Source organism: Delphinapterus leucas, chromosome 4 (genome assembly GCF_059928025.1).
Source record: "Delphinapterus leucas isolate spDelLeu-1000000601 "Yukka" chromosome 4, BTC_Dleu_Yukka2, whole genome shotgun sequence".
NCBI lineage: Eukaryota > Metazoa > Chordata > Mammalia > Artiodactyla > Monodontidae > Delphinapterus > Delphinapterus leucas.
The window spans coordinates 135,014,415-135,077,137 of record NC_143132.1 but is presented as its reverse complement, the minus strand read 5'-3'; the positions used below and the strand labels follow the sequence as shown (position 1 = coordinate 135,077,137).

The window sequence follows — 62,723 nt, the reverse complement described above, 5'->3', positions numbered from 1 at the left end:
GGAAAGTTATGTCTCAAACAGTGATTCTCAGATGTTAGTGTGCATCAGAATTAACTGATGCTTGTTAAAGAGCTCACCTGAGGACCCTGCTTCTGAACATTCAATTTAGCAGTAGATCGGGTGTGGTCTCAGGAATCTGCATGCTTAACGTGACCTCTACCAAGCACCTGGGGCTCCTGGGCGCACCCTCACAGGTGATGTGGCCTCCTGTAGTATCATGCGTGCCTTTAGTGTGTTTCGTTTCTAAGTTCTTTGGGCCACAAGCCCTGTGTAGTTTTGCTCACAGGGTGAAGGAAGCAGGCAGGCCGCATAGTCCCATCCCGCTTCCTAACCCTGTGCCACAGTCATCCCACTCTTGTGGGTCTGGGCCAGGGTGAGGTCATGGTGACTAGTCCTTGGGAGCTTGGAAGGGTTTTCAATGGGAGGTCAAATTATTTTCTTGTGGCACTGAACCCGTTCAGCCAAAGTAGGCCCATTTCTTCATGGGATGGGAGGCAAGTATGGCCAGAGTGGAAAGAGGAATGTCAGGTCACAGGGACCAGCAGACTAGGCATGACTGTATGTCACAGGTGAGACAGCTGTGGCTTGAAACACCTCCTTGGGAACACAGCAGTGTCTGAGCCACTGCATGTTGGGGCCGCTGAGACCTGCTCCCGGGGCAGCTGCCACCTGATGTGAATGGCCCTGTGCCCTGCGAGTGGGGAGGGGTAGGCGTGGTGTGGTGCCGGTGTGGAGGCAACTGTGACGAGCAAGCCCTGGGCACTCACTGTCCTGGTACATACCACCCGCTTCCAGAATGGGGTCTCCGTGGGTACTGAGCACACCCGCAGACTGAGGCCACCTGTTTCTTCCAGCTCTTTCAACACTTTCCGAGCATTTTGGGGCCTTGGTAGCCCCTCTGCTGCCAGGTGCCTGACGGTTTGCTGGGATCTTAGCTCCTGACCAACAACAGCTGCTATTGCTGGGGAGACCCTGAGGTCTGCTCCTTATATTTCCCCACGCCCTTTGTCTCAGCACCCCTGGGATTCCGGTGGTCCTGCTGTGCGTGAGGCACTTGGCTGTGTTCTATTGGTTTGAGATCATTTCAGCCAGAATGTTATGCTTTTTTTTTTTTCTTTCTTAAGGTTTGATTTAGAATGGAGTTATCAAAGCTTCAACTGGTTATGCCCATTCTCACCTAAAGGTGCATTAGCAGCAGTTTAGATGCTAACCTCTTCTATTTCAGCCCTTCAGTTACTTAAAGGAAGGTGGTTGGTTACCTCACCTGACTTCTGCACAGGCCAGTAGTCCCACTTCCTTGTTCAACTACGAAGCCCTAAACTGTTGACTACTCACAAGAGCCGTGTATGGCGTTTACTCATTCAGAAAACGCCAGGCACCGTACCCAGCTCCGGGAATACTAAGTATGGCACAATTCCTGCATTTATGGGCATATAGTCACTTTCTGAGGTGAAGAAATGTGCCCTTTCCATGCGGCCCCTGCTCTCCCCTCATTAGCATGGGCTCCATCTTAGCTGTACTGAGCCGCACCCCCCTTCCCCACTGCATGGGCCCCGAGGTCAAGGCTGCCCTCACCTTCGCCCTTTCTCGTGCTGCTGCGCCACCCTTGCAGCCCCAACCTGACCCGTGTCTCAGTGTCTCCTGCGATCCCAGCATCCACCCTGTGGTCCTGTCGTGGGTGAGGCACTTGGTGTTCTTTTGACTTAAGAGCTTTTTGTTTCAACTAAAATATGCTTTTTAAAAAAATTTGCAGTTAGCACAGGATTATCAAAGCTCCTGTCTGCACCCTTGGTCACTGGACAGCAAAGCACAGCTACAGTGATAGGGAACGCCACCTTGAGCGACATCCCTTGATGGCAAGCAGGGCACTCCAGGTAGGACATTCACCACAACCCTAATCTTCACATTCACGTCTGGGGAAGTCCAGCAGTGCTTCCTTCACCCGCGGGGGAAGGGGTTGCTGGACGTCCGTGCAAGCACCATGCTCAGGGAGATGACCCACTCCCCTTCCTGTCTGCAGTCATGTGGCCCTGAACACCACAGTCTTGGGGAATGACTGCTTGTCTGGAACAGCTTTACTCTGGCTTTGATCTGGTCCGTACAAGCACGTGCACTTTGGCTCTCAGGCCCGGTACCTCCTCTACCTTACAGTTTACACCTGGCAGCCAGGAAAGTTAGGCTCAGTGGGCAGGGACACCTAGTTCCTGTTCCTCCTAATCAGAGATGGCTTCCTTGCGGTGGCAGATTGGAGGGTGTTCCAGAAACTTTAGTACCTTTAAAGGGGAAAGATAATTTTAGTGAAGTTGAACTTGAGGAAGAATAAGACCTGGTGAACTTGGCTTTCCCTATAGCCCCAGGATTCCCAGCATTATCAGATCAGGGCAATTCTGGGCCTAATCTTGGCCTTAGTGTCCTCTTTGGATTGGTCCTACCACTCTCCTGGCCTTCAGGGCATTTTTTAGTCTGGAGGTGACTGAGACCTGAAGGGCCGTCTCAGGGAGGTTCTCTGGTTGGTGTGGGGTGCCGCTGGAGGGGTACGAGGCAGCTTAGTGTCATCTGAAAGGTGATTATGGTTCACCTTGAATTCTTGCCTTTAAATACTTTCTAGAAATCACCGGAAGGGAGATCCAGCCCCTGTACCCACCCTTCCTAACCCTCATCCATGGCGAATGGAAAGCAGGGATGACAGGAGGTATCACACAGCCCTGAGTCTCAGTTCTGCCTGGAGTTTCCATCAGCCTTTAGGCAGAATGCAGATTATGGAAGTGTGTGGATTTAATCTTATTAGTGGGTCCTGCCTTTTCCCCCTTCTGAATTGGAAAGCCCAGGTGAACAGAAGGGAGAAGCAAAGGGCTTTGGACGGTGAACACACCACCGAGACATGAGAGGAGGGTCTTCGTGGAGAATGCACTTGAAGAAACCTGTGTTGTCCACAGCATGCCCCGCCCCCCATATATGACTGCACCACTTAGAAGCATTAGACAAGAGGCTTTGTGTTGAGAATTAGGACAGTTTATTGTTTGATCAACATGCTGAGTCTTCCACATTTTACACAGTTTTATGTAATGTCAATGTGGCCATTTAAATCTGCTGAGCCAGTGAGAGATGGAAATGCCACCCTCTGTGCTCCTCACGGCCAATCACTTTTATGGGGACGGGCGAGGGGGAAGGCGACACACACGTGATACAGGCTGGCCGTCGATGTATGGAGGCTTCGCACTGGAAGGAAGGTCTGAACCCCACTGCAAGGATAAACCACGCCCTGCCTGGAGTGTCAGCCACACAGGGAGGCGGGGGGGTCTGGTGTCCAGGGAGTTTACACACTGAGAGCTCAAGGTTTTGGAACACTGAAACAGTCCATTTCAAACAAAAAGTCCAAAGGGTGCCCTGGTCTGACAATCAGAGTGGACTTGGGGACTGGCCCTTCTTTGCAATGGAGGAGCCTGAAATGTACATGGGTTCTTTCCTGCCTCACTCGGCTATGCTGGACAGACTTACATCCGAACCAGAGTAGAGATGGCCTGAGGAGCACGCGTGCCCAGCAGCCCTGTGTGCCAGCGCACCGTCACATTTGTTACACACAGGTCAGCAATGGATGAAGAGTGGAAACACCTTGGTTCTGACTGCTTCTGGCTTACTGGCTGACCGTAAGCAAGTCACCCTTTTCGGTCTTGGTTTTCCTGCCTTGGCATAGGAAGGGTTCTGAGCTCTCCACCTCGATCAGCTGTAGCCAGGGGACAATGCCTCACATTCTTGGGGGAGAGGTAGTTAGGAAACTAGTGCGCACGGGTTAATGCACAGACACTTCAGCTCAGCTGCCCTTTGTGTGGCTCAGACATACCTCACAGCCCTCGGCTACGTGTTCTCACATCCTGACATCCTCACCCGCCTTCCGCCATGTGAAGGAATGAGGCTGCTCTGCCTGCAGGGCACCGAAGCCAGCGGTGCCATTACTGTCACACCTGGTACTTGTGGGCAGGGGCTCCCAGCACTGACTGGCCACCAGGAAGACAGAGACATTGCACTCAAGATGTGTTCTGCACCCTTAGCTACCACCATACAACCCTTGTTTCTGTTGCCTGAGACACTTGAACTGATCTGGCCATTGCTCCTCGAACCTGGGACATTCCAGACCGATTGAGGATGCTGTCAGGAAGAGAGTAGCGACGATAATGGAGGGGAGGCCTCTGACTGAGTCAGCACTTGCTCACCTTGGACCACACAGCTGCAGTTCTAGCACTCAAGATGCTGGTACCACACTTTCACTCGGGCACACGTGTGCATTCATAAATATGCTTCCTGCTTTTCCCACCGTATGCTCAATTTTTCAGATGCCCACAAAACAGGAGCTTTACTGACAGCTTTTCTTTGAGATTCCTCAAAGTAAAACAGAGGGCTACAGAAGATGACCCTGCTCTACTCCCAGGTCAGGGCTGCTCTGTGGGGAGAGAGACTGAACCACGGGCTAAACTGAGATCATTTCCTAAAAGGATTCCTCCCCTTTGCCTGGATTTGGCAACGGTGGGATACTCTCACTGCGTATGCTGAGGAAGTTCATGATATTTTCTTCAACGGAACCTGATCATTTCATTATTGAACCTTAACTCTGAGACAAGATCCTAGCTACAAGCAAGAGGGCAGTGATGGCACCTGCCCAAAACGGGAGCCAAGGAGCCAACACCCTTCTGTGCTGGAGGTCTGGCTGCCCTGACAGACCCAGGAATGAGGGGTGGAGATGAGGCCCAAGGAGGGTGCCCATGGAGCGGTGTGGCACCACCAAGATGGGAGGATGAGGGGAGGCAGCCGCCCTCACCTGCAGAGGCCCACGGGGCTGGGAGAGCCCGGGCTCAGGAGAGAGGATGTTGTGTACGCACTGGAAAAGGAGGGCTCACCTACGCCACATCAAGCCACATTGTATCTAGTGCGTCTCTTACTATTCTTCTAGGCTGTGATGGAAAAATAGTGGTGCCTTGGATATGTGTGCACATGAGAAGAGGACTGAGTTTCTACCTTTTTTTACAAGAATGTTTTAAGAAAAAGTACTCTTAGTACCAAGAACATAAAAATCCACCATCCATTCATTCACTGAGACCCAAAGAGATCCCTGCAAATGGGGCTGTCCCAGGGGCCACAAGCAATGGCCCTCACTGCCAGCCAAGCCGGGTGCTGTCACCTGGACTCCTATGAATTCTCACCAGGTAAGTAAGCACTCTTCCAACAAGCACCACTTGGGGGTGTGCCATGGTGGGGCTACGGGCCCACGTGGGCATGCACACCTGTGCATACAAGTACAGACAGAAACAGTGCACATATTCCCAGGGGCTAGTTTTGCCTGTAGTTAACAAATCTATGCAGTATTTTATTGATGGCAAGACGATCACAAGTTTTGGGACAATATTAAGTATTTCTTATTTCAACACGTTGCAGTACTTTTGAATTTCCAAAACTGTTATCACAATGCAAGTTCCAACTTGAGAGGAGGAAGAACAAGAATATACATTGAGCACATGAATCTCTGTGAGAATGTGTGTGTGGAAGGTGTATACACAAGTCTATCTCTATATATAATTATGTACACACATATAAAAACTCAACACTTGACACTGGAATTACGTTCGTACATTGGTCTATGCCTCCTGGAAGAGGAGCTCAGTGGGAATCCTGCTTCCTCTTTTCTTCACCCGAAGATACACTCCTCTCTAAAGATCAGCTCTGACACACAGTCTTCTTAGCTGAGTGTGTGACAGACCCACTGGACAACTTATCAATGAGTCCTGCCAGGTCATGCTGCACTTACAGGCTGCCAGTTTGGATTAGTTTCTGAGAAGTTCCAAATTCATTGCAATAACTTGTCAGAGCCCTGCTTTATGGAGGAATTTACCCCCTACCACACCCCAGATGGTCACTTAGCTCAATTATGACAAGCCCAATAGCAGCCTGGAGGAAGAGTCAATGCCGACTTGGAGGGCAGGGCTTACCGATTTTGGCCAGAGTGGCTGCCCACTGCCTGGCTTTGTGCCAGCTCAGGGGTGGTGAGTCTGGGTCTATTTGGAATGCTGGCCAAGCAGGCTACATCACTTAGTGAAAGAGAGAGTTCTCTTCAGAGATTTTACAGATAGGTCCTCAGGTCTAAGTCCTCTCAGAAATGAGTCAAACATGGCAAGGACATCTCTCTGGGAAGCCTTCTGGGGACCCCACCTCAGCCCTACCCTCAGGCAAGCAGAGTGCTGCTACAGTATCTGCAAAGGTCTGTGCACAAAGGTTTCAACTGCACTGTGCCGAGTGGCAGAAACACGTCAAGAAGAACAGCATCAACAGTATTAGCAACCAAGGACTGGCAAACATGCATCTTCCAGGTGGCAGTTCTGCAGACCCTCCCTTCCCCAATCACAGACGGGCCAATACTGTGTGCTACAGGCTCCAGCTTTCCTGGCAGCCAAGGAGGAGGGCTTCAGGGGGCACACACTGAGATTCCATTTGCCCTTCCCTTCCCTGCAACCCAGATGTGTGTGCTGATCGCTGGACAGGTTGGCTAAAACATTTTCAGAACTACACATGGTGCCCCCAGTCTATAAACCAGCCCACAGTTGCCAACAGCACCCCGTCCTTCCTTCCTTCCCATGACCTCTTGTTCTGCCAATCACTAGGCGGACCACAGAGAGTGGAAGGTTGCCTGTGGCGAGTGCCCTCTCAAGGCTTTTCAGGGAGGGGAAAGAGGCAGAAATAATTCCAGTGGCCCTGCGGCTGGGCCCCCTGCAGTTCACAAGGCCTTAATTTCAGCTCGGGGCCGTGGCTGATGCCCCACTCTGGCCATGGAAGAAGGACAGAGTCAGAGCTGCCTCTTCAGAGGCTGTTTCATTCAATCAGTGTTTGATTTAACCAGGTAGGGCCTGTTTGGTGGATGCTGGTTGGTCTGGGCCAGACAGCCCAGGGATTGGAACCTAATTAAATCGCCCAGTTAATTGTTTAAATGTATTGGTCTGGGGGTGGGAGGAGAGCAGAGGTGATGAACCGTTCAAAGAGGACAGGAAGGAGGAGGTGTGTGGAAAAGGTTCTCTGTAAGTTTACAAATATACAAAAACAAAAAAGCACATCTTTCAAATAAAAATGACTACATTTTTATCTGGCAAAAAGTTGTATACACATGGTTTAAATTTTTTTTAAATTTTAACAGTTTTTGGCAATCTTAATAAAGTACAATATATTACAACCAAACCAAAAAATAGTTGTTTAAGTAACAGCTGTTAAGAGTGACGTGATCCCTGATGCCCAGCCTCCCTCCCCATCCCACCCGACTCCTAGAGACAGAGAGAAAAGAAAAATCCTCCCATCTGGATAAGCTCATCTCCCACCCCCCTTAGGAAGCTAACCAATAGGAAGCAACACAACAAGCGAGTAGTGTTAAAGGAAGCCTGCGGTCAGGCTGCATTAGCAGGAGCAGCCACCCTCGCTGGCCGGAGGCTCCTGGGGTTTGTCCAGCTTGATGTCGATCACTGCAGGGGGCGGGGCTAAGGAAGATGACTCTCTCGGCGCTCCCACCCCCGCTCCTGCTCCGGTGCCCCCTAAGTTGCCCTGCGCAGCCCCTCTGTCCCTCAGCAAACACCCAGGAACTTGCTCTTTTCTTTGCCTGGGTGGGAAGGATGCAGGGTCACCAGCTCCCACCCTTCCACCTCTTCCCCGACCCTTCCACATGCCCTCACCAGTATCCACCAGAAGTAAAACTTGTCCTGGGCTGTGGGACCATCACCTAAACACAGGCCCGACAGACCCTTTCTTAGAAGGCTTCCCGGTGACCAGCCTCGGCCTCGGCCTTGTTACCTATCAGCCCCACCCCAAAGTGCCCAGGAGGTGGAGCCTGCAGGCCGGGCATGGAGCCCACCTCACAAAGTACAGGGCTACACGGGCCTTTCCCAGGTGGGCACAGCAACCCTGACTCCTCAAGCTCCCGTCAGAGCGGGTCGCTTAGACCCTGAGGCTGCTGCTGTGAGAACCCACATCCCTGGGGGAGGGTGTCAGCATAGCCCCTCTCCAGCCCTTTCCACGGGTGCCGTGGGGACTGTGGGCTGGAGAAGCACCGATTGGAACCGCCAGAGGAGCGGGTGCAGAGTGCACAGCCAGGCCGCTCCCTCTGCCCTCACCAGGCTGAAATCTCAGTCAGGCCAGGCCAGGCCTGGTCACGGCACTGCACAGAATCGCCATTCCTGTGGGGCTGGGAGTGGGTAGGGGTTGAAGCAGCCCTGCTATGGGACCTGCTGCCCGTGTCCTAGGGAGGTTTTGTGGTCCCTAGGTAAGGACGATGGGAGAAGTTAAGTACTATAAAAAGCCATGCTTCCCCTAAAGACCACTTACCACCTTCCCTCCTTACCACTTTTTGGCCACCTGGCCATGGCATATTCTGAGTATGACTTTGTCCATGACTTTTCCTGATTTTCCCTAAACCCCAATCTTCTTATGCACATTTTTATCCTGTTTTGTGTGTACGCAGCGTATATATACATAAACACACATTATTTATAACATGGTAGACTATAAATAAACTAGTAAATAGACAATGAACAACTGCCTTCCTTCCCACTGGGCAAATCAGACCACCTCTCTGAGCCTCAGTTTCAGCTTTTGGGTGTGGCCTGAGTTCTGGGGTGGACAGTGTGAGTGGTGTGCAGACCCTGCCCCCAGAGCAGTGGGGAGGCCTGGGCTGTGCAGGGCAGGCAGGGGAGGAGACACCTGGTGGGGCAGTCGTCTCGCATAGAGGAGGTTGGGCCATGCTGAAATCATGTCTGAGTGCACGGAAATGGAGATTCTACTTGTCCCCATGAAATACAAGTCTGTGTTCACTGGAAAGAAGGGCACTTACTATTTCTCATTCCCCATACTGTCACTCCACACACATCCCTCTGGCATTCCCATACTGTTTTGGAAGCTTAGTTGGTTCAAGCTGGATGTGGTCTTAAGAACCTTGGAGTTCAGCCTCATCCCTGTACAGAGGAGGCCCCACAGAACAGCTATCTGCCAGGAAGGCTGGCCTGGAGAACTGGCAAGGGTCTGCCCACTGTTCTAACATACCACGTGGATAAATCAATGAATAAATGGCTTCTGCAGCACATCTTTCACTCACTTGTCAAGGGAAAAGGATACTGCCCTCTTTGCTTTTCTCCTGGACGTTCTCCATTCCAGGCAGAGCCGAGGCCACACGTCGGAAGAGCTGGGGAGAGGGGGAGATGCAGCGTGAGCCCCCATCCTTCCCCTCCTGCTGCCGGTGTCTCCACCCTCTGCCTCTTCTCACCCTGACCTCGGGCTCTGCTCTCTTTCTGTCCCACTGACTGCACCCTGGACAGCAGGGGCTGCACCTAACTTCTCCCACCTGTGCCCCCAGCACCTCTCATGGCGTTGGGCCCCGGCAGGCCTCTCACCCAGGCAGGCTGGCCACAGGGTCACGAGGGGCTGAGTGTGGGTCATGGTGATGGCAGGGACCTACCCTAGTGCAGAAAACGATCTAGGTCCTGGGAGACAAGCTTCTGGCCCGCTGCCCATGTAGGGACCTGGTGTGGGGAAGGGACTTTCGACCTGCCCTTGAGACAATGACCCTCTCCTCAGGGAGCCCTGCGAGTCCACGGGCATCGGGGCAGCTGGGAGTCAGGGCCACACAGTCACAGCGGAGATTTCTTTGGAGGGAATAAGGACACAGGAGTGTGAATGGGACATTGTGGGTTTGCTTGGGTGTGGGTGAGTGCGATGTGCATATTGTGTGTAGAGGAGTATGGGTGGTGTGGTGTGGATGTGTGGCAGCTGTGGGGGGGGGAATGAGTGTGTATGGTGTGTACATGTACACATGTGGGGTTTCTGTGTGTGTAAGTCTGTAAAGTGTGCATGAGAACTGTGTGCGTGTGGTTGTGTGCGTGTGTGTGTGTGTGTGTGTGCGTGGAACCTAGCAGGTGACGGCAAGTACAAGGCAGAAACACAAGGCACCAGAAGATCCTGAATTCCCTCCCATCTCTCTACAAACACCAACTGCAGGAACTAGGTGAGCTCTGGGCTTAAAACTTCTCCACTGCCTGAGCTCTCTGAAGACAGGGTGAGTCTTATTCAAGGTCTCACCCCGGAGCCCAGCCACGTGGGAGCACCCAGGCTGGGTGACAGGGCCGAAGGCGGTAAGGGTCCGGACGGGGGAGCCGCTGGTGGGCTCTGCATGCTATGGACCCTGTGGGCGGGCTGCAGAGAGGCTCTGAGCGTGGCTGGCAGAAGTGGGAGTTAGATGGAAGCTCTTGGGGTCACATGGGGGCTTCTGAGAGCAGATATGCTCACGTTCAGAGTCCAGGAGGCTACACTGCATGGGGATGCCTCTCCACCACACAGGCTTAGAACTGACCATATACAACTCCGGCTCAGACCATCGCCTGGCTTCCAGAGCAATCTGGAAAGGGGGGCATCGGCATCTCCCTGACCATGGGGGCAGAGGCTTTCCATCAGGGCCGCGCAGAGCAGCAGCCAGTGTCTCCTGCAGGCCTCCAGGGACAGGTAGCTCCCTCCTCCAGGTGACACCACGGCCACCCTGGCCTTATTCCGAAGGAGGCTGGGAAGGGGATGGGAGGGAAGAGAGCCATGTTGATGACCCTCCAACTGGGGTGGGGGCACTGAGTCCTGGGAGCTCGGGGCCTCCCATTCTGTCCCTTCCTGCTCCTCTGCCACCTCCCACTGGCAAGGCACTGCCCAGGCGGGGTAAAGCCTCACTGCGTGAGGCCAGCTGCTGCAGTGGCAGCTTGTCTAGTGCCCCTGGACACTGCTGTGAGCGGCAGGGCAGAAGTGACCCCCAGCCAGGCCCCGACACCCCTCCAGCGGCACCTGTGCCCATGCCGGTCCCCTGGCCCAGGCCGCCCCCTCTCATCACCTCTCTGAGTCCTCTTTTCCCTGCAGACAGGGGTTCCTCACCTGTTTTTGAACCAAAGATTCCTTTGGCAGGCTGGCGAAGCCTATGGGCTCCTTTTAAGTGTGTGAAATGAATTACATATAAGTTTTATGTAAAGGAGACCATTTAGTATTGAAACAAACTTCTAAAATCTTTAAAGATACAGACTTGTGACTAGCAGCCCGGAAACCTGTTAAAGAGCAGAAGCCGGCAGGGGGTCTGACAGCCCCCGAGATACTGAGGTGGGAAAAAGTTCAAGAGACCTGCGACACCACCGCAGTAAGGTGATAAGAAAGCGGCTGTGGCCTCTACCGTGATAAAGCCCCAGGTGCTGCTGACATACGGAGCTGTGTTGCCTACGCTCACAGCTGCAGGAAACGCTGGAGACCCGTCAGAGGATAGTGCAGAGACACTTGTTTCCCACCTACATCCACTGACCTGCTGAATTCCATCCGTGGACTCCTTGGGGGTCTGTGGACCCAGGAGAAGCCCCCTGCTCCCAGGCTCAGCCCTAACCCCACCCCCTCTACGGCTCCTCTGAGGCTTCTGACTCCCAAGCCTCCCCGCACTGCGAGCTCGGACCGCACTGTGGGTGGGCTCTTGTCTCCAAGCCTGCCTGGACTGCCACAGCCTTGAGCACGTGCCAAGCACAAGGCAGGAACCCCAAAATGCTGATTGGATAGACTCTCCTGCACGTCCACCCCACGTGAGGTAAGAAGCAGGGGAATGCTATGTCTCTCGGCCTCCTTGAAGTTGGTGGCTGATCCCATAGCCCCGATGGCCTGAGGGCGAGCAGTAGAGCTCTGGAGGCTACTCGCTCCCCATCTGGTGGCTGGATGGCCCCACCTAGTCACTAGCCCCTTGGCCAAAGGCGGCGGACCCCACCTGCTTCACGTTGTAGCCGGTCTTGGCGCTGGTCTCGATGAACATAACGCTCAGTTCTTTGGCGCGCTGCTCCCCCTCCTCGATGGTTATCTGCCTGGAGGGGAGGCGAGGGGGGGCCAGTTCAGTAGGGAAGTAGCCCCTGGTGGGGGCGGAGGGAGCAGCCTCAGATGATGGGGGCCCCTCAGTCAGCCCTGAGGTCAGGGCTGGACCCCAGGGCTCCCTCAGGGCACAGCAGGACACCAGCCCCTCCCTACTCCTTGGCAGCTCTGTCCAGGTTGGGAGCAGGCCCTGAGGCAGGTGGCTTGCTGTCCCTTTCACAGTGTCACCACGGCCAGAGCCAACATTCGTAAAGCACTGCCAGCCGCAGACCACCTCTCTGGGTGGTACCATCAGCCCCATTTTCCAAATGAGAACACTGAGGTTAAAAGTAATGGCCCCAAGGTCACCTACTGCAAAGGAGCTGGGCTTTGAACTCCGTTTTCTTCACTTCAAGGACAAGATTCAAATAAAGCAGCCTCTAATTCAGATTATTCCCTAAACGGGCAGAGTACATCTCAGGAAGCCCTCAGTCCATGACTCATTGCTCTACCTGCCCCATGAGATGAGTGGACCAGTGCAGGGAAGGGCGCTGGGGTCAGCCCTGTGCCTGGAGGATGGTGTGGAGCAAGCAGCCTCTTCAGGGAGAGTGTCCCACCCAGACACAGCGAAGGACCAGGCCCTTCACACCCACACCCACATCAGCCAGGCATTTCACAGGGGCAGGGCCGGTGGGAGCCCGAGGGCTGCTGTGTCTGTGTCTGCACTGAGGCCGGGCCCAGACCATGCGCTGCTGGGCCAGCCGGGCGCATATGGCTCCACTCAGGCCACGCGTGGAGGCCTGCCCTGCCCCTGCCAGCCTGGAAGGTGGGGCTTCAGACATGACACACCTGTGGGTAGGCGTCTACCAGGTGCTTTCAAAGCCTCTGGTGCCCCAAGGGGGTCCTTCCCAGATGCAGGGGGACAGGTCAGACAGGGTGCTGGGCAAGGGGTAGCTCACAGGGGCTGCTCTCCCACAAATCCCAGCACCCCCCGTCCAGGAGGAGCTGCAGAGGCATGGAGGGGGCCCGGCCTGCAGCCCGCTGCACCTACCTCTTGTCGGCCAGGTCCGTCTTGTTGCCCACCAGCATGATGATGACGTCGCTTCCCCTCTCTGTTCTGACATCATCGATCCACTTAGAGGTCTGTTGGAAGGAGTTGAGATCTGGAGGTGGAAAGTGCAGATAAAACAGGGCGTGAGTGGCAGCCCTGGCAGGAGAGGGGGAGGGCGGGAAGGGAGTAAGACCAGGAGCAGGAGGGAGGGGCGTGTGCACCCTCAGACACCTGGGCGGCGCGGGAGCACAGTCCGGCGGGCCTGGGTCCTCCCGAGGACGTCCACACATGTTTGTGGAGCTGTGCCCGGGGTCCCCGAAGGCCCATCATATGCTGAGCCACCCTCTGGGGAGAGAAGTCACAGCATCTGGAAGGCCGCTGGGTCATGACTTCCTACTAGTGGTCCTAGGGCCCACCTGAGAGTCGGACCTGACTTTGGAGGCTCACAGCAGAGTGAGAAATGGGTGCAGTAGACTTGGCTGAGCTTGGAAACAGTGTGACAGTGTGTGTGTGGGACCGCAGCAGCTCCCAGCGCAGGAGGGCCCTGCAGAGCAGCCTCCCACTGACAGGAGCTCAGAGGGATTTCTGAAGAGCACCCTCAGGCCCTGAAAGTAAGGGGAGCGGGGAAGGCGGCCCCAGGAGCAGAAAAAAGCCAGGAGAGGCCAGGCATTTCAGGGCAGCCCCCTCCTCAGTCAGAAGCTGTGACACGCCGCCGCATAGAAGAGCAGTCACAGGGCGACGCCCACCACTCAGCGGCCCGCAGGCCCAAGGGGAGCGGAGGCTCCCTTTCCTGGAAACCTGGGCTTCTCGCAGCCTGACCTTCCTTCTGCTCAGCATCAGGCTGCAGGAGCCCAGGCCTCCTCAGGGCCCAGCTCCCACCCGCTCTCAGGTGTGCAGGGAGCCTGCGGTCAGAGCCAGAGGCAGCCGGCTGGGGCATCCTCCCACCACACCCATGACTACAGCCCAAGCGCTTGCCAGGTGTGTGCCCTGACACCTGCCTGGGCAGTGGGGCTCTGCACCAGGCCCTACCCCTCACCCCAGCCCCACGAGCCTCCCTCAGGGCTGTGCGTCGCTCTTGAGAACAGCTGATTTGGCCAGAAGAGCCACAGTGTGTGAGAAGTGCAGGCCACCCAAGGCCCTCCTGGACCCGCTGGGCCTCCCCTCCCATGGAACCCGGTAAGGAACTGGGATGCTGCTGACAAACCCATGGCTGCAGGTCAAGGCTGGCCTGGGGACCAGCGTCTTCTCCCATCTTCACACACACACACACACACACACACACACACACACTCTCTCTCTCCGCAGCCTGGCTGGGGCCGCACCTGGCCCCGGAGCCCCCGCGAGCTGCCCCCCGCCCAGCACGCAGGCCCCACACTCACTTGTGATGTCGTACACCACCACAGCCACCGTGGAGTCCCGGATGTAGCTGGGGATCAGGCTGCGGAACCTCTCCTGGCCGGCTGTGTCCCAGAGCTGCAGTCGCACCTGCCACAGGGAGGGAGGGGGCTCAGGGGGCAGTGAGGTCCTCGTGGTGGGAGTGGGGGCTGAGGGAGGGCCCAGCTCTGGGACACTGGCCAGGCACAGGCTCTCAGCAGTGCCCAGCATGGGCCCCAGGGGATAGGTCCCAAGGAGCCCTGCCCGTCCTCCCGGGTCTCAAGTCAGGCACTCACCGTACGATCCTCCAAGTACATGGTTTTTGACAAGAAGTCAATCCCAATGGTTGCCTGTTAGAGAAAAGCACAGAATGGTCAAACCCAAAAGGTCTCAGGCAAAGGGGCAAAAGCTGAGTCACCCAGGCGGGGACACAGCCAGCAAAAGGGGTCACCCACGCCGAGCCTTAGGTGGGTTCTGCTCTGCTGCCCCACCCCCAGCTCAACAGTGAACCCTCTTGCCCCTCTCAGAGGGAGTGAGTTTGAGCTAAACAAGGATGAGGATAGGTGTTTAGGGAGTGATACTTTTTGGAGAGGAAGAGAAAAGTGCTTTGGAAAGGAGAGGAGAGAACAGGTGAGGCGGCTTCCCCAGCAGCAGGGCCACTGGCACATGTATCTCCTGCCCCGCTCAGGGGGGAGCCCGGAGGAGCAGGAACGAGGTGGTCTCCCTGCCCCAGCCTGCCGGGCCCCGCCTGCCTCCTTCCCTTCCAGCCTCCACTCGAGTCTCCCAAAGCTTTTCTCCTCAGCCCTGGAACTCGAGCGCCTGGCGGGGGATCACCACTGCCCAGGAGGTGGAGCGGGGCAGGGCGGCTTGCCGCGGGGGCGGGCAGAGAGCAGCTGGCTTTCCCCAGGGGCATCACAGCCACCCACAGCAGCATCTCGTTGCGAAACCCACCAGCTCTTCTCTACCCAGATCGACACACTGGAAGCCAACTGTCTAGGTCACGCCTGTGCCTCCTCTGTCCTGGCACAAGGAGATGCAGTTGGGCCAGATGGCTGGGACCCACCACTCAATTGCTGTGTGGCTTGGGGCAGGCCTCCAACCTCTCTGCGCCGAACCTGCACCCAGTGTTTGTGACGGGAGCAAGATGCTTTCAGCATGAAACAGTCACTGCTATATAATTAATAATAATGGAGACTCCGACACAGCCTGAATGTCAGGGCACTGGTTAAGGACACGGTGGTTCATCCAAATGATTAGAAACTTTGGCAGCCATTAAAAACCACATCCTTGAAAAATATTTAAGGATTTCGGGAAATGGTCATCAGGTGAAAGAAAGCAGGTTACAAAACATCATGTGTAGTGTGATCCCAACTTGATTAACTGAAGTAGAGATACAAGTATTTTTCATATTTTCTTAGACGTTGACGTGAAGGGACTACACTAAAGCCTTAATAGTGCTGGTGTCTGAGTACTGACACTGTGGGTGCTTTTTTTTTTTTGGCTTCTTTCACTGTACCTTTTTCTGTTTTCTACAATGAACATATAATAGTTCTAGAAGCATAAATAAAGCATTTTGAAAGAAAAATAGGGCTGAGAAATAAGCTTCATTGAAAGGAAAATTGTGCGGTGACTTCTGACTACAAAAACCACAACCAAGGGCTTCACTGGTGGTGCAGTGGTTGAGAGTCTGCCTGCCGATGCAGGGGACGCGGGTTCGTACCCTAGTCCAGGAAGATCCCACATGCCGTGAAGCGGCTGGGCCCGTGAGCCATGGCCGCTGAGCCTGCGCGGCTGGAGCCTGTGCTCTGCAACGGGAGAGGCCACAACAGTGAGAGGCCCGCGTACCGCAAAAGAAAAAAAAAAACAAAAAAACCACAACCAGGAAAGCCCAAGGAAATAGAAAAACCCATGTCTGCAGGCCCCCCGGCTGACTGCAAGCAGGTGCATGTACACTCCCACCCTCACCCATTCCACAAAGGAGTTAAAGTGGCTGCATCCTCCTGGAAGCTTGCTTTAGTGCAAAGATAGGGAGTGTCAAGGAATCATACAATTCTACAACATGCATGCTAAGCAAACACCTTAGACACAACTCAATCCCCTACTCTGGAGACCTGGAAAGTTAAAGCATACACCGAGCGTGACTTTGCCAATCAGAGGCAGAGCTGGGAGGATCAGTGTAAAATCTTGGCATCACTTGGGCTCTTTCAACCCCAGCTTTGCACACCTTTCCTGCATGGTGTAGCCACTGGGGAATAAGTCTGCAATTGACGAGCGGCTTGTGGACTGAGCCTTGTTCCTTAACAGTCACACTACCTCCACTTATTGGTATCTGTTAGAGCAATGATCCTTGTCTGCTGTCACGGAGAAACGTACAGAGCAGGCGGACATCTCTCAGCTTCAGTGCTCAGTGGGCTCCCCAGGGACTGCCAAGCTCCTTCTGTAAAGTGACCCTTGAGCTAAAAAACCAGGTGTATGACCTCAGGATTGGTAGCAGGGACTGCTAGCTGTCCCCCAACACGGAGTCTCTCTTTCTATAGTATTACGACTCCAAACGTATAGATAAACTCATGGCTGCCCCAAATAAAGACTGTATTTCCCAGCTTCCTTTGTAGCTGGGTGGCTAAGTTCTCTGGTCAGTGGGATGTGAAGGTGACATTTGCATCTTCTGGGATGGGTCCTTCATGCGGAGAGGCGATGTACCCACAGCTGCCCCTTTCCCTTTCCCACTGTTTGGAATAAAGACAGGTGGTAATAAGTCATATTGGCCCATCCAGATAAAGGTGACAGAGTAGTGGCGACAGATGAACCAGACAGAGGAAGCCTGAGTTCCTGCCTGTAGAGCCCCCTCAGCAGCCTGAGACTCTTACGCCCAGACTGTTGTGTGACAGAGAACTGGACTTCTATTTCGCTTAAGCCACTGTTATTTGCAGTTTCTTTTAATACAGCCTAGCTCTATCCAAACTAATAGAGCAAAGAACCACGGAGAAACATACTCCTCAAGGGTAGGCAGCATGGATGGTGACAGGGATGTTCCTGATGATAATGTAACAACAACAACCCCATTTCACCTCACATGTGCTTCCCTGGAGGACAGAGAAGTCACCAGATGACATGACAAGGATTGTGCCTTGTGGGTCAAGCTCTGGTAAAGCTCAACCCAGTGGCCTCCATAATCATAAACACCATTTGCTGAACACTCACATACTTTACTACCCCTCACAATAGCAGATCAGTGGTAATGATGAAAGTAAGGCTGAAAGGACCAACTTCCTATCTCTCCAGCTCTCTCCCACCTCTATTCCCACTTTCATGCTTCTTCCACATCAGAGAAACACCTGGTTCCTTAAGTGCCCAGTCTCTCAGGCCTGTTCTGGCCACACTTCCCACCCAGCCAGGCCGTTGAGCCACAAAAGACCTTCCCACAGCTGCACACACTGGTGCCAAAGCACAGGCACTGTCCTTGGATGTGGCTGAGGCATCAGCTCTGCTCAAAAACATCTCCCTAAGTTTCACTTCCAATAATGGCTAAGTAGTTTGTATCAAACTAACCCACCCACAGATAACTATTATAAACTCTGCACAAATGCAACAAATAACAATTTGCAATCACCGAAAAGTGATCAAAAGCAGGCAGAAAATGGAGGGGTTATAATCTCTAAAGGAAGGGAAGAAAATGAAGTGAGATCCTACGCTTAACCAGTTTTTCCCCTGAGGTAGCTTCCTAGTCCCACCAAGTTAGAAGGACTTGGTAAACACCTCAGGCATTTCATGAGAACCCCAGAAGGGCCAGCTTTGGGAAGGACATCATCTCAGGACTAAGGGTTATATCAGAGGACTAAGGAAAAAACCAAAAGAGACCTATCTTAACAAACTTTAAACATGGTAAGTAGGTTCCATGTCCTGGCTATTGTAAATAGTGCTGCAATGAACACTGTGGTACATGACTCTTTGAATTATGGTTTTCTCAGGGTATATGCCCAGGAGTGGGATTGCTGGGTCATATGGTAGTTCTATTTTTAGTTTTTTAAGGAACCTCCATACTGTTTTCCACAGTGGCTGCACCAATTTACATTCCCACCAAAAGTGCAGGAGGGTTCCTTTTTCACCAGACCCTCTCCAGCATTTATTGTTTCTAGATTTTTTGATAACAGCCATTCTGACCGGTGTGAGGTGATACCTCACTGTAGTTCCGATTTGCACTTCTCTAATAATTAGCGATGTTGAGCATCTTTTCATGTGCCTCTTGGTCATCAGTATGTCTTCCTTGGTGAAATGTCTATTTAGGTCTTCCGCCCAGAAGATGTGACACATATATACAATGGAATATTACTCAGCCATAGAAAGAAACAAAACTGAGTTATCTGTAGTGAGGTGGATGGACATAGAGTCTGTCATACAGAGTGAGGTAAGTCAGAAAGAGAAAAACAAATACCGTATTCTAACGCATATATATGGAATCTAAAAAAAAACAAAAACAAATGGTACTGATGAACCTAGTTGCAGGACAGGAATAAAGATGTAGACATAGAGAATGGACTTGAGGACACGGGGTGGGAGGGGGAAGCTGGGGCAAAGTGAGAGTAGCATCAACATATATACACTACCAAATTAAAATAGATAGCTAGCTGGTGGGAAGCAGCCGCATAGCACAGGGAGACCAGCTCGGTGCTTTGTGACCACCTAGAGGGGTCGGATACGGAGGGTGGGAGGGAGACACAAGAGGGAGGGGATCTGGGGATATATATATGCATATGGCTGATTCACTCTGGTGTACAACAGAAACTAACACAGTATTGTGAAGCAATTATACTCCAATAAAGATCTACTAAAACAAAAACCAAAAAACAAACAAAAAAAAACATGGTAAGTAAACTCTTCCAAAACCAAAAAGGATTAAGTTGCCCATAATTTAATTCCCCATTGAAATAAAACTCAACACTCTTCAGAGGAAGGTACAGAATCTACGAATCTCTACAACTTATTATTATTCACGATGTCCACTACACAATAAAAAAGGATTAGACATGAAGAGGCAGGAAATTTAAGCCATAATTAATGGAAAAAAACTCAATAGAAACAGATACCCAGATGACTCAGATGTTGGATTAGCAGACAAGAACTTTAAAATAATTATTATAACTGTGTTAAAAATATAAAGGAAAAAGATGAATACTATGGGTGAATTTCAAGAGATATATGGAGACTAAAACAAAACCCAGAAATCTTAACACAAAAAAACACAATACCTGAAATAAAAATGCCTTGGATTTGAATAACAGCAGCTAGGACACTTCAGAGGAAAGGACAGTAAACTTGAAGACAGTCCAAAAGAAGTTGTTCAAACTGAAGCACAGATTTTTAAAAGATAGAATAAAAATGAACAGAACTTCAAGAACTTCTAGGGCAATATAAAGACCTGATATACATGTAGATGGGGTTTCAGAAAGAGTAAAAACAAACAAACAAACAAAAACTAATGGTCAGATATTTTCTCAATTTGATTAGAAACATCAACCCACAGCTTCAAGAAGCTCAGTGAACCTAAAACAGGATACAAAGGAAACCACACCCACACAAGTCATAGTCAAATTGCTGAAAACTAAAGATAAAGAGAAAACCTTAACAGCAGCTAGGAAACAGAAAGACACAATACATACAAGGAAACAATGACAGGAATGATGGTTGATTTCCCTTCAGAAACAATTGAGAACAGAAGACAATGGAGCAAAATCTTTAAAATTCTAAAAGAAACAAACCACCATCATCCCCATCATGTAAGCCTAGAATTCTAAAGCCAGTGAAAATTTCCTTCAACACAGAGCAAAATAAAAACATTTTCAGATAAGGGAAAACTGTGATCATTTGTCACCAGTGAGCCCTCATTACAGGAAACGAACGCTTTAGGCTGAAGGGAAATTTTACAGATGGAAGTTTGGATCTTTAAAGAAGGAATATAGGAGCACCAGAAATGGTAAGTCTGTGATATATAAAAACATGTGACTTGTCCTTGAGCACCTCCTGTTTCCATCCACATCAGTAACAATTCCTAACATCCTCCTGTTTTGTCCCTGCTTCATCCTCCACGAGACTCACTCTCAGAAGATGGCCTCAAATCTACTTTACAACATCAGGTACAGACCACTTCGGTTCCTTGCTTTTACCCTCTAACATAACAATGATAATAACTACAGTAACAATGACTAAACTGAGTGCTCATCATGTGCCAGGTAAGAACTTATATGCATTACTTAACTTAATCCTGATAACCTGTGCCATGAGTTATGCTCTTTAGTATTTATACGTTTCTGCTAAGAAGACTGAGTAAAGTTGATCCCTGAGCAACGTGTGGGTTAGGGGTGCCGACCATCCACACAGTGGAAAACCCGTGTATAACTTACAGTCGGTCCTCTGTCTCGCACTTCGGTTCCTCCGTTCAACCAACTGCAGATGGTGTAGTACTGTAGTACTTACTACTGAAAACAACTGCATATAAGTGGACCAGCCCAGTTTAGACCCACCTTGTTCAAGGGTCAACTGTATAAGAGATGCTAAATTACTTGCTCAGTGTCAACAGCTGGAAATGGCAGAGCCAGAATACAAAGATATTTGCAAAGTTGTCTATGTGTGTCCAGCCGTATCTCCATCCCTCCAGGCTCTGAGCATTTGCTCCTTCTGTCAAAGCAAGCCTCTCCTTGGGGTTCTCTTGGCCCTGAGCCTCTCAGCCATCAAGGTTCTTTTCTCTTTTCTCAACCCCTCATTCTCTACTCACTCTTTCCTTTCATCCAAGAAACATTCTTAAAATTCTTTCATCCTTAAAAAAAACCCTTCCCTGTCACTAAGTGGCTCTCCAGCTCTCTGCCAATCTCTCACCTCCATTCCCTTGGTATGCTTCTTGGAAAAGGACCCAAACCAGCTGTCCCCACTTCCTCTCTTCTCACCTACTGCTCAGTGGTCTGACTCCTGCCCCTCTGCCCACTGAGGCTGCTCTGGCTGTGGTCGCCATGGCCATTCATCTCCAAATTGTAAGGACACTCTATAGGCCAGACTCTACTAGATGTACTTGACCCTGTGGACCAATCTCTTCCTTGACACTCTTCCTTCCTTTGTTTTCATGACGTGACTTGTTTCTGGCTCTCCCTGCCTCTCTAACTGCTGTCCCTTATTGGCCTCTTACAGGATCCTCTTCCTTTCTCTGTCCCTAAAATGTTGGTGTTCCCTACTGTGTCAGGGGACCCCATTTACTGTCACAGCTTCAAAAAGGATGTGCTGCTGGCTTCCCAACCTACATTCCAGGCCTCACCTCTGTCCTGAGCCCCAGATCCAGGTATCTGACCGCTTACTGGACATGTCCATCCACGTGTCCTCTAGACCTCTCACTAAACATATGTGTCCCACCCGGAGCCCCTCATCCCCCTCCAGACTTACATCTTCTACTTTCCCCATCTCGATGAATGGCACCTCCACCTCCATGGGTGCCCAAGCCTCCAGAAGCCCTCCTGAGTTCCTCCTCTTCCCTTGCTCTCTCATCCACCCCCTCACAGCAGAGGAATCACGGAGCTGATACTTTGCCTCCTGAGTGTTTTCACCTGTCTGCTTCTCTCCATCCCCACCAGCACTGCCCCAGTTCAGTCCTCCAACTTCTTTTACCTGAACAGCCTCAACAGCTTCCTGACTGGTCTCTCTGCCTTGAGGTTCTCCCTGGATAAATAATCTCTCACCAGCACCAGTGTTATCTTTCTAAAACATAAATCTGACTATATCGCTCCCTACTGCCCCCAGGAAACAATCCAAACACTTCAGCTTGGCCTGCAAAGGGTCTGCCCGTCGCTTCCTTTGACCTCGTTCCCCTCTTTCCCAGCTTGCACTTTATACTTTAGTAATAATACTGTGGTCAGGACTCTACACGCACAAGTCACTTTGTGTTTCTGTGCCTTTTCTAATGCTCTTCCACATGGTTAAAACCTAATCAGTGATCAAGATTCAGCTCCTCTGCTGAATCCAGTCATCTTCTGAGCCCTCAGATTGGCCTCAGGGCCCCTCATTTAACAGTTTCTCTTCTAAGCTGGAAGGATCTCATACTAGTCAGTCTCTCCCAGTGGCCAGTGATTTGGTAATTCTCAACACGTAGTGCATGGACCACTTGCTTCAGAATCACATCAGAAGCTTGTTAGGTATGCAGATTGCTGAGCCCAGCCCAGACAGACAGAATCACAACCTCTGGGGTGTCAGTCTGGGAATCAGAATTCCAGACAAGCCCTCAGATAACTCATTTGTGCAGTAAAGTTTGCAAACAACTGCGTAGATTCTGAGCTCCTGCTGTAATTGATCTGAGGAGTCTGTGGTATCCAGGAGGAGGGGCAGATTCCTTGCCTGGGGCGAGAGACAGGGAGATGCCCATGCCTGCAGAAGGGGCTAATCACGGATGAAAAAACCAAGGCTCACTCTGAACTTAGGTCATACAGGTGGGGGTGGCAGAGGCAGGATTAGAACCCAGGTCTCCCTGACTGCAAAGCCCCTGCTCCTGACTGTTGAGCTGTATTCCCTCTGCTTCCTGAAGTCCCTTCATTTCTGAAGCTGTCACTGAGTGTGTGTGTGTGGGTCACATCCTTTCTGGCTCCCTCCTGTCAGAATCTATGGTCATTAGCCATAACAGCTCCGTAGAGTCCACATTAAGAGGAAGTTCATTTGCATTTTAACAACAACAACAAAAGTCGGCTCTCTAAGGGCAGAACAGAAACAAGAACTTTTAAGATGGCCTTGGTTACCAGAAATTTTCTAGCTCCTTGGCATCATTTATTTTTCCGGACACAAGGCATAAGCAGTTGGCCCTACACTACTGCCAGCTGGAGCCCATTGCTCCCAGACAGGCCAGATCTGCAGGGAGAAGGTGGTCACAGTCTTTCCTGGGCAGCTCCTTTCTGGCATATGGTGTAAGTAAGTAGTACTCATTCACTTATTCACTCTTGAGTGTTTACTATGTGTTAGACCAAAATAAGCCCTGGTCCCAGCCTATAAGGAGTTGTTCCCTCCCGTGGAATGCTCCTCCATATGGCTAACACCTATTCACAGTTCACGATTCAGCCTTGAACTTCCAAACTTGTGGAGGAGCTAAGATTAGCACACAGAACTATGGTCCCTGACAGATGGGTAGGACTATTGTAGTTAGAGGGTCTCTAAGAGGAGGCGGACCTTTCTTCTGATGGATTTCTTGAGGAAAGGCAGGGCAACTATGCCAGTCCTTGAGTGAATACTAACTTTCCAGCAGGTGAAGATGGGGAAATAGTAGAGGATGGGAAGTACAGGGTGTAAATCCCAGATGGAGGGAATGGGGGTGTTCCGATTTTGGTAATCAGAACCAACCCTCTTACAGATTACAATTATAAATTCTGAGCAGAATGTAAAAAACAACTAACTGAAGGCACTAGAAAGTGACAAAAGCAGGTAGAATCTAGAGGGGAGTCAACACTTAAAAGAAGAGAATGGCCCTGGGCAAGGCTCCTGTTTTTATGACTGTTCATTCACCTAAAGGCAGCCCTGGCTGGAGCTGAGGGGTAGCTACAACTTGGCGAGAACCCCATAGTCTTACTGGTTAAAAATGAGAGGGCAGATCATAAAACTATCACAGCAGCTGGAAAATGTGGAAAATCCTGGAGATGAGAAATCCCAAATTCTGCATGTAAATGCTACCCAAATCTCTGGCCCAAAGAGACCACAAGTAGCCTAAGACTGAAAACCAAACAAACAAAGCTGAACAGAACTTTAAGTTGCTGCCTACCATGGGGGAGAGAATTGAGAATTTGGGTTCAACAAGTACTATTCCAAAGGAACAAGCAGAATCCATAGTCTTGATCACAATGTGTAGTATACAACTCAAAATTACTATACATATGAACTAAAAGCCATATTTAAGAAAAAAAAAGAATAAATGGAGACCAGCCCCGAGGTGACCCAGATGTTGAAAGTAGCAAGCATTTTTCGGCAGCTAATACAATTATGCTCAAACATATAAAGAAAACATGCTCACAATGAAGACACAGATTTTAATCTGTGCATCTCAGCAGAGAAACTATAAAGAAGCAAATATAAATTTAGAACTAAAAATACAATATCTGAAATTTTTAAATGCTTAACAGAAGACAGCAAATGACAGATGAAACAGTGAACTTGAAAACGGATCAATAGAAATTATCTGAAAGGATAATATGGGGACACCAGACAAAAAGAACAGTACCCACGTAGGCCACAACCTCCATTCCCTCTCAAAGGTCAGCACAGGTCATACAGTGTGTGAGTGTATTGATGGGAATGTGGTTATGAGTGTATGTGAGTACACACATGATGAATGGAGATACACAAGTGTGCATGCAACTGTGTATCTGCATGTGGAAGGTAGTAGGTGTAAGAGGCTTGTGTGGGTATGAGTGTGTGGTGGGGAGGGAGTCATTTCTCCTTTGAAGGTAAAGCCCAGATCAATGTATGCACACAGCCCTGGTGAGGCCAGGAGGCTAAGAGGCTGAGGTGACCAGAAGCCTCCATGGGGGAGGGGGACAGATTTCTGCCAGCAAACCTAGGCTCCCTGTCAGTGCCTCCTAGAGCAGTGCATGGCCAGGCCTAGAGGATCTGGCATGCACCTAGCAGAGTGCCCCACCCAAATGGACCTGGGTGGGGTCATGTGCCCAGAGGGCCCTGGTCCATTTTCAGGGACCTCTGTCAGTGCCTTGGCAGGCTTTGAATGCTGTATAATGGGCTTGGAAGAACACTGTGTTGGGAGTATCCTGGAAAAATGACAGCCTCTCTGGCCCTCAGCTTCTTATCTCTAAAATGGGGATAATCACAGCTTCCTTCAAGGACTCTTGGATCAAATGAGTTAGACTGCATGAAGGTACTCTGCGCAAACAAAATGAGGACTGACCAACTGACTGAGGGATTTCCAAAAGATGCTGTAGAGACTTGGTCCTGGGAACCTTTGTGCTTGTAATCTGTATTCACATCCCAATAAATGAGTGTTCTCAGAGCTTCAGGAAAGGCTGGCCCTCAAAGAGCTGGGTTCTAAACGAACCATGGAGTCTTGGCCACAGCATTCATTTTCTGTATTCCATATCCTCTTATGAGGTATGCAGTAAATTATTCTTGCTGGAAACTTTTCCACAAGGATGTAAAGAGGGTATCAAGACAACACGAGCAGCAGGCTTGACTCTGAGACTCTCCTACCAGCACATGACCCCCACGATCCTCCCCTTCCCTCCTCGACTGTGTTGGGTGAGCCTCCTGGGCTCGATGGGCTCGATGACCCTCCGAGGAGGCTGGACTGCATCCTGCTGTGGTTAGATCACCCCAAACGTGGCAATGCTTATTTATTCCTTTAATATTGCTGTACTTGCCAACTGTACTGCTTATGAAAAATGGCAGGCACTTCATTTTATACAAAACAGGCAGAACCTTAACAAGGACAGATTTCATAGCTGCGTCCACATTTATCTTCTTCTGAATGTGGTATTAACCAATGTTAACAGGGGCTCAGACACACAGTTCAGAATGATGGTGCATTACACGCCTCCCTCTACACAAAAGCTCCCATTGGCCCAGCATATGCCCGAGGAAAGAGATGTTTCCTGAGGCACTTGTTGAAATCGTTTTTGCTACGTGCATTTATTATGAAATGTAAGTTTGCATCCACATTCTGACAAGACACAGTAATAAAGTGTGCTGTGGAAATTTGCATGGTAATTTGCATGAATTGACTCAAGACTCTCTTCTCTGGAAGAGAGATCATGAAAAGGAATGTATTTGTGTCTTCTTTTAGCCTTGGCCAGGCCTTGGCCCGTGGCTGGGGAAGCATCCCCAAGTGGCAGAAAGCAGCTGGGCATGACAAGCCCTTGACAATGAAGCTGCTGTTTGTGCTCTGCACCACCAACCATCAGATGAGAGTATCGGTAAAGACATGCAAATAAGCATGCAAAATGAAGCTGGCAAAACTTACGGATTCAGACCAGCAAGTGGATGCTGTGAGGGAAGGAGACAGCAGCCTCTGGGAAACACGCTGGGCACGGTCTGGCCTTGCCAGCAGCTCAACCAAGTGCTGCGGAGGAGGGGCGGCTGGCTGGGAGGCCACAGCGCAGGTACCTGGATTCTTTCAGACACCTCAGTCTTAAAGTCTACACAGTCCCTGTGGCCACTTTCCTCCCAATGGGGAGTGGCTTATGCCAGTCACCACCCAATACAAATATTTATCAATTGCTCTTTTATTTCCCGACTGTGCTCTGAAACATCAACCAAACAATATGCACCTTACAACTTTAAACAAGTGGTGAAATGTCATCAAAATTAGTCAATCCTTCCAGAAGCCACACAGATGCCCAGGGATGTGTGGCCTGAAGCTCCGTGGAGGTCTCCCACAGGCTCACAAATGGATGCAATGCATCAGCCCTCTCCTCATCTCTTAGGGAGAAAGATGTTCTGGGGGATGGACTTTTGAGGGCATCTAAGAGCTATCTATGAGTAACCTATGAAGTGAATTAGGAAGGGTTACTAAAACCTGGGTCAGAGTCCATGATGGGGCCACTTCACTTATGAACACTAGCAGGTGCTATTGGACTCCCCCAATACCAACTGGCAACCTCCTACTCCCTTGCCAGCCTGGAAACTGTAAAAGTGAAATGCTGCTTTCCCAGCCTCTCTAAAGGATAATGGTGATCATGTGACTCAGTTCTCGCCAATACGACATAAGCTGCAGTCTGCTGGAGGGGGAGGGGATTCTAGGGAAGCTCTTGCTATCTTTTTCTGCCTTGAATGCAGAGGTGACCTATGGAGCCAGGCTGCATGAAGATAACCCACAGAACAAGAAGGCAGAATAGAATGACAGCAGGGGTCTGGGACCTGCCTGATGGCGTCACTGGGCAGCTGGGCCACCTCAAGTCCTACCGTGACTTCTCGCACCTGAAAAACCAAAGCCCTTCCTTGTTTAAGCCAGGTTAGTCAGGTTTCTCTACTAGAGGCTGACTTCATACCTAATTTGCAATATGCTTGACAAAAGAGCGAGAGAAGCGCAGGGGAGAGGAGGGAGGGAAAGAAAAGATGTTACAGCAAGTCTGCCCTCAGACCAGTCCCAGGTAAACGTCCAAAAGGAGCACCTGGGTGACTGGTGGTGCCCAAGTGGGTGTCTGAGGGCAAGGTCATCTTGCCAAGCCGCCTGGCATTCAGGGGCATTTCACTATATAAGAGTGTCACCTCACATTTTGACCACAGAACCTAATGTTTGCACAAGGTGGAACTCTACTGCATTAATATGATAAAATCATCGTGTTGCTAGAGCTAACCAAAGACGGAGTCCAGTGTTCTGCCAGAAGTCTGGGGCCCTGGCAGCATCTGGCAGAGTGCCAGAGCTCTGCACAGGCAAGCATGGTTGGGAGGCCCACAGTTTCCCATGAAAACACTATCTTAGTAAGTTATTGTTAGCGTCACTTCATCATTACCAACTTAATTTGTTGTGGAGCTGTTGGTTTGCTTCGCTCTCTATATAGAGCATGGTAATGCACATTTGTATCAACAGTATTTCTGGCCTATAATTTTCCATCATCCAGGCTTTAAGACCTGCATGAGCTATGGTTTAAATACAAATTAACCACATCCCTACTGCTAAAGTTTGAGGCCACTGGTCTAGGTGATGCAGGGGTTAAATGCCATCCAAATAATTTCCAGGTTAAAAAATGCAATACTAAGAAACTGGGATGCTGGCCCAGAATCTCTCAGCTAAGTGACAGAGGTGGGATTTGAACCCAGGCATCTGCATGCAGCATTGTTTTGGAGGAGAAAAAAAGAGCTGATGTAAGAGGATGTGCTGACTCTTTCTCCTCTGTGTGACCCCACTCTGACCACCTCGACAGGGGTGGAAGATTCTGCCCCTGTCTCTCCAGGTGCCGGGTGGTTACCTGGACACCACCTGGGGATACGTGGCATCTTGGATTCTATGGGGAAAGGCCCCTCCTCCTGGCCCTCCACCTGCTCTCTACAGTCTGACCCAGAAAACTCAGTAGCTCTTGGGACTTCAGGAATCCAGATCCTTCCAGCGTCTCCTGGGCCCACCCACATAACAGCCACTTTCAAACATCGTCACTTGACTGTTCCACTATCACTTCCCACTCAACTTTTCATTTTGCTTTGCGTTGATGGCACCGATATTCTTCTGGGGTGTCTGGACAGAAACCCAGGGCCCACTCCTCTCCCTCTTCTGCACCCCACAGGCCTACTCTGTCCACTCGCCCCTCCCACTGTCCTGTGTGTCTAGGCCCAGGCTTGGCCCAGGCCCCTCACTCACATCCCACGCAGCCCTGCATGACTGCTCAGTGACGTTCCTCCCTCCCATGCTCCGCCCTTCCACTCACAGAGCTGCATCCAAGTCTGCGGGCCCTGCTGCAACTGCCATCCCTGCCCTGGCCGGGGCGCACAGGTCTGTCTCCTGCAAACTCTGGTGTCTTTGATCCCATCGGTGCCCACCGTAGGAACCACGATAGCTCTCCATTCCCTGCCCTGTAAGCCCAAGCCCCGCTGAGTTCCTAGGGCCTCCACAGCCTCATCAACTAGGCCCACTTACCCGCTGGGACAGCAGGCACAGACCCTGGAACCCACAGTACTTTTAGAGGCCCAGAAAAATGTGGGGGTTTTTTTGTGGTACGCAGGCCTCTCACTGTTGTGGCCTCTCCCGTTGCGGAGCACAGGCTCCAGACGCACAGGCTCAGCGGCCACGGCTCACGGGCCCAGCCGCTCCGTGGCACGTGGGATCCTCCCGGACCGGGGCATGCACCCGTGTCCCCTGCATCGGCAGGCTGACCCCCAACCACTGCGCCACCAGGAAAGCCCTGTGTTCTTTTTTTTTTAACTTTTTAAATTTTAATTTCTTTTAAAATCAAAAGAAAAAAATGAATATAATAATAATGACATATAATAATGAATCCAGCCTGTATTGTCTTCATCTTTATAACAATACAGTTATAAAATATAATTTACATACATTATATATATTTGTGTGTATATATATATATATATATATATATATATATATATATATAGCTTTTTAATGAAGGAAGGAGCAAAGTGCCCTGGAAGGCAAAAGTGCCTAAGGCCGTGAAAGTCAAAAGGCAGCTCAGCCAGTAGCCCATCCACAGGCCCGCTAGGACCCTCCACTCCAAAAAGGCAGAGCCCGCCCCGGCACCGCCCCCACGCATGCGCAGCACTGGATCATTGCACCTGGGGCCCCCACCAAGGCTTCTCCTCCAGCGTACTAATCCTCCCTCCCACACAGTGGCATCAGATCCTCCCTGCCCTTTCCCACTCAGCTCCCACCCTCTCCTCCAGGAAGTCTTCCACACCCACTAGAACAGCCACTGATCCCTGCCTTGTCTGAAGCTCCACGCCCCCAAGGACCACAACACTCTTGACGAGCTTCACGCATTAATGTAGGATGAGAGAATGGGAGGATGAGCAGGGAAGTACCTGGACGACGACAGCAATGTTGGTTACGACGTGAGCCTCAGCCCCATGTCAGCACTCCAGCCGCAGACCATGCTCCCCGGGGGGGGGGGGGGGTAGGGCGGCCACGTGAGGCCCACCCCCTCACCTCTACCCGCCCACCGCCCAGGATCTGTCCTTGCAGAGCTGCAGCCTGGCCACCCCACAACTGGACCTTGCCTTCAGAGCTGGGTGCCCAGCACACTACGATGTGCACACACACCCTGGCAGATGGGACAGATGCTACGCCGTGCACCCCGTAGGCCAAGGGCCCAGCTGCCTTGCCCAGTGCCCTTGCAGCACGCCATGTGGCTCCTCTGAACCTCCTGCCTCTTGCTGACCTAGTGCTCCATGCTGTGGCCACAAAAGCCATCTCCCCTGGACCCTGTGTGCCGACCCATCCACTCGTCTGACTGGCTGCACCTCCTCTTCAAGGTGGAGCCCCGGGCCCCTCCCCACCTATCAGAGGGAACCCTGTCTCCTGGTCTCTCTTGGCTGCTGTGGGCTCTGTGTGGGCTCACTCATCTCCTCACAGTGACCCCCTGACAGAAAGGTGCTCAGTGCCATCAGCAACCTACCGCCAAGTCCCCAGGCCTTTCCTTTTCCCTGGCCCCGGCAGGGGAGGGGGTCAGAGAGCAGCGCCCATGAGTGTGAGGCTGGGTGTCCAAGGAGGACATTCTGGCTTGACCTATCCCCAGGTCCTTCTTCCTCACTGTGGCCCACTTCAGGCCCACCAGTGAAGGCGATGTGGAGACACTTTAGGTGTGGGGCTTGGCTGCCCAAGCCTGGCAGCCTCCAGACCACCTTCCTGAGTCTGGCTGGACAAGCATTAGCAGAACTCGCTGCCCCAGAAAGAGAGACTTCAAAGCGTCCAGCCCCACGCGGACGACCCCTCACATACCATGGTCATCACAAACGCCCCCTCCCTGAGCACCTGGGATGTGCTGCTGTGGGACCCAGCGGGAGCTCGGCTCCCCTGAAAGGCCGCCCGTGCTGCAGGGGTGAATTGTCGGGGTGGGGCAGGCGCTGGTTTGGGGGCTGCTGAGCAGCCAGATGGGCAGCTCCATGGCGTCAATGACCAGGACCCAGTGAACCTATTTACTTTATTAAATCAACTTACAAATGTTACATCTGATCATTCTGAAAAGCCCTGTAAGAACAAAAAGACTTGCTGCCAGATAGGCTCCTGGGGAAATGGCTTCCCCAGGTCAGATGCTGGGCCAGTAGCACGTGAAGCGCCAGAGGGGCCTGGAGCCTGGAGGGGTCCCCAATGGGATCAGACTGGGAGGTGCTGGGACACTGTGTAGTGGGTTGAAGAGTGTCTTCTTCCCAAATTCTGTCCATCTGGAATCTCAGAATGTGACCTTATTTGGAAAGAGGGTCTTTGTGAATGTAATTAGTCAAGGGTTTCAGGATGAAAAATCATCCACGATTTAGGGTGGGCCCTAAATCCAATGACTGGAAGTGGTAGGAAGGATTCTCTCCTAGGCCTTTGGAGAGAGCGTGGCTCTGCTGATTCCAGACTTCTAACCTCTGGAATTGTGAGAGAATAAACTTCTGTTGTTTTCAGCCACTTGGTTTGTGGCAATTTGCTATAGCAGTCCCAGGAAACTAATAACACAGCTAGCGGGGAGAGAGAAAAGCCCCCAGATCACTGAGGGGCTAACAGCAACTCAGGCAGTCCCTCGGCCTGTGAGGGCACAGTGGACACAGCCATGCTGTCCCCTTCCCGGAGGCACCGTGGGACCCAGGGAGTGCTCCAGTGCAGTCCTCCAGAGACACTCCCAGGACCACCTAGGTAAGCCCCAGCGGGCCGGGACCCACTGGCTGCTTTCCTAACTTGTGCTGTGGTGGGAGGTCTAGGGACAGGCCAGGGGCTCCAGCCTTGGTTATCAGTTCATCTCAGTCACCTCTGAGATTTAAAAATGCTAATGCCTGACCCAGCCTGTGCATCTCCAGTCATCCCCCCAGTAGGTAATGCTAACGTGCAGCCAAGATGGGGGACCCATGAGAAACCCCAGGAAGAGGGCTGCTCCCAGATTCTCCCCTCTCACCCACAGCCACCACCTGGGGGGCTGAAACCTCCCATTCTGGTTCTAGTGCAGGTTTCAAACAGGTGGACCAAGGGCCAGGCCCACAGGTGGGTTTCACTGGCCACTGGGAGGGGAAAGGGGGTCTGGCCCACAGAGAGGGCCACATCTCATCATGGCGCAGGTACCAGGGGTTTCTTCTTAGTACATTTTGAAAGACATTTTTTAGTTGGGATTTTATACAAGAGAATTGTTGCAGACGCGAATCTCACCAGGCTGTAAGTCTTGACTTTTTTCTTCTTTAAGTGAGTGGATTTAGATGGGGTGACAGGTGGGTGGTGAGAGGCTGGGGAATGCACATGTCAAGAGGAGAACAAGGTACACCTGTGTGCAGGGGAAATGCCACGCAAGAGGCGGCAGGAGACCTGCTCTCCCAAGGCCACAGGTCAACAAGGCAGCATCTCCCCTGGGCCTGCCAGGCGGACAGGACCCCGGAGAGGTCTGGCGGGGAACTGCGCTCTGCGTGCCCAGGTCCTCATGCCAGCTCCTTGGGGCCTCGGGCATGTTCAGCCCCAGACAGAGGGAGGACTCGCTGCCACCCAGGATGAGGTTGAACCTCCTCTACCCTCCATGCCCGGCTCAGGGCAGGGCCAGATTCTGTGGCCAGGTCATTTTCTCCCACTTCTCTGCAAACAGAGTAAGCACTTGACAAACATCTGTTGTCAGAATAAGTGAATAGGGGAGGGGGCGGGAGACAGAGCCAGAGACACACATAAGGATGGGAGGGGTGGAGCGGTGGATCTGCCCTGGGAACTTTCTGGGCACCTCAGCCAATCAAGGCGGGGACAGGGGCGCTCTGCTGGGCTGTACTGGTTGGTACACAGGGTATTTGTGGGCAGTGCTGGGGAGTGGTCAGCATATGGGGGCACAACTGGGAACATCCCCCGGGGCCCTCGGGCATCTTGTCTACTTCCCAAGTGCCTCTGCCACCATGTTAAGAAAAAGTAACATTTCCCCCTCTCCATCTCCAGAGAGTTCATGAAAATGGGCCTGTGTGCGCACACAACTGGAGCCCCAGCCTCCCAGCCTAACTACCATCTTAGAGGGTATTGGGAGAGAAATTCTACCTGCAGCCAAAAAAAAAGTCAGAAAAGCCTGCAGTGGGGAGGGACTTGGGCTTTCTTCACTTTTTGCCAGGACACTGGACATTGACACTGGGCCACTGTGGCCGCTCAGTCAGATGGAGTCTAAAAACCAAGGCAGACAGAGCCTCTTGAAGCCACTGTGGTGGATTCTGACACCAGCTGACACCAGCTGTGGGCAGGCCCTGCTCTGGACCCATGAATGCAGAGGTGGATCCGAGGGGTCCTGGCCTCAGCCAAGCTGAGAGCCCATCCGGCAGCCAGAGCAGTAGGAGTTCCTGTAGGGCTGGAGGCCAAAGGAGCCCTGAGGACAGTGTGCTAGGGAAGATGGAGCCGTGGAGGGGTGCAGAGCATGAGGAGGGTCCTGACCACAGACAAACATGTGCTCTGAGCCTTGATGAGTCAGAGGAATTTTCCACAGCAGAGGAGAGAAGAGGGAAGGGCATTCCAGCAGAGGTGACACCATGAGCCAAGGCATGGAAGTGGGACAGTGTCACTGAGTGGGGAGCAGCAAGCAGGGAGGCCCGCTTGACCACGGGATATGGGACAAGCAGTGGGCCATAGGAGGTGACACTGGAGACTCAAACGACATGGGGAGGAGTTGAGGCTTTGATCCACACCAGTGAAGACCACTGCAAAGGCTCTGAGGCCATCTCTACTGCCCACCACTGCCAAGAACACCAGCCAGCCAAGGGCATCACTTATTATCAATGGGACATCAACAAGAAGTATTATAAGTAACTTAATATTTGAAAAATCAAATAATCAAAACAATATCTGTGAGATCATTCACTGACACACACACACATGCACATGAATACACACACAAATCTGCAAATACCAAGTCAGACTTAAGAACTGAAGTTAGAGCTGTGATTCGGATGCAAAGCGACGCAGTAGGACTCCCCTTGCAGAGAGGAGAGGGCTCTGCAAGCCTGCCGTGGTACAGAGCCTGGCCTGTACCAAGCAAGACAAAGTGTGGCTGAGATAATCATCCCAGAGCAGATGTCCAAGGCTGTGTACATCACTCAGGGCCCCCATGTCCTTACCCTTCAGTCAATTCTTACCAAGTCCACTAGTTATCTGGTATTTCAGATGACAGCAGAGGAAAAGTAGGGATTTAGAGGGAGGCAGAGAAAGGAGCTGTGTATGAGGCAAAGGTGCTGACTGGTCCAGAGTGAGACAGACAGACTAAAGAGTAGACACAGAACTGTCATCTGCGGTGGGCTGTGCTCTGCAGGCTCTGTAGGTCCCGGGATGTGGGAGGCCTCTTAGCACAGCAGTCCCCGGTGTGTTCTATAAATATTTATCCTTTGAGGACTCGATGACAAAAGGATTCCATGACCAAATACATCTGGGAGATCCTGCACACTACATCTCTCTTTCAGCAAATCAAAACCATACACTGATGTAGTAAAAGGCCCTGAGAAGTCCTGCAGTAGAAAAGTAGATTTACTTTCGTTCACCAGTGTTCCCTAAGCCCCGAACCCTTCTCCCTGCCTTTTTTCCCTCAAATAACACCTACTGGAACTAACATCCAGTAACATCCCTTGGAACTACTATCTCACAGAACCCACTGGCTTAGAAAACTGAATTATTATTTGTGTCTGTCTTAAGGAAGAAAACAATATATTTTTTCTTAAAAATAGTTGAAATGATTAAGTTTGGTGCCTTGTGATAACAGCTTTAGTTGCAAGGGAAATTCACTTCATTTGCTCATCAGCGGTGACAGGAAAGTGAAATGTTACTGACGTTCAAGAGCTCAGCCTTAGGCTACGTGGAGCCACCTCTGGTTGATTCCAGACCACCCTTCAGAGCCAGGAGCACACAGGTCACTCTATCCAGCCTCCTGCCCATGTAGAGCAGTGCAGGCCCATCACACCAGCCTCTCCAGGGAAGGAAGTGTCCCAGCAACCGTGTGTGGGGGGGGGGGTGTGTGTGCGTGTGTGCGCGTGCGCGCGTGGGCGTGTGTGCGTGTGGGGGGGGCGTGGGGTGTGTGTGCGTGTGTACATGTGTATGTGTGTGCGTGTATGTGTGTGTGTATGCATGTGTGTGCGTGTGGGGGGGCGTGGGGGCGTGGGGGCATGTGTGTGCGGGTGTGTGGCGGGGGCGTGTGTGTGTGCATGTGTGCGTGTGTGTGTGTGTGCGGGTGTGTGTGTGCATGTGTACGCACTCACGAAGGTCCAGCACACAGCCACGCTGGAGGAGCAAGTTCTCTTACTGCTCTTTCACGTCCCTCATTTTGCTTCTTGCCCATCCTCCTCCACATGGTGATGCCCCCAAGAAACCAAACACTGTCATGGTTTAGACCTGCCATGGGGGGCAAGAGAACACAGACTGAAAGGTGTCCTTTCTCTACTGGAAACATTTCCCTTATTGAGGTTTGGATCTTCAGAAGGGCCCAGGGTCTTTACCGGGCTGGGACCAGTGTGCAGATGGGAAGCTCTTCCAAGGCAAGATGGATGCCCTAGGTCCCAGGAATGCCCCACTCTCATCCTAGCATCAGCAACCCTGGGAGGGAGGCTGGCATGGTGTCCAGGTGGCTGTCAAGGCTGCAAACACTGCGGGGCTTGGTGGGGGGCAGGGGCCCAGGAACTCACCTGGTACGTGTTGTCGAAGCTGTCATACATGAACCGCGTGATCAGAGACGTCTTCCCGACTGTAAAACAACAAGAAGAGAGGGGTTTAGCCGTGATCCGAGCTAGGCTCCTCTAAACACATTTCATGTGACAAAACAGATAATGAAACAAAAAAGCCCAGAGAAAAAGATGAGATGCAGAAACAGAAGTGGGAGGTGGGACCCCCAGAGAGGGACATTGAGGTGAGGCAGCCGAGTCTACACTGGGTGGGCTGCAGTGGCGTTCCTGCCAGGCACCAAGGAGGAGGCATCCCCCGCCCGGTGAACTCTTACCACCCAAATCCAAGTCTTCCTTGACCCATAAGAGCCCAACTGATGCAAGAGCCATACATGAAGAATCAGAGCAAGTGTGTGCATTACAAATGCTTCTGTCACATGGGCCCACGCTCACCTGGAAATACTGCCTTGCCCTTGGTCACAGGCTAGGATGGAGACATGCTCCTTTATTTCAGCCTGGGCACTGATGAGGAACGTGGCTTTCCAAGGAACCAGAGGGCAGGGGAAGTAAATGACTCCCCAGTGTCTCTCTTGGGCAGGACTATTTTTCATGACGTGTGCCTGACTGTCCAGCTCCTCGCAGGATGTTTAGCATCCCCGGGCCTTGCTGGGTAAATGCCTTCCGGATCCCCCGTCACCGTGACAAGCCTGAACTCCCCTGCACATTTGCAAATGCCCTCTACGGGGCAGTAACACCTCCAACGGAGAACCACTGGTATGGCTAAAAGAACCAGGAAGTCTCTTGGGAATCCCATAAATGCTGCTAATTTCCCAAATTGCAGCGTTTGGCTTCTGACCTAACCCTGTGCAGGTCCCCTGAGGCCTGGCTGTGGCGGAAATGCCTGCTGCAGCATTTGTGAGCATCTGGGTGGGAAGGAAGGGCGATAGGAATATTTGTTAGGTCAGGCCCAGCCTGGAGTGCTACTCCGTCCCACCGAGTCTCTGCCATGGCCCTGGGAGGCTCAGAGGGGGACCGGACCAGCTGAGCTTGGCTCAGAGCTCTTTGTGCTCCGGGCTGCTGAAGACAGATAACTCTGGCAGGGAACGCAAGACAGCCAGCGCCCAAGAACTCTCATTCCACCTCTCCCCGATTCATGGACGGGATGTCCACAGGCTGGGCCTGGAAGGGTGGCCGGTCACTGCCTGGACGGAGCAGGGCAACCCAATGGGGTTCCTCTGGGAAAAGTCCTTTTCCAGTTCGGAAGCCTCAGTAGTGCACCAGGTGAGTGCAATCCTCTCCCAACAGCCAGCACTTGTAAGGGAAGGGCAATTGTCTTCCCCGGGGAGAAGACACACTGCTCGGTTCCAGGCCCTCCCAGACCTCACCCTTCGCGTCTCTTCATTGGGCTGTTCCTGATTTGTATCTTTCATATTAAAGCTGTAATTGTAAGTAGAGTGCTTTCCTGAGTTCTGTGAGTTATTCTGGTGAATTATGGAACCTGAGGAGGGTCATGGGCACCCCCAGATTTGCAGCCAGCTGGTCAGAAGTGCGACTGCTCCTGGGGACCCCACTTACAGCTTGCGTCTAAGGTGGGTGGCAATCTAGTTGGGGACTGTGCCCTTAAACCTGGGCAGCCTGACACCAGCTCAGAGTGGGTAGCACCAGGACTGAACTGCAGTACACCCGCTGGTGTCAGAATAGCCTCGTTTCTCTTCTCAGTATCTCTGGGGTGAGCAGTAATACACCCAGGATCACTTGTAAGTTTACCTGGAAACTGCCCTTTGAGCTTCTAATAAAAGTTAAATCTGTAAAGTACTTTCCAATTGCTTTAAATCTCCACTCAAACTCACACAAAGGTGAGAAGTGGGGGCTTCCCACACCTGGAGGATTGGCTCTGAGGCTCTGAGGCCACAGAAAGGCCTGGCTGGGAACTGCTGAGGGGGGACCGACCACAGAGTGAAAAGTGGAGCAACCCGAGCCAGCAGGAGGAGGATGAAATCAGGGAGCGCACAGCATCCTCCTTTTCCAAGAGACAATGGAAAGTTCCTTCCTCCTCGGGAAGAGAGGTACTGCAGGGCCCACTGGTAGCTCCCCTCTGTGGTGACACACAGCACCTCACACCTTGGCGAAAGGGACACGGTCCTCTTCTCCAGCGGGCTCTCCCCTGGGGCAGCTGAGCAGGCAGGGAGGAGAGACAGCGGAATCCCCAAAAGCCACTAAAGGAACAGGAGGTCCACGGAGGAGCTGAGAGATCAGAAAGCCCTGCAAGGCTTCTCTGCCAAGTTCCCCTTCTTGGGGCGCCAGCCACTGCCAGTGGCTTCACAGTGGCTTGCAGGGCGACTGCTAGGTGGGAGGAGAAAATGCCAAAGAAACAAGTAGTGTCCTGGGACTGTGCAGGAGGAACTTTTAGGTGTGGGGTCCTGGCCAGTGCCAGTATTTTCCGAGCTTTCTCACAGTCACCGTAACAGGCAACACCTGAACCCTGTATTTACAGAGCGCGTCAGGCACACCCCAAGGCTGTGCCAGCCACAGATTTACACGACAGCAGTAAACAGAGGAGACGGGACGCCCGCCTACCTGAAGCTTGCAGGACTTCTGTGTTTGCAGCTACGCTGTACTAAGCCCTTAAGACGACCCTGGTTAGTCCCCAACCCTGAAGCAGGTACTCATGCACCCCCATTTTATACAAGGGGAAACGAGCTGACAGCTCCTTGCCTAGGGCCAGAGCCGAGCAGCGCCAGGATAAGGTGGTCGGCCCAGGGACTGAGCTCCTATCCCTGACGCTCCTCAGCGTCTTTGGGTCATGCTGGGCTTCAGGATTCTGCTGGGTCATTATTGCCACCACTGTAGATGTCACGGAGCTCCGGGAATAGCCTTGCCAAGTCAAGGCACCTTTTTCTTGGGATGGGCTGGAGGCAGGGCCTCTCCCTACTCAGGCAGTGCTTGACCCAACCTGCAAGGCCAGAAACTGGGAATTCAGGCACAGGTTGGGCAAACGGAGGGCTCAGCAAAGCAAGGGTGGATGGGTTAGGACACCTGGGGCCCAGCACACCAACTGAGGCCTGGACTGAATGACAGCCTCGTTATCAAAAGGGGATGATTTCTTCCCACTCTTCTAGGTGGTTTTTCTCATTTCTTAGAGCAGAAGCCCTCCTCCTCCCTGCCTCAGAGCTTCCCCAAGACCACCCATATTCTTTCCATGGCTGCCAGGACAACATGGCTCAGACCCTGTCTGAACCTGTCAGCTTGGCCTCCCTCCTTAGAGGCCTCTAACTGCTCACCCTCCCCGCGGCCTCAGTGTGCACCCTTTACTGCAGGCAAGTGTGCCTCAACACCATGGCTGGTGTGTCCTGCCCCGGCCCCAACTTGAGCCAGGCCTCCACCCTGACCCATGGCCCCAGGGCTCCAGGGTGGGGCTCACCAGCCTGCAGGGGACCAACCAGCCCTCAGAGCAGAGCCCAGGCAACGCTAGGCAGCACCAACAGCAGGAAAGGTGCCTCCATGCTTTGTCCCTAGGGCCCTGAGGCAGAGCTTTACAAAGGAGCCCCTCGCCCACTGCTGCCCTGGCATCACGTAAAGGAGCTGGCTGCGTAAAGGGGCCGCCCCACGCACTTCCTGACCCCACACCCCACCCTCAACAACTGCTCTGGGTGGAAGGTGCTGGAACCTGGGTATGAAGAGCCTGCACAGCCCACCTACCTGGCTACTCTCGTCTCACCGCAAAGAGCAGCGCGACAGCTGGAGCTGTCAACTGACAGGGCACCACCACTGGGCCAGCCAAGGGGAGGTCCAAGAGGACAGCGCATTCAAGCAGCTCGGACAGAGTTGGGCGGGGGGAGGGGTGGGAGACCCTCCCCCGAAGCCCCCTGCCCTCCTGAGGCCCCTTGCAGCCTATGGGAGGGCCGTCCTCCCACACAGCCCTGTTCTCAAGGTCATACTGTCCCACTGCCCTTCTAACAACTGCTCTCTGACACCACTGCAGCAACGTGGAGCTCTTTCCCAGGGCAGAGATTCAGCTCTATGGGAAGGATTTTATTAAAAATAAGTAGGCAACCATTATTGAGCTTTTCTCTCTCTGCTCATGGCTCAGCAATATGCTTATAATCTTCTGGTGGTTTAATCCCACATGATTAAGCAGGGAGACATTTTCCCTCTTTCACCCAAATGAGGGTGAGACAATGCATTCCTGAGCACTTATTAGGAGCCTCTAGAGAGAAGGAATGGAAGCACTAACTCTTACTGGGATTCTGCTCAGCACCAGACAAGAAATTCTTAGGTTTCCTCATTAATCCTCATCATGATCCAGTGAGGTGGTTCGTATCCCCAAGGTCACACGGCTGGGAAGCTGCGGAGCTGACATATAAAACCAGATATGACGCCAACGACCTCACCTCATGAATGACATTGCGCTGGTTCATGGGAAGGTCTGACCAGCAGCAAAGCAGGAGATCACAAAGGGCGGGGGCTCAGGGGGCTGGGCATCAGGAAGGCTGCAAGGGCAGCTGTTGAACTGTGGGAAGCGGGGGTCAGAGGAGACCAGGTATTTCGGGCGGAGGGAACAGCAGGAGCAAATGCACACAGTCAGGAAGATAAAAAGCTTGTGCAAAGAGATGGGAGGCAACAAGGTCAAGGTCATTTCCCCTGTCCTTTGGCTCAGGGAAAATGGGGCCAGACCAGGTGTGTAAGGAGAGGGGTAAACGACAAGCACTGTTCAAGGAAGCTACGTGTGGCCACTGAGTTGATTTAAACCAAAATCCATCTCTGGGGCCAGTTGTAGAGGAAGGGAAGGGACGGACAGATAGAGGCAAGCCCGGTGGGCCAGGGGCTAGATGGCCAGGCCATGTGGCCACACCAAGGAGCACGATTCTCTCCCAGGGGTGGCAGGAGCTCCCGAAGGGTCTTAAGCAAAGAGGTGGTGGGAAAGGTGTGGTAGCTCATGATGGCCACGATGGCTCACAAAATATGCCCCATACCATGTGCTCTTCTTACAATGTACCACACTCTATCCAGAGGTAAATCTGTGGGCCCGTGACTGTGGCAGAAATGGCACCGTGTGTGACTCGAGGCGAGGTTAGAAAAGGCAGCACTGCTTCGGTCTGGAATGCTCCAGCTCCCTCACACTCTGGAAGCTAGCCCTTCAACCCAGCCACCATGCTGTGAGGAAGCCCAAGGCAGCCTACACGTGGGAGAACCTCCACGGAGGCCTCCTGCCAGCAGCCAACAGCCAGAAGACCTGTGGGTGGGTGAGCCTTCAGATGACTCGAGCCCCAACCTTGGAGCCATCAAAGTGGAACAGAGGCACCCTTTCCCTGCTAGGACCTGCCCAAATTATAGATTCCTGAGCGAAGTAAATATTTTCATCCTCTTGAGCCACTAAGTTTGGAGTGGTTTGTTATAGAGTATTAGGTAATCAGAGCAACAGTTCTGTGCTTTAGGAAGAAAACTTACACTTCTAAGTGGGGAAGGGCCTACAGGGGCCAGATTGGGGGCAGGAATCCAGCGAGGGATGGCGGATCTCAGTTAAAGCATAGGCAGTGGCGCTGGGGAGAAGTGGAGAGCAGAGGAGAGTGACAGGACCTAGGAAGTGGTCAGACTCAGAGGAGAGCCCAGGATGCCTCCCTGACACCTGGCACGATGGGGCCATTCCTTAAGCCCAAGCGAACTGGACAAGAAGCAAACACCAGTCATCACTCTGGATTCAGGTCACCCACAAAAGCTTTCTTTAAAATTGTCAGACCAAAGCACAAATACCAGCACTACATTCAGAAAAAAATCATTACATAATGATGGGTAATAATCATGCAACCTCATGAGCTGAGGATCTAAGCTTATTTTCCATTAATGATGTCACCACGGAACAGTCCTTTCCTTACCCACACCTAAGCTTCGGGCCCAGAGGTCTTGCAAACCCGTGGGCTGTCCCAATGAGCTCGGTTCCACACACCCTGGAAGTTCAACCAGTGCAAGGTGGTCCTTCATAGCCGGCTAGCAGCACCCACCTGGACCTCACCGATGGGGGCCACTCACTCTACCAGCCTCCCATGGGCCCCAGTCCCCATCTCAGTGGCAGGTCCCAGGCAAATAGATTTTTGTACATTCAGGTGGCTTCTAGGTAGCCGCAGAGGACATGAGGCCTCTCTACTCATTCAACAAACACCCAGTGGGGGCTTACTCTGTGCTAGGCCCAGGCTAGGCCCAGAATTCATAGTGAGAAGCAGATGTCCTTCTGCCCTACAGCAGCCCTCAACCCGTGGCAGAGCCAGATTCAGGTGCAAACACCTAAGATGTGAGGCAACTTGAGAGGGGGTACCGAGAGGCCAACAAAAAGATAAGGCCACTCTCCTGGGGAATTGCAGAAGCATCCTGCAGGCGGTGGCATTTGGGCTGGGTCTTGACTGGTGAAGACAAGGCATCAGGGGGACAGCATTCCCAGGAGAGGGACCAGAGGGGTCTGGTGATGTGAGGCTGAGGTGTGATCTGCATACAGCTGTCCCTTACCCGCATCTCACCATGGCTGCCATGTGAAGCCAGACTCCCAGGGCTTTGGGGTCAGTGCCTATGAGAGTTCCCGGGCATGGCTGGGGCCCGGGCCACAGGCTGACAGCTGAGTGGGCTGTGAGCACCCAGACTCCCACTCCGACACAGTCTTGCTCCAGGAAGCACCCCTCTCCGCCCTGTCACCTCCACTGCGGGTGAGGGTGGAGGTGGAAAGACTGCCGTGAGGGCCAGAAATGGGGCAATATGTGAGGCAGACCACAAGAAGTTCGCTGGAGACTTGGTAGAGGGTCTGCCAAGACCCGGCAGCGTGTGCCCCACCCCTGGGGTCCCCCCGCACCGAGCCACACCCAAACCTTGCCCCACCATCTGTGCCCAGCTGCTCACTCACGTTTGCCACCCTCACCAGTGCAGGGGCGCTGCTGGATGGTCAGTGGAGTCCCCCCTGGTCCTCCTCGGGGTCACAGAGCTGGGCCCAGGGTGGCAGGCAGGAAAGATGTAGCAGACTTCACTGCCATCTCTAGGCTGCTCTGGAGGGCTGCCCACCTCTCAGACACTTGTGTTTTTAGGAAAGCAGTCCCCATGCCAGGGAAAGTGTCTCTGCATTCTTGGCCCATAGCCCCATCAGCCTGCCCAGGTCAGAGAAGGTCCGAAGCTGTCACAAGATGGCCCTCGGGGCTGAAAAGGCAAATCTGCTTCCCCAGGGCTCAGACCAGCAACCCATTCCTACGATGGGCCCAGCTAACTCAGGTGTCCCACCAGCTCAGTTTCCAGAACACAGATGGGAAATGCTGGGGAGTGCTGGGAAGGAGGCCAGTCCCTTCCTGGTCCAGTGTCCCTGCCCTGCAGGAGCCTGGGGAGATGGCTCCACCAGTCCCATGCACCTCCCTGCCTACAAAGTCCCCCATCCCTGGCCTGACCATGAGGTGCACAGCCCCCAGACCCTGTGGTGATAAGACGAACAGCTGGAGACACCAGCTTCATCTGTCTGATCCTTGTTTCCTTTTGTTCTATTTTCACAAACCAGAAAACCCAGCCCTGCCCTCCTGCAAGGTGGAGAAGCGTGGGGGGCTGGGCACCGGGCTCCTGCTTCACACCCCACCCTGCCACCTCATGCTCAGAAGAGCTGCTGCAGAACAGGGCTCTGCCAGCTCCTACCTGAGCCCTGAGGGGCTGGCTGGCTCACCATAGGCTAAATGAGGAAACACGTGAAAATCCCATTTCAAACCATCCCCCCAAAGACTCAGGCGGTAATTAAGAAATATGTAAAGCTCTTAATTGGACACTTTAATTAAGTGTGTTAATTCCCTCTGCCAGAGGATGCTCAGTCACCTGGGCCTCACCCGGGGACCCAGGGAAGACAGAACCGAGGAGGGAGGAGGGGGGAGAAGCGGAAGGAGTGGTCGCAGGACAGTGGTAGGGGCTGGTCCGGCCCAGGCCCTTTCTCCTGCTCCAGCTGGGAGCCTGGTCCATCTCCGACGCTCTCGCTTCCCCACTGTCCTCCAACTGTCCGCATCTGCTCTGTCTGAGCCCAGTGATGCCAGGAAAGCCTGCCCTGGGTCAGTCGCTGTGGGGTGTCATCCACTCCCTTCCCCCACCAACATATTATCTCACCTTTGCCGCTCACTGAGCTAAGAGGTCATTATTCCAATGAGGTCAGGCTTGATGGTCTTTAAGGGCTGCTTCCAGTCTGAGGCGAGTGACAATGCTTACCAAGCCTGAAATGCAGCTGGATAAAAGGACCAAGGGAGGGGCTCATTTCCAGCTGTGGGTGGAGTCCCTCTGACCCTTGGGTCTCACTAACCTTCAAACATTTCATCCCATTCCCACTCCCACCCCCACAGGCCTAGAGCCCTGAGAGCCCAAGAAAGGTCTGTGCTCCGCTGTCTGCTCTGGTGGGAGGGCGGAGGGGCACAGAGGCCAGGGAGGGTGCACCAGGCTGTGCGTTGGCATGACTGCTGTGCACAGGAGAGCTCACACTCATCTCATAGCCTGGGTTAACCCTCTCCTTCTTTCCCCCACAAAAGGATCACTGGTGACTATATTATTTAAAATAATATCAGGATACAGTAGCTACCTATCAATAACAATAGTGGATAGCTGCCCAATTCCTCTGAATGCCCCTACTGTGTTGGGGAGGTCTAAAGCCATCCTCCCCAATGCAAGAGCCTCCCTTGCAGCTCTGTTGTAGGCATCCTACCTAGACTTCTCCCATCAGATGCTCACGTGAGACTCACCAGAAATGACCGACATGAATCTAGTGAGGTGTGGGATGTCCCTGGATTCTGATGTGGGTTTCAACACCAGCCTTTGACAGTACCCAGCAGAGGGACTGCGTCTACCCCTGGACCAGTCCTGGTGTGAGTCAGGCTGCTGCTCCAAGCCTGGTTCTCTGACTCTGACCCTCCCAGAGACTCTGTGCTCCCCAGTCATTGCTCTGATACACTGTCTGCTTGAATCAGCTGGAGAGTGAGAGTAGACTTCTCTTATTTGCAACTAAGAATTTTGAGAGGGATATAAGGGAAAGGATAAATAAGCTAAAAAGAGAAGGCTGGAGCAAAAAGTTTGTTCACAGACATACATCTTAAAATATATTACCCGATCATTAAAGTCAGACTAAGAGACTGCCTGAGCTCTCTGGAGGTCAGAGCAAAAAAAAAAAAAAAAAGCTAACATGATCAACTGTACAATTCTCAGTATTCGTAAGACAAGACCAAACTAGCTGTTAATGATGAGCTTGTAATAAAAGCTGGATAGCAGAAAGTTCTTGCAAAGACTCCAGAGTGCAGAAATCATGCAGCAAATTTACGTTTATATAATTAATTGTATGAACATCACAGATGAAAATCAAGAATACTAACTAGGGTTTCCCTGGTGGTGCAGTGGTTGAGAGTCCGCCTGCCGATGCAGGGGACACGGGTTCATGCCCCAGTCCGGGAAGATCCCACATGCCACGGAGCGGCTGGGCCCATGAGCCATGGCCGCTGAGCCTGCGCGTCCGGAGCCTGTGCTCCGCAACGGGAGAGGCCACAGCAGTGAAAGGCCCACGTACCACAAAAAAAAAAAAAAAAAAAAAAAAATAGAATACTAACTAGACAACACTCCTGTCCAAGCCAATGTTCTCACTCATGGGCCCAGACCAGTGTCCCCTACAAATAAATGATTAAATGAATAAACAAAGACCCAAGATGTTAGCTTCTGGTCATCAGATTTATCTTCTCACTGGAAACAATCAAAAGACAGACAAAATATATGAAACTGATTTTCAAGACAGTGCATAAGGGCAGTAAAGGACAGTAAACCCTGAGAGACATGAAGCAAATCAAGTGAGCCCCCCAACTGCCCCCAAATTGTTGCCTTGAGAAAACTTCAGGACATGGCACAGGGAATGGGGAGATAGAGCTGAGAGTCTGGAGAAAACAAGTCAGCCGAAGTTCACAAGAGAGGAAAGAGGTGCACAGAGAGAGAGAGAACACCAGAGGTCTGCGAAGTGGCTCACTTAAGTCTTCAGCTGAGGACTGATCAGCAAAGGTGTGTAAAGAAACTGCTCAAGACTTGGGAAAGAACCACCCAAATGGATTAAAAAGGAAACAGCAACTGGCATCTACATAGGCCTGGGATAGTGCCTGTTGCTACCAGCCAGAGTGAAAAGCTTCCTCATTCATGGCACACAGGGGAGAGAACTCTGAAGGGCTGTGCCTCAAGAGTGGGAAATAATTAGCCCCAGACTGAGCACCACTCCAGTCCCAGCTAACAAATCCTAAGAATTTATAGGAATACAAAAACCATCCAATACACAACATGACAAAATTCACAATGTCTAGCATCCAATAAAAAATTACCAGGCACGAAAAGAAGCAATAAAATAAATCCTTAATAAGGAGAAAAAAAATCAGTCGAAACTGACACAAATGTTAGAATTAGCAAACAAAAATATTTAAAAAAACAATTATTATGACTGCATTTCATATGTTCAAAAAGTTAAACAGAGATGTGGAAGATATTTAAAAAGACACAAATCATCCTTCTAGAAGTAAAAACTACAATGTGGGAAATGAAAAATACACTAGATGGGTTAGCAACAGATTAATCCCAGATTAAATGCAGAAGAAAAGATCAATGAACTTGACGACAGAGTAATATCTAAAATAAAACACAGAGTAAAAAGAACAGAAATAAATTACTGGAACACTAGTGAGCCATAGGATGACATCAAGTAGATTAACATACATGTATTTGGAGTTCTCGAAGAATTGAAGAAAGTTTTACTGAAAATATTACAAATTTGAGAGAAAATGTAAACCACAGATCCAAAAAGTTCAACAAACCCCAAGCAAAGGAAACATAAAAGACACCACACAGAGGCACATCATAATCAAATTGCACCAAATCAGTGATAAAGAGAAAATCATAAAAGTAGCCAGGGAAAAATGACACATTATATACAGGGAAACAAAGATAAAGAAGACAGCAACTTCTCCTCAGAAACAATGCAAGCAAGAAGACAATGGAGCAGTATCTGTAAGGTCCTGAAAGAAAAACTTATCAACCTAGAATTCTGTAACTTTCAGATATATACTATATAACATCTTTCAAAAATAAGGATGAAATAAAAACTTTTTCAAATATTCAAAAGCTGACAGAATTCATCAGCAGCAGATCTGTACAGGTAGTACTCCAAGAAAAAGTGAAATGACACCAGATGGAAATGTGGGTCCACATAAAGGAATAGTGAACACAGGGAATGGTCACTACATGGGAAAATGTGTAAGATTTCTTTTGTATCATTGAAATCTCTTTAAAAGATAACTGACTGTTTAAACAGAAATAGCAAGAATATATTGGATCACAGGCCTAAGAAAATATAGAATAAAAATCTTTGTTACCTTGTCAGAAACCATGCAAACCAGAAGAAAATGAAGTGACATCTCTGAAGTACTGAAAGAAAAATATTGTCAACATAGAATTTTATACCCAGAAAAAATATTTCAAAAATGGAATTGATATAAAGAAGTCAGATGCCAAGACAATTTCTTGCTAGCAGATCTACAACACAAGAAAGGAAGTTCTTTGGGCAGAAGGAGCAAGACACCTACACACTCACGCTTACATCACACATGGTCACACACAACTGACAGGCCTGGATTTTAATCTTGGCTCTGCCACCTATTTGCTGTGTGATCTTGAGTTAGTTACTATACTGTCTGAGGCTCAGCATCCTCATTTGTACAATGGAGGCAGAAGTGCCTACCTCACAGAAGTGCTATGAATCCCACAGGAGCAGTAAAATGTTAACATTCTGGGTGGAAGCCATGTGAGAAGTCTTCATACTAGTCTTACAACTTTCTATAAGCCTAAACTTATGTCAAAATAAAAAGTTAAAGGAAAAAACGAAATATGATGATTTTTAAAATTATGCACACACACACATATGTATGTTATATCCCTGTCTCAGATTCTGCACACATTCAGGAAATGGCTTGTTCTGATTAAACATTGTGGTCAACGTGAAATTTTCCTAAGGAAATAGAATATAACTGTACTTGGCATCAACAGTCTTCACCAAGAACAGGGACCTAGCTGGGCACTGGGGAACTGCTGTGAGCCCTTCTAACCACAGGCCAGGAGATGGAGTAAGCCTGGACAGGACAGCTCGGTGGGCAGAACCTTGGCATAACCACCTAGAGCCTTATGCCATCTAAGTGAGCTCATGCTCACTTAGATGCATGCAAACACACACACACACACATACACACTCTCTCTCTCTCTCTCAACCCAGCAAGCACCAGAAGCCCTGGTGTGGGGGGGAACTCTCTAGTACCCCTGGTGTCTTAGCTACGAAACTGAGAACCTCATCAAGGATGACGTCTTCAGGATTTCTTGAAAACCACCTGAGCCTGAGAGCACACAGCTCATATGGGCTGCAGAGTTCCTCCCCACCATGGCCAGCTCACCCACTGTCTGGACCCTCTCTACCTCACTGAGTCATTTTGAACACTCTTCTCAGCTTCAAAGAGGTGCTGGGTCTCCCCTCCAGGTCCCAACAGCAGTAGCAGCACCTGCTAGCTTTGAGTGCTAGCCACTCTCCACCCCCAGCTAGAACAGGAGCTCCTGCCTGCAGTGCACACACTCTGGCCTGGCTTCCCTGGACAGCCAGACCTGGATGGGCAGGATGCACTCCATTCCAATTGACTTGAGGCTCAGCCCAACTCTAGTCCGACCCTACGCTGGCCAATCGTGTCACATGTCTGAGTAGCTGCATGGGTGCTGTGAAGAATTCAACCATAGTGAGGATATGTACGTTTGAGAGAAGGAAGAAACACATGCTAAATTCCCACCACCAGCTGATCTTTTGACAAGGCTGGTGTTAATGCAATTTGGTAGTTTATTAAACTGAGAGGAACTCTTGGTTCATCCACAGCATGGAGGTTGGCAAAGTAATATACGTACATGCTCACATTTATACTTCTCTTCCTAAGGCAAATTGCTGGTGGCATTGCTATTAAAAGCCTCATTCACAGGGAGAGGACAGTGGGGCAGTGACAATGCGTAGACAGAGCGCTGAGAGCCATGGCTTGTGTTTTCCAGATTATCAGCTGAGGTCCAGTCAGAGGGGCCTTGTGACAGTGGACCCACAGCCCCCATCCAAGGGGGCCCAGCTGTTGCCTGGCCATGAGATCAAGCTTGCCCGGTCAGGTGGAAGGTGGCCTCAAGGTCACAGGCTGCTGGAGGCATGGCATCCTTCAGAGGAACCCTGGGCTGGCGCTGACCAAGGGTGCTGACTCCAAGGCCTCCCCAGCACAGGGAGCTGCTCCCGGCACTTGTGGGGGCCCAGCGCCCCCTCCTGTCCCTGCATACCCTCACACAGCCTGCTCACTCTGTGGAGCTTGCTGCTTTGCCAAAGAGGAAATGGGCACAATCCCAGCCCCTGCATGTCCAGAGCCAGCTGGTGAGGGAAGAGTGGATGTGGAGACCTCCCCATTCAGTCAATAGAAAGAAGACCCCTCCTGCCCTCAGGATGGGCTCAAGGGCACCTGCTCAAGATTCACCTGGAGAGTAGGGATGGCCTTCCAGGTGAAGTTGAGAGACGAGGACCATTGTTTCGGGGGTGGAAGATGCACTCTAGATCTCCGGACCCCTGGGCCTGAGGGTGAGCACAGGACCACCCAGCAGGCAAGGAGGATTCTTTGTCTCCATCCCTTGTGGACCAGAGATGACTGCTGGCCAGGCACTGGGGTGGCTGGAGGGCCAGGCTGGGGAACAAGAAGCTGGGCGTATATTCAGGTCTGCCCCTGGACTTGGACGCCTGGGTACCAAGAAGATGTATCCAGGCTCACTTGTCCCATCCCACAAGCTCCAGGTCCTTAAGGAGCCCTTCTCCAAAGCAGCACCACAGAGGGTGTGAGCCATAGAGGATTCTGGAACTAATTTTGTCCAAGCCTCTCACTGAGCTAGGAGATGTGAAGTCAGAGAAGAGGGGCCGCTTGCCCAGGATCACATGACCCCAGGGTCACGGCCAGATAGTAACTCCTGGTGCACAGCCAAGAGCTCCACTTCAGAGGTTTGCCTGAACCCATCAGGCTTATAGAAGTATGCCCAGGACAGGAAGATCATGCCTGCTGAAGCCACAGTAGGAACACACAACACGGGAGGAGCAGCAGAGATTAAAACTCACAAAGGCCCTGAGGCCTGGCTTCTAGAAGGATCAGAGTGGCCTCAGAATACCAAGTCATGGCAAGAAGTCACCTAGAGATCATCAGATCCGGTCCTTCACGTAACAGAGGAAAAACTGGAGGCCCAGGAAGCAGGAGGGTTTGCTCAAAGCCGCACAAAGGGAGAGAAGTAGCAGAGCAAGAACCAGGACCCGACTCCCGGGGCCTCCCTGGAGGAGGGCCTCCCTCCTCCCATGGCCCCAGCCAGCTGCTTAACCAGGAGCAGGTCATAATTCCTCATGGAAGCTCCAACTCCTTTTCTGCAAAAGGAGGACATCTCTAAGGTGTGTCTTCCCTGGAAAAATCTTCACCCCATCTGTATTAGTTATTTGTTGCTGTGTAACAAATACCACAAAGTTAGAGGATCAAAACAACATACATTTATTATATCACATTCCCCTGGGGCAGGAGTCTGTGCACGGCTTTCCTGGGACCTCTGTTCGCAGTCTCACAAGGCTACAATCATGGTATTGGCTGGGCTATGTTTCTTTCTGGAGCTCGGGGTCCTCTTTCAAGCTCCTGTCTGTGGTGGCTGACCAAATTCAGTCCCTCATGACTGGAGGACTGAGTCTCCATCTTCTTGGGGGCTACCGGCCAGGGGCTGCTTTTCCCCTAGAGGCCACCCACAGTTCCTCACCACATGACCCCTCACTGCCCTCTCACCACATGGCAGCTCACGCCGTCAAGGCCAGCAGAGGAGTCTTTTAGAGAAACAATCATGGGAGTGACAGCCCATCTTTGCCATACCATATTGGCTAGAAGCAAGTGTCAGGTTCCATCTGCATTCAAGGGGAAGGTACTAGGCAAGGGGGTGACTCATTCAGGGTCACCTTAGGTTGTATCTGTCAAACCATCTCACATTCCTAAAAGATGCCCCCTCTACTCTTCCCTCAGCCCCCGCCTCCTCTCCTGCGGTGGTGTTAGTGGCTGGTCACCTGCTGCAGAACCTCGCAGGTCTCTCTGTTTAGGACTGAAGCCCTCAGTTGCCCTGCACAGAGGCTGTGGTGGGCAGGGGCTGTGACTACCTCACCATACATTTCCCACAGCACTTCCAGCTCCCCCCGAGGTGAGGTGGACAGATGAGTGGACATTGCTGTCCAGACCAGAACTCTGGCTTAGATGACCCTTTGGCTGCATGACGGAGAAAGGGGAGGAGCTGGCTCTTCTGGCCCAACACCTGGGGTTCTGCCCTCTTCTGATGCAGGTGGGAGAGAACCAGGGTGGGTGGGCTGGCAAGGCACCTTTCCAGGCCTGCATTTCACATTCTGACGTGGGCAGCAGCCGGCAGTGCTTTGGCTGGCTGTGGGGGAGTGATAGATTTGAATCAGGGGAGAATTTCCGGATCCTGGTGCTACAAGTAGGATCTGCTAATATCCCCAAAATAAGTGGCTAATCTGAGAGTGGCTTTTTTTTTCCCCTAAAAATAAACCCTTCTCAGAGGTGCTCTCTACACAGAGAAGAGCAGAACCAAATAATCTCCTGGCCCCAAGGCTTGACCCTACTTGCAGCAGCCCAGTCTGGGAACTGCAGGGTCCCAGTGGGGCAGAGCCAACTGGCCTTGGGGAGGGAGAGACGAGGCTCAGTCTGCTCATGGAAGCCTGGTGTCGCAGCACTTGGGCCGTGGAGCTGAAGAATGCCCTCCCTCATCTCCCGGGGCGAGGTGAGAGCCCTCCTCTCCACTCCTGCTCTGCCTGGCCGAGGGTTGTCGGCCTCCTCACAGCAGCAGCCCCCACCCCTCAGCTCATCCTCCACGTGAAAACAGAATTAGTCCCATCACTCCTGTGCCCCAACAGGAATCAGTGCCTCCACAGGACCCTTTAATTCTATTTGGTTGAGGCCCCAGGACGGACAGCACCATTGCCTAGAGCCTTATGCCACCCGGGCTTTCCCAAGGCCGCAGCACGTGGTGGCCAGCAGGCCTGTGAAGGTGCGCTCCGGCACCTGTGTCTGGTGGGGGGGCCTCCCCTCAGTGCCTCCATGGCCCTCTCTTCCCTGCACTTCCCGACTCCCCCCCGCCCCATCCTTCACTGGATGGGGAAATACACAAGAAATGTGAGTTTGAATGCTTCACTTTATCCTCTTCAGTCTGTGTGATGTTTATTCCCCGCTCGTCAACAGGGTCAGAACAGAACATTTTCTCTACCTCTCTCGGAATCTGCACGCCGCCCCCAGAGGGACCTGACGCCCATGTGGAGGTCACACTCGCAGCTCTGCAGTCCCGAACCAGGGATGTGTCTCTTGGTCCTGCTTCTGCCCCGGGATGGGGGCAACGGGGGTACCCAGCAGGGTTTCGAACAGGTCAAAGCTGGGCTGAGCTGCTTGCGGCCAGCTTCCAGGCCGTTTTCTCTAGTCCAGCAACTCTGGGCAGGGGTGACACCTCTGCTGAGCACCAACCGAGGGCACAGGTCTCCTTACCCACTCTGACCTCACAGACCATTAACGTGGCCCTGCCCACAGGGGTCACTGAAATGTGCTGTGACCGCTGACGATGCATAATTAGGGTATTCTCCCCCTACCAGCTACAATGGCAAAGGAATACCCAGGTGGGGCTCAGTAACCTCCATGGGCGGAAGACACGAGGGGCAGGGAACAGAGGTTACCAGGGCTTTGGAGGGTGGCGTTTCAGGCCTTGAGGACAGACCATCAGACCGTGAGCGGGCCTGCGGGTGGGGGCTGGGTTCAGGAAGGCAGCCCCCTGTCTCCACGCCAGCATCCTGGCTCCCACCCTTTGCCTTTTGCACAGCCAGCTTAAGACTAGGTTTCTGTTTCCAAGGCGGGGAGGGAAGCTCTTCCCCACACAGTCCTCCCTCAAGTCCTCAGGGACGCCTGAGCTGGTTGGGAAGCTGGAAGCTGGCAGAGAAGAGCAAGGGAATCTATGGAAGAAAGCAAAGGAAGGGAGTCAGGTGTCCGCTGGAAGAGAAGCCCAGCAAGGGAGGCAGTGGCAGGAGGCTGCACAGGAGGCAGGAGCTCGCACACCCAGCGGCCCGCTCCTCTCCAGGTAGGTGTACACCCGCCCTGAGCAGCTGGCAGACGGGAAGAGTCTGGAAGGGCTGCCAGCAGTCCCGGAGCACCCAGGGCACTGTGGAGGCTGGAAGGGCAGAGGAGCTTAAGGCAGCCAGCTTGGGTACATCTGGGGACAGTGTGGTCTTGCAGAGAAGGACAAAAGTCCCTCCTCTACAACCCTTCATTGTTCCTGAGTCCTCAGTCAACAGAGAAAGAATCAAGAAAATATACATCCGCAGCAGAGGTGAACTTCAGGTCTGGAAGGAAGCTCAAGCTGATACCTGTCACAAGGCCTCCTCTAAATTCCATCCTCTGAATGTTCCCAGCCGGCCTGGGTCAGGCCACCTGGATCTCCTGCCTGCAAGTGGGCCATAGCCTTGTCTTCTAACCCATAAGCATGTCCCTCCTTGGTTGAAGCCCCCCATTGGGTCCCAGCTGCCTGCAGGGAAGACCCAGACTCCTGTGTGTGGCCTGACCCTGCTTCCCCAGGTGCAACTCCTCCCACCACGTTCCCCCAACCACACCAGAGCCCAGCCACGTGAAGGATACCCAATTCCCTGGAAGGCCCATGCCCATCACAGCCCTCAGCTTTGGCACAGCTGGGCACTCTGCTCGTGATGCCTCCCTCACCTGCCAGTGAATTCCTGCTCACTGTGCACCACCTCCTCCGGGAAGCCTCCCCTGATTCCCCAGCAGACCACACCCGCAGCCTTGCTTGTGTAGTTAATACTCACATCAACACTGGCTGAGGTCCAAGAACTGTCCCACTCACAACACCGCAGACCCTCCAGCCTGCAGTCCCTGGGCCGTGTCCTCAGGGAAGGACAGTGGCAGTGAACTTGAGGTGCTCTGCTTGTGAGCAGCTGTGGGGCCACAGGGGGTCAGGGTGAGTCTGTCCCCCTCCCTGCCAGGCCAGGCAGCAGGGAAAACGCCGGCCAGTGAGTCAGAGACCCGGGGGTCCTTCCCAGCTCAGCAGTAGCAGCTTCTGGGTCCCGCACCCTGTGTAAACATCTTCGCCTCTCAGAGCCTCACTTCCCTCATCTACAAATTGATAAGCAGCCCTACCTGTCAGATCACAAGAACGCTGCCCTGCAGCTCACTACACAAGAACGGTCCGTCAGTGTTTCTCCAAACCTTGCACCCCTACTCCTCCTCCCCTCATACATCTACGAGCAGGCGGGGAGGGGGGGTGCCGTCACTATTTCACCAACAAAATTACCTCTCACTGGAGCATTTAGCATGTGCCACATATTGATGTATTAGACACATCTTGGAAGTCCAACAAGGTCATAAAGGCCCTACTGTCTTGGAGGGAAATGAGCACCGGGGGTCCTCATATTTGAGGCCCCTCTCTGTCTGGGTGTTACATCCCAACACCCAGACAGAGAGGGCCAGGCTGGGGTGGAAGCCCAGGGCTCAAGAGGACGCTGTTGGTGATGGGGCTGGAGTAGGAGCTGGGACTGGTCTACTGGGGACACCGCATATCCCTCTTGGCTCTGGCCCCTTCCCAGCCCTCCCCACTTACCACCCACCCACCTGGCTACAGAAGGAAGTGTCCCGGAGTAGGAGTACCTGGGAGCTGTCACCCATTCTGCTGTCCTCTGTATGAGATAAATGCCTGTCGGCAGGAAGGGCAAAACAGCTCCATCCCTGTTGCCTGGCAACCTGAGCCAAACACATCATCAGAAGGGATGAACCAAGGCACCCCGAGGGCACAGTAGGTAAGGCTGGGCCCAGGTAGGTGGGCCTAGAATGTTGGCCAAGAGAAGAGGTGGCAGACTGGAGAGGACCCTGCACTGTAGCCCAGGGCAGTTCCAGGGGAAACAGTTGGCAGAGGCCCTGATCCCATGCATTCATCCCTGCAGCCCCTCTGACCCGTGCCGTGCCCAGGCTGGGAGTGTTACTGGCTTGGCGTCGTACTCTAAGCTGGTGCTGAATTATAGAACCACTTAGAGCTCCACTGGCCCTAGTGATCACCAAGTCCACTAGCCTCCAGGGACATATTGAGAAAGTGAAAGGTGGGCTGGGGCTAATCCAACCACATGGCCAGCTGGTGGCAGGCCCTAGACAGGATCAGGGTCTCCAGGGCCCTGATATCTCCAGGCCTGGAGGGAGAATGAGGCCAGAGGAAGGGCTACCCCCAGAGCAGGTAGGAACCAGCTTCTCAGTGTGACTGGTTCTTCCCTTCTGAGTAATGAGTTCTCAGCTAGAACCTGGCTGAGCCAGCCTCTGTGACCTGCCCTCACCTCATCTCCAGCCACAGGGGGAAATGGGTGAGCCAGTCATCCCAATACTGGAAACCCCTTTCTCGAGGGAAACCCCACTAAAGCAACAAGCCCATCCCCCAACTGCCCAGACCCTGGAGGAAAGCTGTGGTCTCCAGCACAGAGCACACTCAAATGAAGTCTTCCTCCCTCGCCCGTCCTGCTGGGGCTCCAGGCTGCCACTCTTTGAATGCATTTTATAGAGGTACCTTTACTGTAAAGGCCCATTCTGCCCTCAGGGCTGAGGTATCACCTGCTTTCTCCTGAACCCTGGTCTGTCTATTGGGGATGCCAACCCCCGGGGAACAGGTGGCACCTGGCCGAGTCACTCAGGCTCCCACCGGCCTTGTTACCAAGAGACCAGGATAAATATGCTTTCCTACTGAAAATAAATCATTTTACTAAAACGATAACATATTCACGGTAGTGAAAATTTACTTTTTAAAAAAGATCCCACTTAGTTCAGGGCCAAAGTTACCGAAATAAAAAAGGGAATTGGAAATTTCAAGTTCAGTGAAGAAGCTCTCTTAGGAGTCCTCAGGCGTTAGGAATCTGCATCCTTTCCTGCCCTGTTTCAGGAAGCAGAGACTGGCTTCCTCATCATCGCGGTCCCCTCAGGGCTTAAGTGCCCAGCCCTGCCTGCAGCCCCATTTCCCCGCAGCCTGTCTTTTGAGCTCTCACAAAAGCTGCTCATCTCAGGATGCGTCAAGTACTTCTCCCTGGCAACCTCCCCCATCTTCTCTGTGGTGAGAAATGGAAAAGGATGACAGACAGATACACAGACAGACAGTGGAGGAAATGCCCAGTACAGTAGTCCACCCCCGATGATTATGAATTTTGCTGTTCCACCTAACCTTTCCTCACCCTCCCCAACGGGTCTGTCCATCAGTTTCTCTAAATGATTTACACTGAGACCAGAAAGCCCGGCACATTCAAAGGCTCATTCATTCTGCAACAGTGGAAGAACGGCTGGGGAGGACAGGAACACTTTGCAGCCTGGATGGGACACAGATGGTACCACCCTCAGGCCTGCCCTGGGCGAGCTTGCAATGTCAAGGCAACACCTATAAGGATAAATATTCATGGGCTGATTTTAGGGATTTAATAAGTAACAAAAGGACACTGAGGTTATTTTGTTATATTTTAATGGTTTCATTATAATCTGGAGGCTGCAAACGATAATGATAATCAGACCATGCAAACGATGGTAATTACTGTTACACCTGCACCACCAGAACGTGTTCTCACAGTTTCTTTTTTGTCTTCTGGCGAGTTCTCGAGCATCTATCATCAGCACTGAGGGGGCCACTTTTCTCTTATACCAAGTACAGGTTAATTCTCATCTTGGTGTCTGTCTGTCTGACCTCACACCCAGTTCTTTAAACAAATAAAGCAAAGGTTCTGGGCCTGCACCTGACAGTCAAGGTTCCCTCTCTCATTCCAGCCACTGAGGCAGGGAGAAAAATTGGGAAGAGAGAAAGCAGGACCAAGAAGCTGAGGCACAGAGACACTGGGTGATTCACTTCAGATCTCAAAGTGAGCTCTGCCGGGTCTGGATGTGTCCCTTCCGCCCCACCTCTGGTGGCCTTGCTGCTTCTCAAAGTTCTGCAGAGATGGTGGGGATGGGGGTGCCCTGAGAAATTCAGCTTCTGTGAGATGAACGGTGAGGTGCGCATGACCAAGGCTAAATGAGCCAATCCTCTATGAAGGACTCTGTAAGTGTTGCAGATAAAAATCCTCTGGCTTGAGAAAGCGGCAGGTGTCAGGATGAAGAATCCTATTCCAAAGCGGCCTTGACTCCTGTCGCTTTCAATCTACTGATGGGCCATCAGCAAATCCCACACAGCAAAGATCTCTCATCATTTTCAAATGAGATATTTAATGAGCACAAAACTCCTGCAGGCAGAGAGGGGGGAAGGATGACTAAGATGACTAGTCACCTTAAGGTGCTGAAATTTGCCCTTAAGGGGCTTAAAATTCAGTTAGGGTTTTTGTACCTAAAAGAAGTTAATAAGCATTTTAAAATCCTGAGGAACGAAGACAACAGAGGTCTTGGGGCAGCATGTGATTGTTTCTAAAAATGTTCAGAAAAAAACAAAGCTCCACCATGGTGAGTGCCCAGCTAGGCTGGGCACAGCAGGGCCAGCAGGTCTGGGAGGAGTCAACTTCTGGGATGGGCTTCAGGCACAACCACCAAGCCAGCGGTGGGCTCCCTGTGGGGCTGCAGTAGTGTGGGCTGCGGGGAGGCAGGGGTCAGGCAGAACCCTCCTGGCAGTGAGGACAGGGATGAAAGTGGAGGGGCAGCCCCTTCCCTCTCAGCAGTTGCTACTTGTCCTGCTCTCCACCCTTGTCCTGCTCTCCTTGTCCTTGTCCTGCTCTCCACCCTTGTCCTGCTCTCCACCCTTGTCCTGCTCTCCACCCCACGTACTTCCTCAATGCAGGAGGGAGAAGAGCAGGCAAAACTCCCTGGAGAGGGTGGGCCCCTTGCAAGACCTACTCCCTGCACTCAGCCCAAAGAAGGAATACCAGCATGCTGCCTATAGAAGCGTCTCCCCCTCTGAAGCCTTTAGAAGGCGCCTCTGACACCTGCCCCCATAGGTGGGTAGGACGCCCTGCTATGTGCTTCTACAGCAGCTGTTCCTCCCTCGTCACGGCCCTCGCAGACCTTTACTGTAATTATATCCGCAGATGTCTGTGCTCCCCAGTGGACTGTAAGTTCCACGAGGCAGGGATACACTCAAAGATCTGACTGAATGAATAAACGGATGCTGGGAGGAGGAAGTGAGAGAGGCGGATGGGGGAGGGAGAGAGGGATGGTTGAACAAATGAGAAAACAACCAAAGCTGCCTGCAGGGTCACTATGCTGCATGAGTCCAGGGATGCCACTCACATCGTGCTCGGCATGGATGGCACCTCCAGCAACACAACTGCCAGGGAAGGACAGGAAGGTGGCTGGTCACAGGGAGAAGCTGGCCTACTGGCCTCAGCCTGGGGAAGGAGACCAAACTTGTGTCCATCAATCTTCCTGCTCCGGCTGGAGGAGTCTCAGGGAAGGGAGGTGAGCAGAGGCCAGAGTGCAGCAGACACAGCCCACTTCCCCCTCCCTGCCACACACACTCGGAGAAGCCCCGCATGAAGCTGGAGCCCCACAGAATGCCATCAGAACTCAGGAGGAGGGCTGTGTCCCCCAGGTCGAGCTCCTTCCTCAGATATCTGCTCATGCCTGCCTTCTCTGGATGCCACCAAGTGCCCAAGTCGGGACTGGTGTGCATCACCCCCTCTTTCACCCTCCACTGCCATCAGCACAAGGGCACGGCCAGCAGGCCCAGAGAGCCATCTGAGCCCCAGCAGGATTGCACAGCCTCCACACTGCAAGGAAACCCTTCATCCTGGGTCCACAGCAACCTCTCCACAATCCCTCCCCCTGCCAGGCTGATACTGGCCAGCCTGTATTCCATGTTCCACAGTAAGGCAATCATTCTGCTGCTAGGAGGGGGTACTCTCTCATGGGCTAGAGGTATTCTCTCCAGATTGGCTCCTCAAGGCTTCCCACCCAAACCAGATCCCTGGAATCTCTGAAGGCCCAATGCCCCTGGGATTATCTGGTCCTGGGCACCCTCCTCATCACTGGGCTCCAGGCCGGGCACTCCTCTCTGGGATCCAGCTGTCCTCGCCCACTGGCCTAGAGAGATGCTACCAGTAAGCCAGGCACAGGGAACAGGAGAAGGCCAGCTCCTTCCCCTGGCCCCTTTCCAGGGGACTCAGCTCATACAGGCCAGCCCATGCTGTTCTAGAAGTCCCTGCTGTGCTCAGCTGACCCAAGTTCCCTGAGTACAGAAGGGGAGGTACCTCCAAGGTCACACAGGGAGGGAGACCCAGGGTGGAGGTGATGGCCAGAATTCAGTGGGAACTCAGAATTCCCTCCACCACACAGGCTGTAGAGGATGCAGGCACAAAGGACCAACACGTGTAAAAGTGCATGTGGGCAAGATGGAAGCCATGGCTGCGGTGGCAATTCCTCTGTCCCACCAGGCTCAGAGATGCACATGTCTCCTGCCTAACTCAGGGACCCCAAAAGCTCTGTAAAATTGAAGGTAAACAACCCACTAATGACACAACAAAGTGGGAGGAGGCTTTTCAGGGTCCTAGGGCTCCCTGCCAGAAGGGACCAGAGTGGCTAATAGCCAATGGCACTGATGGCAGTGACTTTTTCCCTAATGACCATGTTCAAAGGGCCCAGAAAGCACGCTCCCAACCAACTAGCCCGGTATCTCCACCAGGTCACCCAACCCAGCCACAAGCCTGGCCAGAGTATGGCAACCCTAACCCCCTATCAGGAAAGCTCCCCAATTCTTGGCTTCCCCAATTCAAGGTCACCTTATTTCCCAACGGCATGTTAGTGACTGGGAACAGGAGATGTGGTTCCAGTCCCAGAAGGGTTAACAACTCACAATAGGACTCTGGGTCGACACCCCATCCCTGGGGCTGGAACTTCCCATATAAACATGCTGGAGAGGTGGGGGCTCACTCTCTGAGGCCTTCAGGTCTCATTTCTGTGATTTTAGGGGCAAAGAGGGTTTGCAGGGCTCAGTAGGGGCCTCAGCCCATCAGAGATTCCGTGGGAGCCCAAAGTTTTACCTCAAACACACCATTCTCCTCATCAAACCCCTGGTCCTTTCCTGAAGCATGTTCAGACTTGGAATAAACAAGTGTTTGTTGGGAACCTCCCATGGTCCAGGCCCTTTGGGAGACACTGAGGAAACATGAAGGGGTAAGAGAACTGCCCTTAGGCAACCATCTTACAGAGACAGAAACTAAGGCTCAGAGAGGCTTTGAAATCTGTTCAAGGGAACACAGCTAAGAATTCAACTCCCAGGGCTCTAGGCCCGCTAAGACTAGCACTGGGATGTGAAGACCACCCCCACCCCCCAAATCCCTTTAGGCACAAGGAAAAGTTAGTTTTGTGAAACTGGAATCTAGTAAGATCAGAAACTCAGAGTCCAGGACACAGGGCTGGCTGCCTGAGTTGATTTTGTTCTGAAACGCCCAGCCTGGCCCCAAAACCCATGTCAGAACTCGACCACCTTTTGACACCCTTCTCTGAGCTGTATGAGCAGCAGCAGCAGGCAGGTGTGTGACCTCCACAACCCATAGGCACACACATCACAGCAGCACTGCTCCCGGAGCCCACCAGGTCCTCCCAAGGTTGTGTGTGTCTTGGCCCCTTGTATAGACAGGCACCAAGCCAGGTGAACAGGACTGGTCTGTAGAGCTAGAGCTGCTGGTCCTGCTCCCAGAGACGGCCTTCTCCCACAGCAGAGCTGGTCAGGGCCCAGCTGGTCTCCCTGCAGCCCCAGGTGAGAGGCCTCTGGAGGGATGCTCTGAAAAACCACTCCTTCCTACAAGTGTCAGAGGGTCCATGCTCCTCAACCTGGTCTTCCCACCTCGGGACTAACCTGGATTTCGGAGATGCTTTCCCTGGGGAGGCTGCTGGGCAGTACATAAGCCATTTGTCTCCCCCTCTCCCCGGCCCCTGGCCCGCTGCCACGGTGACCTCCCCTCCCCCAAGAAGGGCGGTGAGCTGGGGGGTGGGAAGAATCCACCGCCAACGCTCTCGGGAGGGGTGCTGGGAAGCCAGGCAGGGCGTGTCGCCTGGTCCTTTCTCTGCCCAGCCCCGGGCGTCACGGCTCTTGGTGTGAGGCGCCCCGTACCATCCCCCAAATCTGCCTCGCACTGGGGAACCCTTGCTGTCATCGCCCAGATCCCTGAGCCCCATAGGGGCTAATACACACTGGCGAAGGGCAGCGGGTCTAGAACCTTCTGTGCCCAGTCGGACGTAAGCCAGGGGAGGTAGGCGCCCTGTTCCCCCACGACCTGCACCCGCTCTTTTCAGAGGAGACATCTGTGGGTCTCCCCCCGCCCGCGGCCGTCTGCCCTGGGGTCTGGACGTGCCCGTAATTACGGTTCCGGGCAGGGGCCCCAGGGAACCCCTCCGGTGCCGCGGGGTGGGGAGCGGCCAGACGCCAGTCCCGTCTCGTTCTCCAAAGAGGGGCGCAGTCCTCCCCGCGACCCTCGCCGGCGCCCCGCCACCTGCGCGGTCGCCCGCAGCCGGTGCCGCAGTGCGAGCGAGCCGGCGAGCCCGGAGCCTTCACGCCTCGGCCGGCGCCGCTGAGCGAGCCGCCGCCCTCCGGCCTCCCCGCCGCGCCGCACCTGCACCCGCACCCCGAGCCCCCACCCCAGATCCCACCCTCACCCCCACCTCCGGCCCCAGCGTCTGCTCGGCCCTTACCCTTGGGCCCTCCCCTGCCCGGCCCCGCCCGAGCCGGCCCCGACTTCTCATCCCCAAACCTCCCCTCTACCCAGGCACCGAGGGGCCTTTTCGAGCCGGGGCCGGGGTCCCAATCGGGTGGATGATTTGGCGGGGGTTCGACTCGACGCCGAGCCAAGAGAATAAGCGGGGTACTTACCACTCTGTTCCCCCAAGAACACCAACTTGAATTTTCTCAGTGGGTTCCCAAAATCTCCCCCTGCGGACATGGTGCTGGCAGCCTGGGCTGGGAGAGGAGGAGGAGGAGGAGAAGCGAAGGAGCAGGGAGGGGAGAGGAGGAGGGCGAGGGGAGGCGGCCGGCGGTGCGGGAGCCGGAGGGGGAAGGGCTGGCTGCGCGCGTCCCTGACTCCCCAGCTGCGTCCCGGCCCCGGCCTGCGGCTGCGTGTCCGGCGGCGAAGGAGAAGGAGGAGGAGAAAGAAGAGGAGGAGGAGGAAGGCTGGGGCTGGGCTGCCGCGGGCGGCGCTTGATGCGGTGCGAGGGGCGCGCTCTGGACGCCCGAGGCGCGGCGCGAACAGCGAGGCGCGGGCTGAGCGGGGCGCAGGGACTGCGCGCAGGGCGGAGGAGCGCTCTCCCAAGCCGCACTGGTCGGCCCCCCTCCCGCCTCTCTTCTCCGCCCGCGCCTGCGCTCTGCGCGCTCCCCAGCCTCTGATGTCATTCGGGGCCTGCGGGGCTGGGGGGCGCCAGTCCACCCACCTGGAGCCCGCACCCGGCGGGGGAGAGAACCGCCTCGCCGTGCCTCAGAGAGATCCCCGAATCGAGCCCTGTCTCACTGCCCCTCTACGTCTGTCTTCCCCACTCTACCCCTCCTTTGAATCCAGAAAATGACGTGAAATTATCAGGGGATATTCGTTTCTGGTCTTTAAACCTAGATGCTAGTCCCTTCCTCCACCTCCTGCAACACCAATGCACACTCAACCTGGCCATCCTAGAGGGTGGAAAGGAAAGGAGTGGGGGATGAGCCAGGGTGTGGTGGACCGTGTGTGCTCAGACAGGCTCTACTGTCATCTTGTGCGTCTCTTGCCCTCCCTACCCTCTCTAGACCCAGATCCCTCCTCTTGGGCACAATCTGTGAGGTCATAGGTGTCCCCACAGACATGCCCAGTGAGAGAGGAAGCACCAGTAAAAGGCGTACCTTCCTCAAACCAACCGCTCCTGAGGCTCATTTCATCCTAAACCTAATGCCCCGTGGGAGAGAAGGAGCAATGAGGCCCTGAATGTCAGCACCTCCATCTCCAGAACGGTGCCCTGGATCCCTGGACCCTGGGGCCTCCGTGTTGACAATGCCGCTCCTTGCCCTGGCAATTAGGTGTATCTGGACAATGAGCTCCTGGAGCACAGGAGGGAGACCTCCCATTTGCCTCTGTATTCATCCGACCTTT

The 62,723-nt window shown here is 52.8% G+C and overlaps 1 protein-coding gene across 1 annotated transcript; it reads right to left on the bottom strand.

Moving 5' to 3' along the window:
* Positions 1–6,639: 6,639 nt before the first annotated feature.
* On the bottom strand, positions 6,640–61,785 carry RAB6B (RAB6B, member RAS oncogene family). Its single transcript, XM_022582527.2, has 8 exons — positions 61,484–61,785; positions 35,567–35,625; positions 14,587–14,640; positions 14,296–14,401; positions 12,917–13,028; positions 11,789–11,882; positions 9,136–9,202; positions 6,640–7,493 (listed from the first exon to the last, which is right to left on the bottom strand). Exons 1-8 carry the CDS (start codon positions 61,551–61,553, stop codon positions 7,429–7,431), a joined length of 627 nt encoding a protein of 208 aa, XP_022438235.1. The 5' UTR covers positions 61,554–61,785; the 3' UTR covers positions 6,640–7,428.
* Positions 61,786–62,723: the final 938 nt, after the last annotated feature.

What these genes read in the sequence shown, in the direction of transcription:
- RAB6B (XM_022582527.2), bottom strand. Translation starts at nt 61,553, where the DNA reads ATGTCCGCAGGGGGAGATTTTGGGAACCCACTGAGAAAATTCAAGTTG. An exon ending in GTTCTTGGGGGAACAGAGTG is followed by an intron (nt 35,626 to 61,483) that starts GTAAGTACCCCG and finishes GTTGTTTTACAG; the next exon opens with TCGGGAAGACGTCTCTGATC. An exon ending in GGAGAAAAGCAAAGAGGGCA is followed by an intron (nt 7,494 to 9,135) that starts GTATCCTTTTCC and finishes CGCCCCCTGCAG; the next exon opens with TGATCGACATCAAGCTGGAC.